This window comes from Symsagittifera roscoffensis, chromosome 5 (assembly GCF_963678635.1).
Source record: "Symsagittifera roscoffensis chromosome 5, txSymRosc1.1, whole genome shotgun sequence".
In the NCBI taxonomy this organism is placed as follows: Eukaryota; Metazoa; Xenacoelomorpha; order Acoela; family Convolutidae; genus Symsagittifera; species Symsagittifera roscoffensis.
This window is the reverse complement of record NC_087066.1, coordinates 32,075,041-32,147,129: the sequence shown is the minus strand read 5'-3', so window position 1 is coordinate 32,147,129 and position 72,089 is coordinate 32,075,041. Positions and strand designations below refer to the sequence as shown.

At 33.2% G+C, this 72,089-nt stretch overlaps 2 protein-coding genes and 1 long non-coding RNA gene across 3 annotated transcripts in view; 2 read left to right on the top strand and 1 right to left on the bottom strand.

Moving 5' to 3' along the window:
* The first annotated feature begins 3,739 nt into the window (after positions 1-3,739).
* On the top strand, positions 3,740-10,385 carry LOC134845833 (uncharacterized). Its single transcript, XR_010162764.1, has 2 exons — positions 3,740-4,098; positions 10,026-10,385. It is a non-coding gene; the product is annotated as an uncharacterized LOC134845833 (long non-coding RNA).
* A 5,429-nt stretch (positions 10,386-15,814) lies between these two features.
* Positions 15,815-33,503, bottom strand: LOC134845789 (uncharacterized). Its single transcript, XM_063862870.1, has 4 exons — positions 31,932-33,503; positions 18,879-19,054; positions 16,900-17,300; positions 15,815-16,696 (listed from the first exon to the last, which is right to left on the bottom strand). The coding sequence occupies exons 1-4, from the start codon at positions 32,278-32,280 to the stop codon at positions 16,417-16,419; spliced, it is 1,206 nt and encodes a 401-aa protein (XP_063718940.1). The 5' UTR covers positions 32,281-33,503; the 3' UTR covers positions 15,815-16,416.
* Positions 33,504-68,173: 34,670 nt separating this feature from the next.
* Positions 68,174-72,089, top strand: part of LOC134846341 (lachesin-like) — a gene marked incomplete in the record, with an annotated part of 44,140 nt that continues 40,224 nt past the window's right edge. The window contains 1 exon segment of the mRNA XM_063863650.1: positions 68,174-70,028. Coding sequence (XP_063719720.1) covers positions 69,971-70,028 — 58 coding nt within the window.

The following is a 72,089-nucleotide window of genomic DNA, read 5'->3' as shown; positions in this document are numbered from 1 at the left end:
CAATCCTTTGGTGTGCTCCTCCACTGTGTCCGGTTTCATCTCTCCCTGGGAATTCAAAAGACCACTTGAGCAAAACATAGGTCAAGTTTTTGATGAGAATGAGGGAGCGATCATCAAAACAAACTCACAAGAAGCAAAAGAAACTATTGAGAATGTAGAATAGGACTACGATGAGTGCATAATTTCCTTATATATGATAAGTATCCTCACTAAGGTTTCATTCATAGAAACTATTTACATAGCACTCATAAAATTTTGCGAGTAAGGAAAATCTCCGGACCTTGCATGCAATACATTGAAGAGATTGCTAATTTTAGAAGTAGGCCAAGTTCATTTTATGTGCAATGATTTGTGGTACACGGAGCCTGCCTGATGAATTGGATACGGGAGTCTCTTTTGCAGTCATTAGGCAGCATTTCGGATTTGCAAAGCAATGGAAAATCTCTGCGTAAACAAAAACGAGGAAGCGCGAGGGTCGAAAGAAGTCGCCACCTTCTTTCAATATCACGAAATAAGATCTCCACGAAACCTTTTAACATCGACTCTACATAACATAGGAGGTCCCAGAACTGAAGGGATGTAAAATGATAAAAGCGATTCATCGACAAATGAAAAGTTCACTTTTTAAAAGCTCTTGAAAATTCAATTCAACAAAGAAATAGAAATAGCAACGAACAGTTGATGTGGTGGATCGGCGAATCAGTTCGTTGACGAGTAGTGGGTCCGGATCGCTGTTGAACGTCTCGATAATAGCAGCTATATTTCCCATCTGCGCAGCCACTCCCAAACGTTTTCTAAGATACTCTGTTGCTCTCTTCTCTTCAGTGGCCAGATATGTCCGTTTACCCAAGTCATTTACGAAGCCGAGAGTGCTAGGACAATTTGCTTAACATGGAATGTCTCGCAAATGTTCCCACACATCGAGAGCACGAAATGCTATGCAAACCTGACGAATCCACTTGTTTTCAGCAAACGCAAGTATGCTCAACACAAATGGGAGCTCCTAATCGAAGACTGGCGGAAACGCGAAGCTGTGTATTAGTCATTTTCAAGCCAACAGACTGACCGGGAAGGGCATTCAACCATGCGGTAGCAGTAATGCCTTCGTAGAGAACAATATCTTCTGTCCATTCCTACCAGGGGTGCCTCAGAGTTGTGACGATAGAACCTTGAAGACCGATGGAATGAAAGCGGCCGAAAAGACTTGTTCGCTCAAGCTAGAGCCCATGGGTATAAGAATAGCCATGAATAAAGAACTGCAACCAGTGGCAGAAGGCAGGAAGCGCGAGTCGGAGAGCAGATAATAAACCAAGGTCACCCATGGAGCTGAGAAGCAAAGACAGAGGCTGACGTTGAGGCACTGGGACGTTTACAAAATTGACATGATACCAGTTCCAACAACAATCACATCTAATCCAATTTGAAAGTCTTTGAGATTTTAAGCATTTGCTTGCACGTTCCTCGTTGTTTTCCTCATCTTAAACTTTTGACAAAAAGGCAAAGAAGGAAAACTGACTACACTCAAGGGAACCGAATTAACCCATGATAAAAGGGTAGATGGAATTTTATAGATGAAAAAAAAAAACTAAATAATGGAAGCCCAGGAACCTACTCGACAGACCTGTCTGTAAAATCTTTATAAGGGCGCTCGACAAATATCAATTATATCACATTTATTCTATATATCATTTAATTGAGTGAGATGTTTCCAGGCATGTTTAGGAAGTTTTTATATGACATATTTAAGAATGTTACGCTATCTCAACATGTTTCAGCTGCAGCCTGTGTTTACATACTTATGCTGTGCAAATAGATTGAAAAGCTAATGGTAGCCTGAGGGTTTTCATCAAGCATCAGGTTGTTTGCCTAATTGCTTAGTTTACATTTAAGCATGCATGTTTGAACTAAATGATGCTTTGAAATGTTTTATTTCTATTTTTATATATCAATTTTAATCCGGGTTATTTGAGCATTTCCTTTGATGCCTGATAATACTCTTTGGATAATTTACTCCGTTTTGGGCTATACTTTCTATTAATGCTACTCTTGATTTTGGGCTTCAGTTTTTTTTTGAAAGCTGAAGCCCCATCTTGAATTTGTTCAGTTTACTGCTGCATGGTTTCAGTTGGTTGTCTGGCTTCTGAAAAGCCTTCATCCTGCTCTGTGGATGTTATGGAGGCTATAGAGACATGGCATAATTAAAAGCATTAACCGTAAAGTGAACAAGCTCAAGAAAATTAAATGAACCGGCTACGAGTGCCTACGATTAGCGAGTTTTCGGGACAAGTTAAATTCGATAGAGAAATTTTGGCAGAAAAATAATTGATTTTACCAGTTACAGGTATGTTTACTTGAAAGGATGGGTCCACGAAAGGTGATGTGCTGTTAGAGGTCGTCAATGGTAGACTTCTGTTTAAAGCGTTTAAAATTAATGTTATATATGCAATTTATTATTTTCAATTTTTTAATTGTTTGATTTTCAGTATCAAAGTTTGGGACATATAGTTGTATTTTTGTTTCCGCCTCAAGTTATTTGTTAAACTTTCTTTTGATCATAAAATAATTTTTATTCAAAATCATCTATTTGATTAAATATATTTCAAATGTTTGTCGTGCTTATAGTTTAAGGCTTGCAATAAGCATTTAGAATGCAGTCAATTTTGTATTGGGACGCTAGTCTATCTATTATGTTCATCACAACAATAAACTGTTTTTGTTCCGACATTTCGAAAAATTGGGAGGAACTTTGTGCTCGGGTGTATTTTTTTTGTTCCAAACAGTAAAAATAGGCAGGAACTTTGTATTGGGGAGTGTTTTAGTTTTTTCCCTCGCAAATTTTCCCTCCCTTGCAGTAAGATAAAGTTTCCCGGTGTCGAGAAAAACCAGTATTAAATTCTTGAAGTCTAATTTCGAGCGAATAAGGTGAGCAATCAGGCTTATTTTGTTTTTCAAAAATGTTTAACGCTAATAATCATCGTAGTGCGTAATATATCATAATAAAGCGCTCTCCGCCCTGTTTCGGTTAATGTTAAAATTTGAAAACTTTGTCCCAATGTCGAGAAAAAACGGTTGGAAATTGAGTTTTAGTCTAATTTCGAGTGAGTAACACAAGCAAGCAGGCTGATTGTAGAAGAATAATCATTGTCATTTTAGGAAACAAACTCTTCAAAAACAACTAAAAATTCTCCAAAAAAAAATTGAAAAAAGGTTTGAATTTAGATTTTTTATTCACGATTTTCGTTTTTCTTGTCATTTTTCTACAAAACTGTTTTCCAATTGGCTTATTTTTATATGACTGTCGAATATGCCCAAGTTCTATTTTTTTCAGATCTTTTTATCACATCGCGGCGAAAAAAAATGACCTAATTTGAAAACACTTATTTTTGTATATTCTTAAGAATATAATGGGAACATTTCTTTGTGTTACTTGCTTAGTAACCGACTATCCTTGGTAATATTTCAGAAAGAGCCAACGGTTAAACTGATGGAAAGATCTCATGGAAAACCTTTATTTTGTTTTGTTCACTGAATCAACTCTTAAAGCTCATATTATATTTTCAAATGTCATTGAACAACTCAAATAAAATAATTAGAGATACATTTGTTCTTATTAAACTACCTTCATTTGACTCTGAATATTTTTTAAAATTCCGCTGTTTAAGCCTTTTTCGCTGTTTATAATATATTGGTTTGACTAAGGTATGATCTGGTAACCTAATAAGACCAATATTTCAGATCAATGACAGAATTCAAAGATGTCGTAAGCAACTTAATTGAGTCCCAAAATGGCCTTTTTGTTTCAATATTAGACGAAGGTCAGATTGATTCAACACCTTTCATTTGCAGTATTTGTAGTCTAGTTTCAAAATTGAAGCAGCCCATGAATTTTTGCTGCATCGCGCATCCAGCGTCGTATTATCAATCGAAACTGACAAAACTTGGCGTGCAACTAGATTTGATGAATTTCATTGATGTACTGAGCTGTTACGATTATTTTGAAGATGACGTGTTTGCAAAAGTACTGCAAGGAACGAAAATCGACGGAGTTTTCTTCTGTGACAACATCATGAATCTGATGACATTGTCTTTCAATAGCAAGTAATCTTAAAATACGCTCGAAATTAGTAAACGATGCAAGAGCTACCAGTGTTCAATTAAGCAAAAATATGCTTTTAATGAGAAAAGTGTGTGCACTTAGATGTTCAGCTTTTTTGACATTTTTTCATGACTTGTTTTAATCATTCTAGTCTTTTGATTTTGTTGTAGCTACATCGATCTCTGTTTTGAAATAGAGAGATCGTTTATGTTTGAGAGATCAAGGGAGAGAGAGTTACGGAAATATTGTTCGTGTCTGATCATGTTGTTTTTGTCTCGTTCAATCTATCACTGCAGTTCCCCACGGTCTCTAGCACAAAACCGGCGTAGAACGGGAACCACCTTTTCCAGTGATGTCGTCTTTGGGCTGGTGTCGGCATCTTCCCTATAGCACACTAAAGAGGGAGGTTTTGATGTGGTTATGAATCCCGTTATAGGGGCCAAGTTATTCGCGCGGAGAACCGAGTAAAACTCCATACCCGGTTCAAGCTGGCAGTTTTTATTAATGGGTAGAACTGAGAATAACTCACGTTATGTGGGGTCACGTGAAAAGCTGCAGATGTTTGGCAGCTTCTTCTGGATTCTCCCATAAGCTTTCGATGGTCAGCGAGGTTTGGTATGTCGGCAGTTATATAGATTTTCGGTCGTGTGTGGTCCTATATAGCAACTTGGGCAGACGTTGGGTATAATCTTGCTTAGCCTGTGGTGGTAGCTGACGATGAGTTGAATATCCGGATGGCAATTGTGACTGTGTAGATCGAGTTTTCCGGTCAAATTTGCTTTCATTTGGTATAAAACTCGAGGTATTCTACCGAGTAGCTTGGAATTTTCGTTAATAAACTTTTGTTCTTCTGTTATGTGTAATTTTTTTGATCCCGTTAACGTATTCAAGCTTTGAGATATTATCCCGGTTTGCGATAAGTCAATTTTCAATGTCAGGTTTGCACTTACGTTCGAGAGTCGAGTCGCTCTGATGTGCCGATTGAAAACCTTTGTTGTGAAGTGTGGTTGTCACATCTATGCTGCTGGTAGCTCCCGAGAAGAAACGTTACGAAGCATTTCTTTAGTTTCTAACCGGTAGAATTTTTGACACTTATGACAATCTTTTACAAGCATCTCGTTTTTGTTCTTAGAGCGTTGTTTTGCTTTATTTGTATTTGTTGCCAGTTGGTGTAACTAAGTTTAGGGTCCAAATTGGAGCTGCGTAGTTCAGGACACTCCGTCTATTTGCCTTGTATGTGACGATGAGTGGTTTTTTTGCAGCAACTTCAAGTAATGCCAGCAAATTTTAAAATACATTTTTTCTTTTTTTTGCAGACAAATTTTTGTTTGTCACATATTATTTGTTTATGGAATTATGGAATTAAATTCATTGCTCCAAGTTGAGAATATTGATGTTGTGGACTTGATAGATTTCTGCTTGTTAACCAGGTGCTGAGGCTGTTAAGGTATGGGTTGTTACTGTCTGCTAAGTCGTTAATATTTGGCCCTGGTGTTGTGAGGGTTATATTTTCTGCCTAAGTAGTCACTTTGATGTTATCATTCTCGGTAGAGGCATTTTTAAATAAGACCGGGTATAGCACAGCACCTTGTGGGACACCTTGTATCATCTTCCTGCGCTAGGATTTAGTGTCTCTTAATTCTAAATAAGTATGTCTACCTCTTAGTTAGGCAAGAATCAATATTTTGGTTTATAAGAAAGAATCGAGATGGCGATGTCGTTGAGCAGATGGTGGTGGTCAACATCATCACAGACTGCCGTTTAGTCTAGGACGACCATTAGTGTTCGTTGAAAAGGTTTGGCCTGGTTCAGACCAGCTTTTTTGTAGAATGAGATACAGTTAAGGGCAGTAGTTGTCGAGCTTTCTTTTCTATACCCATGTTTGTGTTCCTGAAAGTTTACATTTAAGTTAAGTTCGGGTATAAGTAGACGCTCGATGAGTTTTGTCACAGGAGAGCAATGAAATCGGTCGGTTTTTCTTATCTTGTTCGGGATGTTAACCGGGTTTAGCCAGTGGTAGTACGCTTCCCACTTTCCAGTTTTCAGGCATGGTGCATTGCTCATTGAGATGCTTATCAGCTCACTGAGGTATATAATAACTTGCTTTCAAATGAAATGAAAGTGAGACAGAGCGATGTTATTAAGTCCAACCGCTTTGCTTATCTTACTGAATTTTATTGCATCTACTACCATTTAAACTGAAATTTTTTACTTCTGTAGATTTAATTGTTTGATCTTACGAATACCTGCCCTTTTTTCCTTTTTGTTCTTGTTTGGGTGTAGAGTGAACTGTTTGGTGTGCAGGGAACTGTTGATTTTTGTGTTTTGGATGAGTTCGTTGTCAAAGATAATATGCGTGTTTCTTGGAGTTTTGGCATTTGTTTTTGATGAAACTTCAACCCTGGACCAGAGCTTACGTGTTGCCCATTGACGATCAGCATTGCCAAGAATTTCATTCCATTTTACTGCATTTTTGAGAAATTTGTCTGGATGCCGCGCCGCGAATTTTTTTCCGGAAAGTTTTCTCGCCTTTTTTTTTAGTTGATTTGGGTAGAGCTAATTTTCGAAACGTTTTTGCTTTCTCCTTACAAAAACTTTTCCAGTCCTCTTTTTTGAAGTTGATGTATGTTCTTACTTGCCTTAATGATTTGAGTTTCACAGGTTTTTTTAGGGTTATGGCTGAATTGTCTGATCCCAGCATGCAGTCGCAGTACCAATTGGTGGACATGGTCGAGTTTGATGTTGTTAGGCGGTTGTTAAGTGAACTTGCGGTGTTTGTTTTTCTTGTTCGTCGATCAAAATGTCGTTCGGAGATTCACAAAGCGCTATGTGCATTGAAATCGCCCCATATAAATGTTCTGTGTTTGTTAGGTGCTGGTTTGACGCAGTAATACCGGGACTACAGCTTGATTGAGGTGGGATGTAGATGATAAAAAAGTGTTTTAACAATTTTTTTCATCTATATCCCACACAAGTGTTGCAACAAGTTGATGACATGTTTGATTGCTTGTTTTTCCATATGGAGGTCGTTGTGTGATACTTTAAGTGTCTGATAGTTTATGTAGTCTTTAATAATAACTCCTATCCGCCTCCTTTAACTTGTAGTATCCTAAGTCGGTGTTCATGTTTTGGTGGTGTGGGTTTTTAGTTGGTGGTGTCGAAGGGGTTGATTTTACAGTAGTCTTAATTCTCATAGTAAAACTGCTTGACCATTGTTTGATCCGAAGTGGCACCAGAAACTGTTTGTTAGGGACAAATTTATTGTGACAGATACTGCAGTTATGTGGACCAGGGCTTAGGTCGATTCCGCTGCGGAATAATTGGGTGAGAACTAGACGGCCGGCCAGAACCAAGTACATGAGCAGGTAGACTGGTTTTGGCTGCTCATTGTTCGAAAATACATGTCTTGTTTCTTTTTTTGTTCTCTCGACTCTCCTGTTTTTTCTTCGTCTTCCCCTTTTTCTCTTTCATTTCTTTCTCTCTCTCTCTCGCAACACTCTCTCCTTTTCTCACTTTGGCTCTCGACACGAGACCGATGTAGAATGATTGGAAGTTGGGCACCACCCTGTTAGGCGATGTGTGTTCTAGCCGCGTAGAGGCATCCATTCCCTGGACTTTGTCCTTTGATTGACTTACATAACGAACGCTGGTATGGCCCTATCCAGCTTGTGAACGGAACGTAACTACACGGGAGGGCCCCTTTAACATTTTAGTTTTTTGAAAACAAGTTAATGAAAAAAGCAAAGGTGAAACATTTGACAAATTTAAATAAATCAATCCTTAAACTTTGTTTTTCGTTAATATGCGTAATGTAACAAGAGACTCAAGAGGAATAGAGGCGAATGAATGTCGACGAGCACTGTCTTTGTTTGGGAAGTAATGAATCAAGTTTGCCAAAACCACGTAGAAGTTGCTCAGACGTTCAATTGATGAATTAGTTTTTGAACGCTTAGAACGATAAAATCATGTCGCTTGATACATCTAGACAAAAACCCGGGATTCAGATTTGCGAGATTCTAAGGAAGTTATTAGGCAGCACTTTTACCCATTTTCAGACGGAGGACTTTTAGTTACTTAATCTAACTACCGACTGTGCCTCGGATAAAAATACGCTACTGATTACACAATCCTAACTCTTCGCAAGGATTTGATGCCATTTTTCTAATTGATAAAGAAAACGCAGTTAACTTTCGCAATCGAAATGTAGTAAGAAAAAATATTATCGAAAAGGTTTGTGTATCAATAATTACGGCTATCAAAAAAACTGCAAATAATTTTGCCAATAGGAAATTGTTGCTTTCCAAATAATTTTAAAAATAATTCAAACCACAAACGTTCGTTGAGTACAGAATTGCTGTTCTGCATTTAATTCGAAACTGTCACGACAACTAGCTAATTCGAAAATCGGTACGCTAATGATTGGAACGCAGTACCTGTGATATATTTAAATGCGGGCTTCTTTATCTCGCCATCATCAAGTTTTTTCAACGTAATTTTTTTGCATATTTAACAAACGAATTTTTTCACCTTTAAGCTATATCGTATATTGCAATGGTTAAGATTCATTTTTTTCAATGGTTAAAATTCATTTTTTTCTTGAAAATTTGGAGTTCCCAACTCTGTAGTGGAGGCTCTACAAGTATTCTCAGGTTATCAGGGGTTGCGAATTGTGGCTTCAAATATGACTGCTCAAATCTTATTAGTTATCGAGATATGACGTTTTTTGTGATTTTTTTCAAATTTTTCCTGAAAACTTTTCCTAACCCTTTACTTTGAAATTCCTAACCCTTTACTTGGGAGCTTCCAAAGTATTCGCAGACGCTGCGAACCTTGCATTCAAATACGACTGCTCAAGTTTTTTCGAGATATGAAGTTTATTATACGGTTTTTGAAGTTTTGGTTTTCGAAAATTTAAATTTGAAAAATTTCTCAATTTGAAAGTCCTAACCCTATAGTTGGGTTTTGTGACAGTACTCCATGAGTTGCAAATCTTACGTTCAAATGCGACTGCTCTTTGTTTTACGTTTCCGAAATACGTTTTGTTTACGTTTTCTGAATTAAAAAAACTTGAATAAAAAATTTTTCAAAATTTGAAACTACCAACTCTGTAATTGGGTGCTGTCAAGGTACACTCAAAGGATGCATATCTTATTTTTATTTTATGCGGTTTTTCTGAGTTGTTGAAAATTCGTAGCACCTGAGGTGCGTTACGCGCTAGTTAAAATTGAAAGATCTGCAAAAACTTTAAGAATACTCAGATAACTTTAAGAACTAAACAATGAACCTCATTAGAACTGAAATCAGCTTTGCACTCCAACAATCAACAAGAGTGTTTCATGCTCAAGGGGTTGATAGTCACCAAAATGACTGCCTGAAGTGATGATTCATTCAGTGCTAAATTACTGTGAGAGTAGCTAAGATGATATGCAAAATTGATGACCATAAATTAAAAACCGATAAATTTGATTTTAAGTCTAAAAGGCGCCATGACTTGATATAATCAATCTTTTTTTTCGGATAATTTTACATAAAGATGTTATGGCCTTATTCTGTTTGTGCCCTGACCGTAACTTCCTTAAATTCCTTTTTTGTAACCAGATCTACTCAGTTATCTCAATGTTAGCTTTATATCCGACAAAGGCTTGCGATTTACGGTGTTAATTTTTTTTAGCAATTAGGATATGGTTTTCGATTTTATTGCTCGTTTTTTTTCTTTCTCAGACCAAGTTAACTCAATTTACAGCGAATGTTTTCCAAACCAAAAGTGAAAACGGCGCCAGAACAAACAAAATGTGAATGGTATGTAGATTTCAACTATTTCTCAGTGAAAAAAAATTATCAAAAAGTGCTTCCCTCATAAACGGTTCTTGAAAACGTGTTATGCCTAGCAGCGTAGAGGATACATTATTTCATGTTGAATGTGTTTCAGTAAGCTCCGGAAGTTCATAGTGCAAATAAGTGCTATGTCCGATTTAGTTGTAGTGGGATGCTCACGTGATCCTATTTTCCCCGATTTTGGGAAATTCTTAGAGTTTTTGAAATCGAGAAGTGACTCGGTCATTGAACTTTTCACGATGAGCGGAAGCACGGCTGCAGTTGGCGTCGATGGTAAAATGAGCATCCGTTCGTGTACAGTTTCAGATGACGAAGTTAAAGCGCAGCCAGTTGAGAAGGAACTGCTTTATAAAGTTGTCGATAGAACTGTTCTAGTTTATCCGCTGGGTTTTGTTTGAGTGACCAGTAAATTATAATTAAAGGATGAAAGAACTAAGAATTAACGTTTATATGGTCTGTTTTCTAATCAAGAGACACCACATCATCTCAACAATGGAAAAGTATTCATCTGCCAATTTGAGGTCTATGAGGTAGTTTGTTCTCACACTTAAATTGCAGTCCTATTAATCACGCTCAAATTCGATTGGATTTTTACATTTACATTAAACTCAGTAGCTAAACATAGCTTTTAACAAATTTCTCAGAGAATTTATTATATTTCTGATAAAATTCTGGCCTGCAAATTTAAACTAAATCGAAATACTTCTTTGAATGTGTTTTTTCAGTTTGTGTTCGACATTGTGTTTATTTTTCTCTGATTGTTGTAAATTGTTGTTAAATGAAAAAGTGCTTTCAATCAAGCTCTTGAAATAAGGCAAAAATAAAATTTTCCGAAAAAGTGCAATTATTTTGCATTGCTTTTTGTCAGGTCAAATGCAGTTTTGAAAATTCGATTGCAATTTTCGAGCCATATTACTGTCTCAAGGTCAAAATTATTTCAAAAATTTAAGGCGTTTCCGATGAATTTGTTAAAAGCTATAGAAGGCCCATTGCGATCTCCAATTCAGTTTTTAACAAGATAATTGGACAACGTCTTAAATGTCTGAAATATAGCTTTTAACGAGTTTATCGGACAACGTATTAAATTTCGGACAACGTATTAGAAATAACTATGACCTTGTGAAATAGCGTCAAAACTGCAATCGAAAGTGCATTTGAACTGTCGGAAGAGCAAGGTAAAATTATTTCACCTTTTCGTAGCTTTCCATTTTTGCCTCATTTCAAGAGCACGATAAAAAAATTTTCGTTCATCAATTTGTTATGTAATTTTTCCGAGCAAAAAAACGCCGACAAAAAGGCAAACACGAAACTCCAAAGAAGTATTTGGATTTAGTTCAAATTTGAAGGCCATAATTGCTTCAGAAATTTAATACTTTGTCCAATAAATTTGCTAAAAGCTATTTTAGAGTTGCAAAAAAATTGGAACAGACAGTTAATTTAAAAGAGCGAATGACTTATTTCAGACGTTTTTTGCATGCAAAAGCTAACTTTCCAGACGAAAAGTTTGTCTCAACGTAAAAACTCTAATTTGCATGCAAAAATGGCAGATTGTTCTCTTCTAATACTTCATAATTATTACCCTTGCGATAAGCAAGGGTATTGCAACCGGGTACTTAAGTTTTTTATACGAAAACAACTTTGTCCACAGAACTCGTCTGGACTAACCTCTACATTGTTTAATAATGTATTCAAAATTCTTAGCGTTCCTTGCCAAGTTAGCCCGGAGGTAACGAATATGCCTGGGATGGCAAAGGTCCTGGGTTCGAGTCTGACCAGGACCTGTTTTTTTTTCAAACATTTTTGCAAAATGTTAGTTCTTCAAAAAAAATTGTCGACGAATTGTTTGTCTGCCTATCTGTTGTCCGCTTGCTTGTCACATCTTGAAATTATTTTTTTTTCTACGCGCATTTTTAAATGTTGTTTTTTTAGTGTTTGATTTACTCCTACATTTTGTAATTTTACTTACCTTGACTTCAGATTTCCTTCTTAGTTTTTTGTTGTTTCGCTAACAAAATTCCTCGGACAAAATTATTTCGGCCAATTTTTTTCATCGCCTTAATGACCTACTTTCGGGGCGTTTCAAGATCAAATTAGTTTAGCACTCCCCTCCGCACTTTTCAAGTTGGTTGTATGTGTACCAATTTGTTTGTTGAATTTTCGGTTTGGAAAATTTTTCACTTTTTGCAAAATGTTAGTTTTTTTTCAGAAACTTCTCCTGATTTTCAAAAAAGTAGTATCAATTGAAATACTGCTTATTCTTTTGTGTGCTTGCATAATCCCCTAGTGTTTTTTTTACTTGACATCTCTGTCTACAGCCTTCCAAAAAGTGTTGGTAATGTTTGACTCATTTCTTAAACATTTTTTTTTTCGTTTTCTCGAAAAGTACCTCTCTCAAATATGGGTTTTTGGTCTCAATCGGTAGAACTGTTTTGAATAGCCACTCAGCGGAAGCGACTACGATCATATTTTTTGCACATAAAGTTATGGTCCTTGGGATAGTCAAATTCTTGTTTTTTGACAGTTTCGTGGATCTTAAGACTTTTCTCGAAAACTAACCTCTCAAAAATGATATTGTGAGTCCAATCATATAACAGGTAGTGAGACGCTCCTCTGCATTGGCGGATATTGACAAAAAAGTTCTACTCAAGAAAACTATGTTTTTGACATTTTACACTTGTTTTCTAAACTTTTTGAATAATCTCGAAAATTACCCTGCGATACCTGAGATTTTGGGTTCAATTCTTCAAACGGGCTTTGGGATTTCCATTTGCTTATGCGACTAAGCCCAAATTTTTTTGACCACAAAAGTTTTGGCCCTAGGAAAAGTTAAAATGTTGATTTTATGAACGTTTTTTTTTGAAAGGTTTCGACTTTTCTCGAAAGCTACTCTCCCAAGTTTGATATTGTGGCTTCAGTGAGATAACGGTTAGCGGTAAGCTCTTCTGCCTTAGCGTACACTAACATAAAGTTTTACACAAGAATTTATAGCCATCTGAAAAGTCAAATTTTTGGTTTTTTCAATCGTTTTCTTCAGCTTTTTGAACATTGTCGAAAACTACTCTGCCATACCTGAGATTTTGGTTTCGGGAATATCATTTGCTTATGCAACACGAACAATTTTTGACTCCCAAAAGTTTCCCCTCTGAAAAGTAAAAATTTTGATTTTGGCCGTTTTTTTTTAATAGTTTTCGAATTTTCTCGAAAACTACCCTCCCAAATATGAGATTTTGTCGTATATTCGTCAAATTTTTCATTTGTTGACTTTTTTCGCTAACTATCCTGCCAAATCCGATATTATAAATTTAATCGAATGAAAGGTTATTGAAAGCCTACATTTCATTTGAGCTTTAACCAGTTTGTTTAAAAAATCAAGTTATGGCCTTCAAGTTAGTCGGACTTTTGAAAATCTGACAGTTTTTTTGGAAACTTATTGACTTTACGCGAAAAACTACCGAGCGAATTCTCAGGTTGTGTTCAATCGAGAAAACTGGCTTCAGAAATCTTCTCTGCTTGAGCTGCCTTAACCTGCTTTTTGCAGAAAATCGTTATGAATTTTGGGAAGTGTTTTGACCTTTTTTTCTTTTAGAAACTTTTTTGAGTTTTCACAAAATTAATAAATTCTGAGATGAAAATATAGCTGAAAGAACGGGTTGCGATAATTGTTCCGGCAGAAGCAGCGATTCCTCAATTTGTTGTAAGAGATGTTATCTCCTTCGGAAAAATGATTATCTCAAAATTTCTGACTCTTCTCACTTATTTTATTAGAGAAATTATTGTTTCAGATAAAATCACACTTTTTGTGCCGCAAACACGTACCTCGAGCTTTAGCTGGGCATGTATTTGTTTTTTATCGAGACTTGCGACAAATTTGGTACACCTAGATTTTTTGATTATCTAAATTTTTTTCGACGTATGTTTTTTTGTATTGTATCGCATTGCTTCGCCTCTGTATACAGAGTTGCAAAAAGTTGGAACACACAAAATTAATAAAAAGAGCAAATAGTAAATCTCCCCTCATTCCAGACTGTGTTATTTTGTTGAGCGAAGATCTTCTTCGACTCAAAGCCGTTTTTTAGTGTCTACAACTTTCACGTGGTACCACTATTGCAGCCAAAATTGGTCAGGCTGTGGTAGACCTGAAGCTAGAGGTCAAGTGAGAGCTCGTCCTCACACACTATCATTGCCATGGCATGAGATCGAATACTCGATCTAACGATTTCAAAGTGAACGCTTTACCACTGTGCTAAATGCTCCTTTTAAAAATTACAAAAAGCACCTCCATCCCCTTTAACAACGCCAGCTTTTGATATCTGCTTTTTCAACTATTTTTCCTTGAAAAAGTTTTGAAGTGAACTAAAAATATCTCTTTTTCTGAAATTTTTTAAACAGCAAAACGATGTAAGAAATCGAGGAACATGACCCAAAATGACGCTGACATTACCCTGAGCCGAATTGCTCGACGCTTTTATTTACTTTGTTAGTCAAACACGTGCAGTTCTTTGGCCAAAAACTTATAGTAGCAAAAGTTGGAACAGACTTGAAGTACGTAAAAAGACCAATTTGCCAGTTTTGAGCAATTTTTGCATGCAAATTCGGTTTTTTAGGTGACCTTGAGTCATCCTTTCTGTCTGAAAAATCAGCTATAGCATGCAAAATTCTCTGCAATAGGTCATTTGCTCTTTGTAATTAGTTTTGCCTGTTCACAATTTTTTGCAAGTTGTCGTAGAATTGAAAAATTGGAATAGACAAAACAAATTAAAGAGAGCAAATGACTTAGTTCGAAAGCAAGCAATAAATAGTGCCTTTTCTTAAAGTTTTTGAAAGTATCAGTTTTTCTGAGTGCAATAGTTAGGAAAAAATATTTATACCAGTACTACTGCGTGGAAAAGGCTCAAATTATCCTCCTTTGCAAAGGTTTTGCAAATGGTTTGAGTTAAGTGTGTTTTCATGAGTCATGAAGGTTAGAAAATGGCTATATTACGTCCTCTTTTGAACGAGATCAAAAATTTTGAAAATATGAAATTTGCAGCACTTTATTACCGTAAGATTACGAGCACAAACTGTATTTTGTAAAATGTAGCGGATTCTCTCCATCAAGGACGTTTTCTTTGGCCTTCCTTTGTTCTTTCGTTTTCTCTGATCGCTCCGACAAAATTTGAACATGTTCAAAGACTTGTCTCTGGGTTCCAGAGACGTACAAACTCTATATTGTGCGCTTATTCAGTGCACAGTTTGGCCTCGTAATGCAATTTTCCAAGTTTTATTTCTTCCACATAATTTTGTATCGCAAAAGGTGCGAAAATCCGCCTGGCCTGTGTTGTATTATTAATTAGGAACCCTTGAGAAGAGAACCTCCATTTTTGTGCCAATTCTAATTGGTTGATGAAGAGTGTGATCTATCGTCCATTATGCTATACTTTCCCATTAAAAAAACCAATAGACAAACTACCAAATCTAAAAATTGCGTGCGCGTGAGCATAAGAAAATTTTCCACATGGGACGAATTTTGTAATCAAAATAAATGGTCCAATACAGCTATTTTTAAACCTTCAACTTCGCGAAAAAAACGAAAGAGAATTATCTGTAAATTTTTCCAGATATTAATAGCTTCAGACAGTTGAAGAGTCAAAATTAGTTTGAAAAAAAACACCGGAGCACAAATATTTCGTGGATGCCATGCAAACATCCAATAGATCAAACATCCGAAAAGCAGCTTGAATTGTCCTAAGATCCGAAAATGTTCAAAAAAGAGCAAGAATCTAATTTTCACTGTTCTGTTTTTTGACCAAAAACAAATTATGAACTGCGGCAAATTCATCTGAAATAGCCAATTTATCATAAGAACGCCAGATTGAAGACGGCGTTTTAAATTTTAATGGCGTTTCTCCGCTACGAGAGTAGATAGAAAGTTTTCTCAAGGTTGTATTAAAAGGCTTTTTGAAGCGAAACGCAATGGTTTTTTCCAACGGAAATTGTGTGACTACTAACGATAGTGCGTGAGGACGAGCTCTCACTTGACCTCTACCTTCAGCTCTAGCACAGCTTGACCGATTTCGGCGGCAATAGTGGTACCACGTGAAAATTTTAGGCGCAAAAAAAACGACATTGAGTGGCTAAAAAAGAGCACCGCTCAACAAATTAACTGTCTGGAGTGTGGAGAAATATATAGAAACGGAATATGCTTAGAGAGGCTGCAAGGTCTTGCATAGATCCTCTGCGAAACGCATAAAAGCAAATTATTATTTTTATTAAAACGTCCACTGAGCTTTTTTCATATTTTTGAGATTATGACGTCTTATTATTACGCAACTATTGTGTAAGTTCGGATGTTTGCACTATGGGATTTTTGCACTATTAAATGTTTGCACTCGCACCATTTTCCATCAGTTTTCCATTTTCCATCAGTTTTTTCTAAATTGGATCAAGAACGCATAAGCAATATGAATAAATGTTCATTTGCGAATGCAACATAGCAGGCAATGAAATCACATGCAGAATATGAAGAGCATCTGAAAGAACAAAACTGTGGCTAAATCTGTTTTATACGAGGCAGCAAACGTATCCGAAAAACTAGCGAAATCCTTTGTTTCTTTTCGCCATGGCTGTTCTGAAATCTGATTCAGGAAATAGAATGTGGTTTCTTCAATCATCGGAGGGTAGGTGTGTCCACCGGAGTAAGTGCATAAAACTACTTTGGCTCCCGTTTGGCAGTTCGGATATTCGATGCACTGGAAGCTGTTTATCGTGTCGAAAGGGGTGGACCATCTGAAAGACAAATCGCCTGTTTTTGATTTGAGAAAAGTTCACATGTTGGTCAAAAAATTTGCAATATTCACAGTACTTCGTTTTAAAATACGATAAAAACCAACTCATGAAAAACGAAAACGTGAAGCTTATAAAATCAACAAAGCGGATGGAAAGTCATATCAATCTTTTCGGAAATTGATTTGTAACTAATTTTGTTTTACATTTCTCTGTTGAAACTGCAGCCTTGGACTCTTGCGTACTCTTCTACGACATCTGTAGCGGGTACGAAGGAGACGTTGAAATTGCTCAGAGACCCGTTAAACGGGATCCATTCGTCATTCAGTCCATGAATGTGCAGCAACGGCTTTCCGAAAATCTCCGGGTTGGAGAAGTTCAAGAAGCCTGTCATTGGAACCCCATAAATAGGAATGAATGCCTGGAAAGGATCCGGACGTTTCGTAATCAGTTCGTAAGTCATGAGGCCACCATTGCTCAGACCGGTCGCCACTATTCGTGATTGGTCGATGCATAAATGAGAGATGGCCCAATCCAGTATTTCTTCGACAAAAAGTGTGTCGTTATTACAGCTTGCAAACGCACAGGAGTGGCATATGTTGAGCTCCTAAAAGTAGCAATAACCTATAAAACATGTGCATAAATTTTTTTGAAAATACTTTAAAACTTGAATGAATTGTACCCCAGAACAAAAACAAAATCGCTCGAATCAGCGCGAAGCCATTATTGTTCCGACTGTCTTTTAAGGTCTAGTAGTTTTCGCTTTTGGTGAATGACAAGGAGATGGGTCTGATCTAGACAGGGAATTTAACAACGAGTAAAACAAACAAAAGGAAAACATTTTAGCGGGAAACGAATAATTGTTTCACATCTTGCTTCGCCCTCAAGCCGTAGGAAAAAAGACTAACTGCTGTAACAAATTGTGATTAAAAATTTGACTAATAGTTTTCTTCTAATTGCTTCTGCTTTATTTGCTTTACTGTCTCTCGTATTTTCTATTAAAATCATTGTCTGGATTAGACCCGTCTCCTTGTCATTCACCCGCTTTTTAAAAAAAATTGATGAAATTTTCAAAGAAAAAATTGAAAAACTGTTTCGAAAATCGTGTTGCGGATAGGCGTGTGGGGACGTTATGTAAAATACAAAGTGATATTTTTCACATACAGCCAAATATTGAATCTATTAAGATGCACGCCTTAATTTAATCAATAACGATTTCTAACCCGGAATAATTCTCCGCTTACGCGTTAATCTCATGGAAGAAATCGCGCGGTAATTGTACCAAATTGGCAAATTTTAAACCCCCAAAACTTAACGAGACATGATCACAGGTGAAATATCTGTTTAACTTTGGGGCAAAAGTTATTGAATGAAATTTAAAATATCCGTCCAAAATAGCAACTTATAAAGTCGAAGTTTGTCGGGAGAAAAAAAAACACCCGCGCACAAACATTGCGTCATTTTCTTCGAACAATTTTTGAAAAACGTAGTTGATCAGTACGTTATATCTAACAGCAAACAACCGCGTATTGTGTGTTTGGTTGTTTCCATGGTAACGAATAAACGTCAATTTTTTTAAATGTTTTCATACAAAATAGCTTTTGGATATCACAAAAAATAGCGGAGAATATTGGATAAAAATAGCGGAGAATATTACATTTATAAAAAAGCGGAGAATAAAATAGGTATTGGATATCAGAAAAATATCAGAGTACTGGATTTTAAAAAGTGCATTAGAAGCAGTAGCTGATTTGGGGGCCTGGGGGCGGCTGGACGCCTCCCACCCCCTCAGGGATTTGACCCCCTGCTGACCCAAAGGTTGCCTTTGTACTATTTTCAGATTTGCATTTGCTGACTGACCCTAAAAATTTTCTACAGGCGCCTTTGGCACCAATACATACTAATATTTTTGAGAGTAGAACAGGCACGCATAAAAACGCCTAAAAAAGTGCCTAAAAACGCCTTTTTTGGCCAGTTTTTTATAAAATTTCCTGCGGCGTCGATATACGAAATAGTGATTTGGTCGATATACGAAATAGTGATATGGGAGATGTCAGAAAATAAATTTGGTAAACCTAAAAAAGGTCGACAAAATATTCAATTTTTTAAAATCCCCCCTTCGAAAATCCTAGATCCGCCCCTGATTAGAAGTGCTTTGAAAAGACATTTTTTTGAAAACTCTCACTTTGCAACTCTTGAACCCGCACTGTGAAAATCCAGAAGCGGCTATGCATTTGGGGTCATCAGAATCAGAAGAACCCACTGCATTCCAGCCTTGTAGGTCTGACAATTCCACTCCCTCGTCTGTGACGAAGTCGGAGAGACCCTCGGGGTAGATCATTATCATATCTTCTTGACGACCTTGTAACAAATTTTATTGGTTATATTATTAAGACTAGTAGGGTATGCTTTGCCAGTATGAATAGTCTTTTTAAATCGCCTAGAGTATTACCTGGTGTTTCGACCGAACCCGTGTTTTTGAGTTTTTTCTAACGGTTTTAATTTTTTCTGGTAAAACTTAGAAATTATGTGAGTTATCGAAAAAGAAAGAAATATATTGTTCAACTAGTTTTTGAAAAATCGTTTTAATAGTTCTGTTATTTTTCACTTGCATTTCTGGTTCAATTTGGTAGGACATCATGTGAACACGCACTGAAGTTGCAAGGATAATAATCGATCATATTGGATTTTCATTGCCAGTCTTTATAAAATAACAAAAATAATCAATTAAATTCGATTAAAAATGGATAATATGATACAATTTTTTAAGCAATAAATTCCCAATATAATCGATTAATTTCAACTTACTTTCAAAAATTTTTATCAAAAGAAAAATAATCAATTTTAATCGATTATAATGGATTTTTATCCATTTATTGAAATCTTTCGGTGTTTTTTTTCATAATAATGTTAAACTTAAGTTAGTTATTTTGTTCTCCCGTTAAATTTCAACTTTTTCCTAATTTCAATCGCGCTTATGAAAATTTATAAAAATTCACGCATTTTGTTATTATTTTAATTGAGTTATACTCGCCAAACACGCGTTTAAACCCAAACCACCCCCTCCCCACGCGTTTAACACACCCCACTAAACACTAAACATCCGCACCTGGATTGATAATTAAGTAGTATGGGTAAACGTTGGGGGATAAACGTTTACCTGCACTAAATAGACATAGTTACCTGTCACGATGGGGGTGATAGTGTTCAGTTGGGGCGTGGTAAACGCGTGGTTAGGGGGGTAATTTCGTTTAAATGCGGGGAAGGAGGGTGAAATATGGCGGACGGGGGGGGGGGGTGGGCTTTAGGGGGGCATGTGGGGATGGGGACGTGGGATGGGCTTAAAAAAATTTCGAAAATTTAGTGAAATTTTTTCAGATCGGCCAAGTTGGTTTTCCGAGCACTCCCAGAACACTATTAAGAACGTATTTCGACCAAATTTTTAGCGATGCAGACAATTGAAAAAAAAACTGGTCAAAAATGCCGGTTTGCGCACTTCTTGGAAAATTACTACATATTGGCCTCTTCAAAAATACTACATATTGGCCGCCCCTGGATGAACGTGCTCGTTCAAAATTTGCAGAAAGTTTCAAAAAGTAGTGTCCTAAGTTAGAAAATTTAATCAATTTTCATGGACTTTATGTTTAAAAAATAATCCATTTTATTGAAAACAAAAATGGACTATAATCGATTATAATGGGTTTTTGTTTTTCGAAAAAACAATCAATTAAAATGGATTAAAAACCCATTAGGTTGTCTGAATTTGCCATAATAATCGATTATACAGACAACATTTAGTCAATAAAAAACCATTATAATCAATTTTTATCCTTGAAACTTCGGTGCCGGAAGCGTTTTTCATTTAAATATAGGATGTTACCGAGCGTAAGTTTTTAACACTCAGTTTCTTTAAAAGTATTGAAGGTATACACTCGAAACTTTGCGTGACCAAAGAAAAGTGACAGACTGTCATAAAATTTACTTTTATGCTCTGGCAAGCGCAACCGTGATTAGGAATACGTCAGGTTTTGGGAAAGTTTTGCATATTCAGCTTAAAAGTGTTGAAATAGTTTTCCTACCGAGGTTCGAATTCAGTGTCTCCGGTTTTATTCAATTACTGGTAGACAAGCACAAAAACACATACTCAAATTGAGCCGAGTGTTTGCAAAATTTGGCTGAAAAATAAACACAAATTGAGCCGAGTTTTTTATATTTCGGCCAAATTTCCGAAGGAAGGTTTCATTTTTGTGCTTGTTTACCAGTTATTGAATAAATATATATACTGAATTAGATCCATTTAAATCAAAGTCAGTTTCTTTCTTGGATTGCAAAAATTTTCACAAATTTCCCTATTTTTTTTTATCACGTCTGTCGGAACGCTAAAAAAGGTTCTGTAAAATTTCGTCATGCTCTGCTCAAGTTTGTATTATCAATAGTATTTACCTTCAAAAAGCCACGTTTAAGCCTTCAATGTTTTCAGTGAAATTGATTTAAAAAAAAGTATTTGCACAGAGACACACTGACGGCCGTGATGATTTTATAAAATTGTTTTTTTTTTCTTGGGAAAATATTCTTAAAATTTGTTCACGATCAAGTTTGTTTGCGTGGTTTGAAGTTTTTGTTTTAATTGTAGTTCATTTGCTTTTTTAAAAGGATGGCAAACTCCACTATTGAACTGCAAAAATGTACCAGTCGCGAAAAAAGTGTATGACTTTTAGTTTCAAAAAAGAGCTTCGATTTCTGAGATGTCATTAAAACAAAAAGAATTACTCATTAAAAAATTTTTAAGATAATAGATCATAATAGGAAAAAATTAATGAAAACAAAATTAGTCAATTACTTCTTTAAGTTCAAAGAGATTTATGATGACACATATTTTCTTGGGAAGTTGAAAAATGTTCTTAAGTTTTTAATCATTTTTTTTTGTTTTCTTGAGCTTTCCAACTGTCTGTTGGTTTTGTTCAAAACAATTGATTCTGATGTAGTGTGAGCTTGATATGCTTTTCGTGAAACGTTCACATAAATTATTCCATCAGTGGTTCAGATATCAAATAAAATCTAAGTACAAGTTTTTTGTTCAATCTACTCGGTGACTACCGATACTGTGTACCAGCACCTAGCTGGTCGTACTCTGGACGAAGATATAATCACGGATAGAATTCCGCGGAAAATTTCTAGTTCTTAAACATCAATCAGTCAGTTCTGGTTTTTTGCATCAGCATCATTGGGACTATCTGTTATTTGCAAAAACTGTTAGGGTTGTCATTTCAGTAAACTTTACGTATTATACGGAATCTTCTTTTAATAATAACTGGAGTCGATTATGGAAATTCAAATGGTTTACGACTGAAGCGCGCATAAATTTTGTAGTCATTAACAACTAAACATAATGACCAAATAACCACTATTTTAGAAAAAATTTGCAAAACTACGTGGCACGATATTTTTTATCCGAAGATTTCGTCATTCGGATTTTTTGTTATTCTCTTATTCGGCTTAATTTAACTCAAAGTAACTGTCCTAACTTAGGTTTTAGTATAAATTTTGGATCATGTTTTCATCTAATCGGATAATGTTTTAATCTGTGAAGATTAAAATTTAAATGTTTTTCACCAACAAGTGGATATCCAATGCAAAACTAGGGGGTAGTTTTAATTGTCTATTGTGATAAATTATTTCAAAAGTTTTCGTGGCTTATTTTTGCTTGGTTTGAAGTGTTTTTTGAAAAAATATGGTTTTCTATTCCAAAACTTGTTTTTTGTCATTTTATAACTAGATCATAAGTTTTCTTACAATTTTTTGCAGTGCCAACTTCAACAATTTTTGCGTAAAGGTGAAGTTTCATTTTTTTGTGGAGACAAAGAATTTTCAGCGGCGAAATTTTTAATTATAAGATATAATCTATTCGGATTTTTATGCTAATGTTTCAGCCGATAATGCATCGGTTTAACTACTCAAATTTGTGTCCTTTGGAGGGCGATATTTTTCTTATGTGTGTTTGTGCTCTGAGATGAACCTAAAGTTTTTTTACTTTCAAATTGTTTTAACGCCTAAATGTTTGATGATTAAAATTTGGCACAATAGTTGACTTCTCAAGTATTATTGGATTCATAGTTTTGCTGCAATACTAATTAAAACTTGCAAAAGTGTGTTAACATTTTTGGTTCAAAATGAACTTCATGTGAGACAAACTTTCGTGAAATTCAGAAGCTTTTTTGGAAATTACTTAGCTAATTTAATAGATTTTGTCTCCTTTTTTTGTCGGTGGGCTCGCCATGATATGTTTGTGTTGTACCTCAAGTAAGGCGAAGCCCCACTTCTCTTCTGTGTTGAATTTTGTTAGCAGTAGAACACCAAAGTGCTAACTGCTATCGGAAATTAGATAAAATACCGGATAAAATGAAAATATTTGGGGATTTTTGTACCTATTTAAGCTGTTTTTGTACAGTTTAAATGATTTGTCGTTTTCTGATTTGTTGTACGAACTCAAATGTTTAGCATCTCATTTTTTCCCGCAAAGTTTTAGCATGATATATCAATGCTCAAACCTCATTAAATATCGTATTATAGCTATAATACGATATTTAATGACGTTTGAGCATTTGATATATCATGCTAAAACTTTGCGGGAAAAAATGAGATTCTAGTTTCAAAAAATTAAAATTATGTATGGAAATCCTAAAACGATATGTCAAAGAAATCTCTTCATATCAAGTAAAAATGATCTGAATTTTTTTCTTTTTTTAACTAATTCAGCGGGGAATGGACATAACACGATAAATTTATATCCTCTTCTGCTGCGTTGACCTCACACGCCAAAAACGCCAGTCATTCAATTCCGAACAATTTGCCTCCGAAAAAATGCCAGCCATTGAACTCTCAATGTAAACAATATCAATTTTGCACTTGAAATACATTTTTAAAAATTATTTGTAAAAATATTACTGTGAAACTAAAAATCTGCTATTTGATTGGTTATGAGAAAAAGCTAGTCATTGGGTTTTCATGCTGTTTTCTAAATGCATACGCTGTATGAAAAAGTTTATGGGAGTTGAGGGACTAGCGTAATTGAATTGTTAGTTCTACTTTTGTTGTGATTGTTTTTATTTCATTAACCTACTTATTTAACTGGTCTTATATGACCTTGTCTATCGCCAGCGACCTCCTTCGAAGTGAGCAGGTTTCAGTGTTATTTTGCAGTAGATAGAGGAAACTCATGCATAGAATGTGGAGGAAATTTACAAACAGATATCTAGCGGTCTGTCTGGCGAAGGACGCGATTTGTGCATTTTGTAATTTTAAAGGTCATTTCACAAACAAGTGTAAATCTAGAAGAAAAACGTAAATAATGCAAATAATCCCCAAAATGTAGATACCGAAGTTTTACATCCATCGGATCAACCTCCTGTAAATCACCAAGTACATGAAGAATGCTGCGATGTAATTAACGCATAGTCAGAGACCAGACAACGTAACAACGACGACTATTCGGCATTAAACGTGACTAAAATATCTCATAATGATGGAAAAGATTTAAATAAATTTTTGAATATCGGACTGGGAAAAGAAAACTTCGTGCAACTAATTTTTCAGGATATCCAGGTAGACTCAGCAAGCCCAGTAAACTTTTTAAAAAAACGTATTAAACGAACTTAATTTGCGCGACCCATACTTGAAAATCAAAACAGTCGATCAAGCTACGAAATACCTCAACTGTGGCTTCACAGACGACTCGATAAAGATCGTGGGCCAAATCATCGTACCAATCAGATACAACGGATGGTCGTACAATAACAACAGCTTTTTTTCAGCACTGACGGACATGACCGAAAAATTCTAGAGATGACAACCAACTCATATCGGGATTGAAGTTGCACAGAAACTTTTTCTAGACTTCAAGAACAACACCGAGAGTATAACTTTCATAAATTCTATCGGATCAAACAATATCATAAAGAATAAAGGACATGATAGACTGATTTCCGGATGACATATTAAAAAGCTAAAATAGTAGATTAAAGATAGATTTACTAATCCAATAGTAATTATCTACGAGAAAGATAAACCAATAAAGCTAGCGTTGGATTCAAAATTTATAAACTAACAAATAATCGCAATCAAATATCAGATGCCAAACATCCCCAAATTATTAGATATCGTTGCATCTAGGCTTTCAGAAAAATCTGACGGAGAAATTTAGTTATTTAACCTGGACCCCTAAAAAGTAAAACATTTGGAAAATAAAACCTTAGCAAAAAAATCTTTTCCAATTCTTCGAAACTTGAAGAAATTGCGATCATTTTTTGGACCGATTAACAAATTTATGAAATTTGTACGAAACCTCGCATCCCTGGGAAGTCCGTTCAGACTGCTAATTTTAAAAAAAATCAGTATTCACTAGTTGATCATAACCGAATTTCAAAGAGTAAACCATTTTTTTAGCACTGACGGTCATGAACGAAACATTAGGGAATGAGAACCTACCCCTTATCGGGGTTGAATTCGCACAGAAACCATTTCTAGGCTTCAAGAACAACAACACCGAAAAAAAAACATTTATAAATTCCATCGGATCATGCAAGAACGAAACAGACAATTTTCAAGAAAATTCAACCAATAATTTAGCAGAGTTGGTAAAATAAAAAACCAACTAAAAGTTACCTATTTTCGTTACCCTTTGAAACCAAAACAATTGAAACAGAGAAGGGTACCGTTACATTTACTCCCAGTGGTAAATAAAAAATTTGATAGACTGATTCGCGAATGACATATCAAACAGCTAGAATCGTGTGATAAAGGTAGATTTACCAATCCAATAGTAATTATCTGCAAGAAAGATAAACCAATAAAGCTCGCGTTGGTCTCAAACTTATATACAAACAAATATTCGCAAATAAATATCAGATGCTAAACATCCCCAAACTATTAAATAACGTTGCGGCTCAGCTTTCAGAAAAGTACGACGGAGAAATTCGGTTCACTAACTTAGAACTCAAAAAAGCTTACAGTCAATTGAACTGGAAGAATCCACATGTAAACAATGCAATTTCAGCATGATAGGAGGAAACATAACCGGTACATATCAGTTTTTAACGGTTTTTTATGGACTTGTCTAAATGCTGAATGAATTTCAATGGGTAATGGACTCAACCAGGGAAAATATTTCTTTTACCAACGTCTATCTTGACGATATCATAATCCTCTTCCAAAGGAAGTTTTAACGAACATAAAACAATCGTTGAAAAAATTTTATCGATTTTACACAAGAATAGTTCACAGTCAAGTGGCCATATTTTAAAAAAATCAAACGGCTTAAAATCAAAATATCGAAATCAAGAGTCATTCCGTTGGAAGATAAAACCTTAGCAAAAAATCGATTCCAATCCCTCGCCAATCTTGCGCTCATTTTTTGGGTCAATAACAAATTTATGAAATTTGTACCAAATGTTGCAACCCTGGGTTGTCCCTTCAAACCGCTAATAAACAAGAAATCAATATTCACTTGGTCAGTTGATCATAACCAAATTTTTAAGAAATTAGAATCGAAATTCATTAATTTAACCGAAAATATTCATTTTGAGGTGAAATTGAGTACAAGAATCAAATCAGACGCCTCAAATAACGGTCGTGTTTGGAGATCGGTCTGGAATGTTTGGAGATCGGTCTATTTTATCAGACGATTTTTAAATCCCCACAAAGCGAAATATTCAACAAACGAATTCGAACTTCTCGGCGTTGTTTGGGCTGTTGAACACTACAAAAATTACCTATGTGGTTCAGAATTTAAAATTATAACTGATCGTTAAGCTGTTCCATCGGCGTTTTCATGTAACCATGGAAACAAGACTTGTCATAGCCGATTAACCAGATGGGTTGACAGTCTTTTACCGTTTATTTTTTCGATAAAACATCTAGCAGGCAAAGAGATGGCCTTCACAGATTTAATCTTAAGAAATCCAAATGGAAAACCAATTCCACCCTCAAAATATGACGAAAATTTTGTGCTTGCAACAATCAGCAAAAATAATCTGATTATAAATTCTTCTTGTGTTCAGTTAATAGACAAATTAAATTCACACTCTTATCTAATTGGACAAAATTCGGAAAATTCCTTTGCCGCAACACTTCCTAATAAGGTTATCGCACCTTATCTAAAATTAGTTAGTTCCAGATTGAAAAGTGGCGATTTTGATCATTTCCTTTCTGAACTTCGTTTCTCTAGATGTCCTCCGCTAACTCAAAACTTAATATTTTATATTTTTACCCTTACTAAGGAATTATCTAAAATCCCGATGGAAACTAAAATTGTAAGAGATGTAAATAGTGGAATTGTAATTGCTCCCTCATAATCTGGTTTCAGTGTAAATTTTGCTAAAGAAGCTATGTCTTAAGATCAATCCTCACAAGTAAGAAAAAAACGGGATACTGTAAAAATGCCAGAAAGACATTGGAATTGAATAGCTTCTTTAATAGTATACTGATTGCTTGGCTTACCAAAAAACATAGCATTTTATATCCCATGGTAAGAACTCTAGGGGAGAAAAGAGAATTTCAAATCGCTAAATGAGGCAATTATTTCAATCAGTTTTACGTTGTTTACAAAATATTTAGACTGCTAACGTATTATTTTACAGGGACAACGAGTTATGTTTACCATTTGCCCTAAAAACAGCTGTCATAAAACTTCTCCACAAAACCTATCCAGGCCAATTCGGGATGAAATTGCTTTCGGAATATGTTTGGTGGCCACATATCAACAAAATGATACACTTCCACGGGAAGAATTTCTCAGATTGTAAAATAACATGTGAAAATTTCAAACCCTTAATTCCAGAAAAATTTTATTACCATTCTCGCGACCTTAATTTTGTAAAAGAAGAATGAGATTCACTTAGACTTTGCAAGGAATTTAGATCTATCTTGGGGTCATTCTAAATATATCCTGCTATATATAGACAGGTTCTCTAAATTTTCATCAATGAAAGTTGCCTCAAGTACTTCCGCCCAAAACAGTGATTGATTTTCTTACCGATTCCATTCAGCTTCACGCAATCCCAAAATCATTTCGGGTCGACCACGCCTCGTATTTTACCGGAGCCCCCTTTAAAACATTTTGCGATTCAAATCATATAAAAATTAGGTTTTGTACAGTAGCTGACCACCTTTCCAACAGATTTGTGAAAAAAATTTGTTCAGACCGTTAAAATAATGTTACAATCAAGGTCTCCAAAATTTCCCAAAGCTTCACTTATCGACACGGTTTCATAAATCGTTTAGACTTTACGGAGCACAAAACAATCGAAAAAGAGTACAACATTTGAAAAACACTTCAACAGAACACCAAACACTCTCTGGATGACCTTGATCAGTCAAAATGGTAATGGCTTTTTAGACAACGGAAAATTAGTTATGTGAAAGAATAGGGCACACAACTTGTGGTTCTGATGGCAGAACGGAGGACGAATATCTGGAAACTCCATTAGACAAAAAAATCGTAATTCCGAAGAAAAAAGATATACGACTCGAAGCTTAGCCCTACACAAACCAATAATTCCACAGCGAAAAATACAACGAGACTTTCACCTCATAACCGCTTAATATTGGGTAATATCTTTCAAAATGTATTAAATCGAAAGAACAGGGAACCCTACTACCGACCTTTGGGAGAGAAAACTATGCACTCTATTAATTTAACAGCGCGAAACTTGCTAGCGGGAAAATCGTGCGGAAGTTCGATATGGCCATTTAAACTGATTTTTCGAAATCACCGAAAGTTTTTAAAGGTAATGTCACAGTCCCTGACTCTAATCATTTTTATGAAGTAAGAGCAAAGAAAAGAAAAGTGTGCGCAAAAAAGAGACCAGACGTGGCTATCTCTCCCTCGGTTAATCTCACAAAGACAAAATCAACCTCTTGATTATAAATTCGTCTTGTATTCAGTTAAAAGACAAATTAATTTCACACTCTTATCTGATCGGACAAAATTCGGAAAATTCCTTTGACGCAACACTACCTGATAAGATTATCGCACCTATTCTAAATTTAGGTAGTTCCAGATTGAAAAGAAATGGCGATTTTGATCATTTTCGTTCTGAATTTTGTTTCTCTAGATGTCCTCCGCTGGATTATTCATAAACTAATTGTTCAAAAAATTACTATCGCAAACTTTAATTTTTTGTATTTTTATCCTTACTAAGGAATTATCTAAAACCCCGATGGAAACTAATATTGTAAAAAATGTAAATGTAAATAGTGGAATTGTAATTAATCCCTCATCGTCTGCTTTCAGTGTACATTTTTTCAGATCAATCCTCACAAGCAAGAAAAAACCGGGATTCTCTAAAAATGCCAGAAAACCAATGGAAATGAATAGCTTCTTTAATAGTATACTTATTACTTGGCTTATTGAAAAAGATAGCATTTTATATTCCATGGTTAGAGCTCTAGAGAAAAGAGAATATTAAATCACTAAATCAGGCATTTATTTCAATCAGTTTTACAAAAACCTTTATACTGCTAACGTATTACTCTACAGGGACAACGAGTTATGTTTACCCTTTGTCCTAAGAACAGCTGCCATAAAACTTCTCCACAAAACCTATCCCAGCCAATTCCGGATGAAATTGCTTTCGGAATATGTTTGGTGGCCACATATCAATAGGATGATATCTTTCCACGGGAAGAATTTCCCAGGTTGTATTAAAACATGAGAAAATCTCAAACCCTTAATTCCAGAAAGACTTTTTTTAAACCATTTTCGAGACCTTAATTTTGTAAAAGAGAATGAGATTAATTTAGACTTTGCAGGGAATTCAGATCTATCGTGGGGTCATTGTAAACATATCCTGCTATATATTGACAGGTTCTCTAAATTTTCATCAATGAAAGTTGCCTCAAGTACTTCCGCCAAAAACAGTGATTGATTTTCTTACCTAATCTGCTCAGCTTCACCGAATCCCGAATTCATTTCGGATCGACCACGCCTCGTGTTTTACCTGGACCATTTCTAAAACATTTTGAGATTCAAATCATATAAAAATTAGGTTTTGTACTGTAGCTGACCACCTTTCCGACAGATTAGTGGAAAAATTTACAAATACTTTTACAAAATTTGTCTCCAAAACTTCCCAAAGCTTCACTTATCGACTCGGTTTCATAAATCGTTTAGATTTTACGGAGCACAAAACAATCGAAAATAGTGTACACCATTTGAAAAACACTTCAACAGAACACCAAACATTCTCTGGAAGACCTTGATCAGTTAAAACGGTAAGGGCTTTTTAGACAACGGAAAATTAATTATGTCAAAGAATAGGGCACACAACTGTGCTTCTGATGGCAGAGTGGAGGGTGGATATCTGGAAACTCCTATAGACAAACAATTTGTAATCCCGAAGAGAAAGGACTTTCACTTTATAACCCCATAATTTTGGGTATTCCTTTCGAATTGTTTTAAATCGAAATTTTTCCCAGGTTATTTAACTGAAGTCAAATCGTTCATTTTACCTTTTGAAACTTCTGACCTTAGCGATTGGGAATGGACCGTAGGAGGTTTTCCTTGTAGAAATGTAGGCAGGCAAAGGTTCAATAGTGACTCTAGTTTTCATTTATCACGCCCTAACAACAAACGAACTCCATCGGATAACCACATTAAACCAGAATATGTAGGTTTAGATTGGAGCTCACAGGGACCATGAACCGAATGCCCGATAAGCATAATACCGGCACATACTCAACGCAATACTGAACTCGGATCCCCAGAACTGACTGAACTGCCTTCAGCGTTCGACTCCTACGATTCTACGCCGGATGTTTAACAAACCAATGAAGAATTAACTACAGAACTGGTGGTACTGGAGTTGGACGACGACTCTGCAGACAAAATCTTGGTGTACGAAGTGGCAGAGTCACCAGAACATAATAACCGTATTCCTTCTAGACCAAGACGAAATGTTAGACCATCAAAATTTTATGGTGAATAGTTATATACATATATTAATGGCGAATAGGCTACGGGAACAGCAGATAATCAATTCACATTCAGCAAGGTCACGGTCAGAACAAAAAAGAGAGGGACTGCAGGGAAATCTTGGTTGCACAGTCAGTCAAACAGCCTAGCCCCACAACCTCACAAATTTCGACGGAAGTGATTCCCGAATCGAGAACGTTTATCGAGGAAGAAGTACAGGAGCTACGTACTCCTTACTGCCTTCGTTGTAGAAAATTCAGATGATTCAGACATCAATTCAGAACTACTTAGACAAGGCGAATAAAATTCTGAAAGGAATTGACCCATCTCAAAAAAAAATAAAACTCTTTAAAACTCTATCTTTCTACCTGATTTGTCATTGTTATAATTTTAGTTTGGGTTTTTTTCACATCCAAACCAAAAGAGAAGCTTAAATTTTAGTTTAAGATACTTACCATTGGTGCAGTTTGTTAATACACAAACATTTACGATTGTAACCAAAAAATGATAATCCGTCGGATTATTCGCATAAACCTCATTTGTGTTTTAAATATTAAATTTGTCCTCGCTATACAACAATTAGCGCTTTGTAATCCCTCAGTAATGGTTTTACATTATTTCAGGCACCTCATACAAGTTTTCGGATCTAAGCAAATAAATCCATTAACTAAATTAAATGGTAATGTTAAAATTTTGCAAATTAAAATTGTTCATTGATTTCATAAAATTCAGATTCTGGCTTTCGAGAATACATTTCTACTTCTGAGTATTATAGTTAATTATGATTTTTATAATTTTTTTGCGTTCTGAGAACGAGAAAAAAATCACACATTTTGTATGTGCTTAGTTTATATTTTTCCTAGTTAGGGGAAATGTTGTGATTGTTTTCACTTCATAAACTTATTTATTTTACTGGTCTTATAAGACCCTGCTTACCGCTAAAGACCGCCTTCGGAGTGAGCAAGCTTCAGTGTTATTGTGTCTGACTTAAAAATAGCACACATTTCAATTGAACGCTATTCTTTACTTCTTATTTTTTTAAGCTAAGTTTAGATAGAGCTTTACTATATTTTAATAAATTTCTTTTTATTTCGTGCTACGACCTTTTTCGCAAACTGGAAATTATTTATGCCGTCGATTATTATTTTTGAGCTATCTCAGGTACCTCAAAAAAAGTTTGTAGGGTGCCAAGTTTGGTAGCTGTAATTCTAATTCTGAAAAGATATTTAGAAGAATCAACGTACACGTTTAATCAAAACATCAACTCACCCATCAAATTGTACTCGTATTTGGTTGCCACATCCAAAGCATTACCCTGGTATCCATGGAAGTAAAACGTCAAAGCCCGCTCATGATTTGAATCTCTTTTATAAGGATCTTGGTTGGTGCCTGGAACTCGAATGTAGAAGTGCCTGGTCACTACAGATTTTAATCTAGGGTCGTCTATTAGGATGGTATGCTTGGTAAGTTTGTCTGTCATCATACCATCGGGTAGATGTTTGTACACACAGCCTGTTGATGGGTTTGGCTTTGCCTTTTCGGATGGTAAGGAAACAGTTATTTGAAGTAAAATAGCGAAGACAAATAAGTAGTAAATGAGAGATAGCCTGTTTCTCATTGTGATAATAAAAAGGTTAGACAGTTGACCTAAATAATTTCACTTAATATTTTGCTTGACAGCCTATTGTGAGCTTCGGGAATAGGTGATTTTAAAATAGCTAAAAATTGGAAGCTAAGGAATAAAATTATCTAAAAATTATGTGTCGTAAATTAAACCTGAAAACAATAAAAACAGTTTTCTGTGGTACATGAAGCTGCAAAATTCGGATAAGAATCAACTTGAATATAAAAATTTTTCCGGTAAAATTAACAGTCGGTATGGATTTAAATTTGAGGAACAAAAAAAAGATACGAAGTCCCAATATGTCTGCAGCAGCAGGTCAAACTTTTCTATTTGAAGCCACCGGAAAACATTTTTTATATTTGTTTGAATATGATTTTGAGGTAAAATAGCTGAATTGTTTGTCAATACAACAATGTAAATTACTTCCTAAATAAGCTCATGGGAACATTTGGGAACCCTTTGTTGTCAATTAAAATTTTCAAATAGCACCACCCTTCTGGTGTGGTTTTTTTAATGAAAAAGTTTCCTTTTTTGGTTATAAAGATATACTTTAAGGCTGCCGTTGAATTTGATCCAAAATAAAGAAATGGATACAATTTTGATGGCGGTCAATCAGTGAATTGCAGGACTGGCTTCAGTTTCAAACTGTGATTGCAATAAATCATCCCTGGCTCAAATGACAAGAAAATAAAGGGATCATAAGAAGGTCAGCCTACAAGCACAAAGAAACATTCAAAAGACTAAGAGGTCCATCAAGGAGGTCTTTATTCACTAAAAAGAGCCCATTGTCGAATTTTAATCCAATATTGTATCAATAAGCGTTAAATCCGTTTTTATAAATACTTAAAAGATAAAATATCAATTAACGATGGAGGTAATGTTTAACTGGCTGTTAATGGAAGAACTAAGTTTGGAATATACTAAAGTACGGTGTAAGTTTGATCTTCAAAAGCAGACTGGGGGTTGTTTATTTGTTTTAGAAGCGGCGGAGCGTTTGAGTCCCGGGGTGAGTTCTGTTTGGGCTTAAGATACTTCGCTCATTTGGTGGCCTAGACTAATAAATAAATCAGCGGCGGTAAAATACTCCGATTGAATACTTACTTTATGCGTGTAATAAGGTGGAATTGAAAACGACAAGGCTTATGTCACCGTTGTAACCATGTGTTTTATACTGCTGTACCAGTTAAATTAATCTACTTTTATCATCATAAGTCAACTCCATTTCAGCCCATTCACATTAAACTGAACTTTGGCCAGAAAGAAAGGCGCATGCCTTAACTGAATGTTCCAAGTAGTCAAAACTAATTCTTAAAGCTTCAAACAACTTCAAAAAAAAATGATTCTGCAGAAAACTGTAAAAGGTTCAGGAAAAATTTTCGAAAAACTTGTTTGCAAAAAAAATTTAGTTTTTTTAAGAATGTGCTTGAAAAGCTTCCATTTTTTGTCAAATATCTTAATGAATTTTCGGGGCATTTGAAATTTTTGTAGGGTGTGCTTGAAAAGTGTCGATTGTTTGTCAAATAAGGTAATCAAATTTTGGGGCATGTGGGGCAAGCCTATAAAAACCTGAACTTGAGGAGAACTGTTTTATTTTTTCAGCCTGTCGACAATTCTTACATCAAATTCTCGATGTGTCATTTATATGATGTCTGTTCTGGCACATTGAAGGCTGTCAGGTATCTTAAAGCTCTGTTCCCAAAATTCACAATTTTTAAAACAAACCCATTGACAGGCCTTCAGAGGTGAGCAGTTACAGGATATTCTTTACTAGGATTAAAAGTTAAGTCTATTTAAGACCTTTTGGCCTCTGGAGAAAGGACCAACATACGAGCAGTTCAGATCTTTGCGGATAAGCATGGTTTTGTCTTTTCAGCTCTCTATGGATAGACGCGGTTTTGTCCATGTAATATAAAAAAATTGAGCAAGTTTTGATGTTTTCGGGTAATTGGCAATTGGCTCCATTTGTTGCTTGAGCCAAAATGTTTTGGAGCCAACATGAATGAATTTCAGCAAACATTTTTAAAGCCAACTTGATTGATGTGCCATCGTAGCAATGTGTTTAAACATTGAAAAGAAAGACCTGAAAGAGTATAAACTGTTACTAAAACAAGACAAATGGGTCAGGAGCAGACTTAATATATGACGCCACCAAAATTGGATTTCATTGCTTCGTTATTGGTTTTTTATTATTGATCAAATTCTGCAAAGTTGTTACACATACATTAATCAGCTTGCAAGGTGGCTGGAAGCAACAAAGCTTTTCCATTCAAGACCGCCAATGCAGGCGTTCTAAACATCAACTTAGAAAAAAAAACAAGGAAGCCCGAGGCAGCATGAAACCAAAATATTTTTTTGCTTAAAGCTAAATATCTTTTTAATTAAGAGTTTCTAATGTGCTGTTTTCAGCTGAGTTCGTTCAAAAGGTTTTCAACTACGGCAATTCGCAAACAAAATCTTGGAAGAGGTGCCGCTTCCTTTTTCAATCTTCTTCTTTCTTCTTTCTTGTAGCGAGACTAGCAAAACGAGGACAAAAACGAATTTTCATCTAAGCTTCAATCGAATTTTTTCAGTGTGCTACTTACAACAAAACAGCGAAAAAAGCAAGTTTTTTTTTCGCTGATATTCATTAATGCTATGTACTACTAGTTAGTTTTAGGTTGAAAAACACACTGAAAAAAAATCGAACGAGCTCAAACCACAAAGAAGTGCAAGCTTAGGCAAAACTTGGTGTTTTCAGTTCGCTGGTGCAATCGATTGAATCTCTTGAAGCTCTCCATCTTTTAAGTTTGAACACACTTGACAATAAACTTCCACCATCAACATGCACACTGAAAAACGAAAGAAAGAAAAAAGAAAGAAAATTGTTTTTCCCAAAATCATGTTTTATACAATTTCATCAAACATTTTTATAAGAAACACAATGACTAAGGAAAGGATAGACAAAGAGCGAAACAATTACCTACTGAGGGTCTACCCGTGAAAGTACAAAATTTAAATAATGATTGATTATAATATATTTTTATAATAACTTTAAGTATAATAAAAATTTTTGACATTTTGATATGTTAAGGAAAATTGTTGCACTATGATGCAATATCGAATCATTCACTATCGACACACTGGACAATAAACTTGACTTGCGTGATCACATGACATTCATTTTGCTTCTTCCCTTCAAATTTTACGTATCGTGATTCAACAGTTATGTATGAGTGTCCAAGTACCATGATTTAGTTCTAGTTATGAGGCATCACCTTGCATCAAAATCAATTTTTGAGTCTCTTTAAGCACGAAAACGGCATTGAAAAGCTTGTCCATAGCCTGTTTTTGTCGAAAACTAAGAGAGGCCGCCATGAACGGCGAGAAACCTAATCAACGACAAAAAATTTATTCTTCGAAGCTTTGGGCATATCCGACAGTCTATGAAACTTGTTTTTGAAATCATGAATCTCAGTTAACTCTCGAAATGCTACGCTGGACTTATAATTACCTAGGATGAGTACCAGACTTGACTGCATTTGTCGAGTTAAACTAATTGCATCTATAGCCAAGCCCTGTTCAGGGGCCTAAGTTGTGGTTTTATTATTAAACTATCGCGACCAAACTTCGGTAATTCCAGAATGTCAAGACCAAAACTTGATTTTTTGAGGCTTTGCAGACCAAGGAGTAGGCTTGCAAAGTGTGGGAGATAAATTCAGAAGTGAAGTTTTTGATTTGAAGTTTGTCGACTTTTTTCATATAATCCATTATGATCGATTTTAATTCGTTACTTTTTGGCACTAAAAACGATTATTTTTGTCAAGAAAATCCATTATAATCATGTTTTGAAAACGAAGTCTTTTATAATTTATTATAACCGATTAAAATTTATTAATTTTGCCACCGAAATTGGTTATTTTGTCAAGTCAATCCATTATAACTTAAAATAATCCATTTTCTTTTTGGAACTCAATTGATTAAATTGCAGAAATTTTGCAAGTTTTGTAAGAAGTTTTATGCCATGTCTTTTGCAGCAACAAAAAAAATAGCAATTTTGGCAAAAAAAACTATAATGTTAAACTGCCATGAATTGAGAATTGAAAAAAAATAAATGTAGAAAATCTTTAAGAAACTATAAAATGTGGAATGTAAAATATTGAAAAATGTAATACTTAGCAACTGCACTAAACAATAAACGAGACAATTTTTGAGAAAAATTGTAATTTTAATCATTAACATCTCAAAAAAAATCAGTTACAATTGATTATAATGGAATATAGTGACATAAGAAACTCTACGATCAAAATCTATTGTAATCAATCAAACTGTAGTTTTGTATAAATACTGACTATAATATGATAAACAATATCCGATTTTGACCCAGCATGAGGCATTGAGTTAAGGCTTCGCTCAAACAAATACAGAATATGGGTCAAAAATTGTCAAATCATTAGTCGAGCAGGGTCGCATAAAATTCAATGGAGTCGAATCATGGGTCTTGAATCTTTTATTTCTTGTCTTTATTTCTTACAGGTCATTTCAATTTGGAAGATAAAATTTCGAGAAACACGGAATGAAAGAAAAAAAGAAAAGAAAAAGATTTAAAAAAAAGAAAAAAGAAAAGAAGAAAGAAAGAAAGACAGAAAAGGATTGGGTTCGTGCTAATTAACCCCTTTTTGAGGAGTATCTTAGCCAAGCCATTTTGTTTTTTTTCCTAAACGTATTCTTAATCAATTAGGCTAAAGTGAGACTCAACTTCATCCACCAAAAAAAGTTAAACAATTGAGTTTATCGTTTTAGCTCAAACTGAGACTAGACAAGTTTCAAATGAACAATTTTTTTTAAAAAATTTTGCTGGCCGGAACAAAATATGAAGCCAAAATATTATTTACATTGGCAATTTTCATGCCCCACTTAATCGAAACATGGACTTTTTTCAGTTTAACATGTTGTCTAACAAAATCAATTGGAGTATTTGTTCAACCTTGTTATTTCGTCGCTATCAGACATTTATGTATTTTAATGTAATTGATATTATGCAATTTCTTGAAATATAATTTGGTTTCAAAATGTAACTCCAAAAACTTGGCAGTTTTAGTCAACCAAGGTTTAGTTTTTTATGGTAAAGATGACTCACTAAATAAAAACAAATTTACTTGAACCAAACTAAGGAAACTAAACCATTTTCAAGCTTTGTTTAGCTCTAAAATCAGTTTGGCCTATAGTTATTCTGATAAAGTTTCAGACAAGTTTTCTTCCGAGCGTTTTTGTCTGATGTAAATTTTCCGATAATTAAATCAGCACTTGAGTTTTTTTCTTTCTATTTTTGTGCTATTTTGACAAAATTTTATTTTCTGGTCATCAGCCTTCCTACTCTTTTTTTAATTGAGTGATTTAAAAGAAAATGCTTCCATATTAAGCACCCATCTTCAAATCAAATTAGTTCTGCTCGAATAATTTCATTCAGAAGAAAAATTGTTTCTTTTTGCATTAAGCACAAATTATTACTTCCGCTCAAAACCCTTTGCGAAATACCTCATATATTTTGGTAGGTGATAATTTTAAATACCTCAAACAAATTTATTTTTTTTAAATGTCCAGTCAGCTTTGATTTGGTTCGAAAAACAGTCTTAAAAGAATCCGTTTTTAGAACAATGGGTTTAATTTTTTTTTTCGTTACCACATATATGAATCAATTATGAAACCCCTTGAAAACATTTTTTTTATTTCATTCTAACAAGCTCAATTGTTCAAATGACAATTTTAAATTACAATAAAAAAATTCTCCTTTTTTTCTAAGAAAAAAATTTATTATACATGAAACTCTATTCGAGGTTATCAGGGGAAAATGTAGAAATGACGAAAACCTAAATATTAGTTTAATTTTGATTGTATGGGGCAATTACTTATTCATAAACTAACCTTATTCGTATAACAAATCATAATAACTTTATCTTAGGTCAGGGCTGTTAGTCATCCATTGTTTTTGTCTATGATCGCTCCAGTCTTGGCGTTTAATTTTTGTGGCATTTAAAACTTGTATTATGTACAACTTTTTCCTTTTCTTTCCGAGTTTGCCAAAAACTTGTACTCGGGGTAATTTCGACAAATCTGCTTAACAATTCACCCTATCGTATCTACTATTGAAATGCTACCCCTATAAATGGAAGCAGTAAATTAGAACTAAAACGTTCATTTATAATTCAAATTTTATGCTTTCTGATTGATTGTTTGAAATTTCTACTATTTTAAACTACTTAACAATCAACCTTCTTCTTGAAAGGAGGTAATTATTAAGTAGATCTTTTTCAACAAAGAGTACTTAACGGATATTTCAATAGATTCTGAAAGTTTTGAAAAATTAGGAAATTATGGGGGTTTTCAGTGATTTTTTTGCCCATTTGTGATAATTAGTTCGCAAAATTTACCAGTTTTCTATTGACGCGTAGCGTGGTCGGCAAATTATGGCTGCTCAGAGTGGTCTAGGACAATAAGCCGACAAGACTTCAAGCCGAAGAGATTTTAGACTGGAATTAAAACTTTATAACCACCTCAAAGCTTTACTTTTTATCTTTAAAATGTTCTGTTTTAAGTTTTTTGGCAATTTTAGTCCATGATGAGTGCTATTCATGACAATGCCCCTCTTAGTAGAAATGGCATCTGTAATTTACATCAGCCGGATTCTGAAAAGAAAAACTATAAGCATACCTGCACTGACAAATACAGATTAGGGGTCTTTCACCAATTTTTTACTCAAATTTCATCAGTTTCGAGTTTGTGATGAATTTATTCATCACCCATGATGTTTCGTTTTACATTCACAGCGTAAAGTAGCATAAAAAACCAATTATTTTTAAGATGGATAACTTTCTATGATTTCCATGCATATTTGTAGTTCAAAATCTGATCTATTTTGACCATTTTCCTATTTTTTTTTCAAAGTGTTGCTCAAAATTTAATTTGTTTCATTGTTTTCCTAAAGCAAGACTTGAATGGATTTTACAAAACTCCAACCAAATCGATTTAAACTGATTTTTAGACACTTTAACCGATCCAAATTTTTCAAAAAAGATGGATTTAAATTAATTGAAAGTTTGTCTCAGTTCTTAGATTGCACACTGTTAATCTGTTTGGAGTCTTTTGTTTTAAAATCGATTCAAAATCAATTTAATACAATCTAAAGACATTTTTGTCACTGCGGGTAAAAAGCGCCTTCAACAATGTGTTCTTTTAAAACTTCCCTAAACATCAATTTGACGGTTACATTTTATTTAAAAAAGCCAACAACTGACAAAAAAAGATAATGAAATTAAGAAATTCTTCAAATCAATCACAAAATTAATCATTTTTTATCATTTTTTATGAGTTTTTCAGAAAATGTTTGGCTTGAAGACTCTATATTTACAATTCGGCTTCTTGAAATCACGTCGGCTTGATGTCCGGCACCCGGCTCAGAGATCATTGAACGCACGCAAGCTAATTGTCCCAAATAAGGCGGCAATAAAGATGAGCATACCTTTTTGTAATTGACATCAAAAAGTAGCTTCTTTTCAGAAAACAAAGACACTTAATAGGGTAGATTTTCATATTCAAAAAATGGATTACAAAATTTTTTATTTCTTTTTTTAAAGTCCCTCTTTCAAGCAAAAGCTATTTCAGATACCTTGAAAGGTTTGCGTTTCAAGCAACCTAATACCCGGATAGCCGAAAACTTAATCGGTATAAGCGGTGAACTAATCTGGTGCAGAAATCATTCCAGGGCAAGTTAATTGATCCTAATGTTGCGTTAATAAACGCAAAATTAATAAATTTATACGCTTCAATTTATGGGGCTGATAAGGAAAATCGAAAACTTTGAAAACGTATTTTTTGAAAAGTTATCACATCCAAAACTTGCATCACATACGTTAAAGGGCCTTCGGAACAATCAACGCCTCGCCCTGGTCCGAGCAGTTTAGCTTCATTTGTTGTATTAATTTTTTATTTTGGCTTTTTTGGTTCGGCAATGAAGTTTGCAGCAGAGATTATTAGTTTGAATTTCAACATAATTCAGGAAAAACAAGATTCTGTGATGGCAGTTAATTTTGTTGCTATATTCATCATCCCATTCAATGAATTTAATTTCATCATCAACACTTTATAACCAATTTACAATCATTTTCATGACTACGATTCGCACAGACGGACCGTAAATGGACTATGTTAACTCGAGCATGTGTTAACAGAGAATGTTCCTGATTTAAAGAATTCCTGTGCTGATATTCAAAAAAAAGGTTAACACTTTTTGGCTCATCATTTTTTCAACCGAGTTTTGTTCACGATTTGAAATAATTTTTGAGCATTATCAGTAATAATAAAAGAATGCAAGACTGAAGTTGAAATGAATTGATGATGTTTCCCTGAATATATTACCATATATAATCTGTTATTCGGCGTTCAGTAGCTTCAAGTACTTTGTTCTAGACAATTTTAAAAGATGTTGTTATGTTCCTGATACTTTAGTCGGAAAGGTTTCTGCTAGCCTTCAAACAGAGGCTAGCGCATGTTTATGATCTGGAGAAAAGATACAAAAGTTTGTGCTGCTTTACAAGTAAATTCGTACAGTTCAAACTGAATTCCAAAGATTTCATTTTGATCGTTCACAGAAACATATTACCCCACAGATGGTAGGGTAATATGTTTGATGTTTTCCAGTAAAAACCATTTATGAAAATTGCACACCTAATTTTAAAATCAATTCCATGCTGAAATTATTAATGACCATCGACAATTTCTGCAAAATTTTTTAACGTTGAATCATCGATGATTTTATAATTGAGAAGCACGCATTTTTGTTCCGACTTTCGAAGAAAACGGGATATTTATGCTCGTTGTGGTTTTTTTCATTCAATCAATTTTTGCCGATCGAAATAATAATTTCGACAAAAATTGTTGATACCCCATTGAAGATATTGACTTCCTGAGTTCAAGTCTAAGAAGATATTTTACCTCCAATTTTTTTTTGTAAAGTTCTGGGGGTTTGAGACTTGCCAAATTGGCCATGCGACTAAATTATGCGCGCTTTGAAGAATTTATTCATTTTGCTGTGAGCGTAACTCGAATTATTTATGCATTGCGAATTATCCCGAACAACAAAATTGTTCCAAATTGAATTGTGGCTAACTAACCGGATCGGTCGTAATAATTTTGTACAAATCAACATTTCTAAATCTGATATTGTCCAAAGTTTAAAGGTTTGCAATATTTTCTTTTCCCAAAAACTATTCGATATGAATCAATGGACAGTCGGAAGATTCAGGGAGTTGCCCTGATGTACGAGCAGTCTTGTTTTGTTTTATTTTCGCTCAAACTCAACTTCTACAATTTTTACAAACTATGTTTTTCAGATGAGACATCTAGTCGATTTTTGACCAGAAAACAAAGATAGGGTTTGCTGAAAAAATATTGTTTACTGACTACTGCACACCTAATTTCCTGAGTTCAAGTCTAAGAAGATAGATATTTTACCTCCAATTGTTTTTTGTAAATGGACGTTTTTAACTCGAGCATGTGCTAACAGAGAATGTTCCTGACTTAAAAGTTCCCTGTGCTGATCATTTAACATTTTTTGGCTCATCATTTTTTCAACCGAGTTTTGTTCACGATTTGAAATGATTTTTGAGCATTATCAGTAATAATAAAAGAATGCAAGACTGAAGTTGAAATGAATTGATGATGTTTCCCTGAATATATTACAATATATAATCTGTTATTCGGCGTTCAGTAGCTTCAAGTACTTTGTTCAAGACAATTTTAAAAGATGTTGTCATGTTCGTGATACTTTAGTCGTTAAGGTTTCTGCTAGCCTTCAAACAGGAGCTAGCGCATGTTTATGATCTGGAGAAAAGATACAAGAGTTTGTGCTGCTTTACAAGTAAATTCGTACAGTTCAAACTACATTCCAAAGACTTCATTTTGAGCGTTCTTAGAAACTGTCGTAGCGATGGTAGGGTAATAAGTTTGACATTTTCCAGTAAAAATCATTTTTGAAAATCGCACACCTAATTTTAAAATCAATTTCAAGCTGAAATTATTAATGACCATCGACAACTTCTGCAAAGTTTTTTTTTCACGTTGAATCATCGATGATTTTATAATTGAGAAGCACGCATTTGTGTTCCGACTTTCGAAGAAAACGGGATATTTATGCTCGGTGTGGTTTTTTTCATTCAATCAATTTTCACCGATCGAAATAATAATTTTCGACAAAAAATGTTGATACCCCATTGAAATATCGACTTCCTGAGTTCAAGTCTAAGAAGATATTTTACCTCCAATTGTTTTTTGTAAAGTACTGGGGGTTTGAGACTTGCCAAATTGGCCATGCGACTAAGTTATGCGCGCTTTGATGAATTTATTCATATTGCTGTGAACGTAACTCGAATTAATTATGCCTTGCGAATTATCCCGAACAACAAAATTGTTCCAAATTGAATGGTGGCTAACTAACCGGATCTGTACAAATCAACTTTTCATAATTTTGTACAAATCAAAATTTCACAACGTGAAATTGTCCGAAGCTTATTGGTCTGCAATATTTTCTTTTCCCAAAAACTATTCGATATGAATCAATGGACAGTCGGAAGTTTCAGGGCGTTGACCTAATATACGAGCAGTCTTGTTTTTAGTTTATTTTTGCTCAAACTCAGTTTCTACAATTTTTACAAACTATGTGTTTCAGATGGGAAATCTAGTCGATTTTTGACCAAAAATTAAGTATAGGATTTGCTGAAAAAATATTGTTTACTGACAAAAATGTAATTTTTTTTTATAAATTACACTATTTAGCGTGTCCTAATTTTTGTTTTAACACCGAGCGAGCTAAGAAATCTCTACATTTTTTTTTGAAAATCCTCTCCAAATTTATGGTTTGCCTTAAGAATCTCTCCTCGATTGACTGTAGTTTAATGAATCACTCTGACGGGAAACTTTTTTTCTATGAATCCAATTAACAATCCGCACATAATCACTGCTAAAGATCGATAGCTAGTTCTGTGCTACTTCAGCACCGAAATTTGCTTTTTTAAAAAAAACCTCAGACTTCATCAGAAACGCATTGGCAAATAGCTTCAGCACTCAAATTTACTACTTCGATAATTCTCAATATTTAATTAGTAATAATCATCTATGGAAAATGGTACACTTAATTTTGAAATTAATTCGTGGTTGACTTCTTATTAGAACACATCAAATCAGCGACAAATTTACAATTTTTCAGGGTTTAGAAACACACAAATTTTGCTTTATTTTTTGTTCAAAATCAATTTTCACAATTTTTGTTTTTCAAGTGACACTTCAAGACAAATTTTGACCAGAAAGCAACTATCGAAGTCGCTAAAATATTCATTATATAATAATAACAAAAACGTACATTTTTCGAATCAGATTACCCTATTTAACGTGGTTTTTTGTTCAAGTTTATTTAAAATTGTGTCAGGCTAATAGGTCACTTTGACGTGAACGTTTTTTCTTCACAGAACCCAATTAAAAATACATCGAACAATCATTGCTGAAGATCCATAGCTAGTTCAATGCTGTTTCAGCACTGAAATTTGCTTTTTTAAAAATCTCAAATATCATCAGAAATGCATTGGTAAATAGCTTTATCGCTCAACTTCATTATTTCGGTACTTCTCAATCATTGATTGCAAGTTTTTCAATAATAATAATCTATGAAAAATTGCACATTTAATTTTCAAATTAATTCGTGGATGATTTTTTATTAGAAAAAATTGAATCAGCGACGAGTTTACAATTTTTCAGGGCGTAGAAGCAACAAACATTGTTGTTCAAAATCATTTTCCACCATTTTTATAATTAATGTTTTTCAGGTGACTGATCAAGACAGTTTTTGACCAGAAAGCAAATATCGAAGCCGCTAAAATTTTATTGCATAATAACAAAAACGTAATTTTTTCAAATCAGTTTACCTCATTTAACGTGAATTTTTTTTGCTAAAGATCCATAGCTAGTTCAATGCTCCTTCGCCGCTGAAATTTAATTTTATGGTAATAACTTCAAACTTGATCGAAAAAAATGCGAAAATGCATCGATAAAATGCTTCGGTACTGAATTTTACTATTTCGGTAAACTCTTGAATCTAAATCAATGATGGAGATTTCTGTTTTTTTGCTATGTTTTCATTCAAGCAAATTTTTACCATGCTTTACATTTTTTTATTGAACATCGGCAAGAAGAAACCGTTTTTGACACGCCACGAGGGCGCTTTCTGAAATTTTCATCCGAACATGATGTTTCGAGAGAATTTAAACTATTCAAACATAAGCAAAAACTACCACTTACAGCAAAAATTAGAAAATTTTCCCCTATATTCAACAAATCAACAGAAAAAGAATGATGAATCATAACCAAACAACTGTAAATCTGGACTGAAAGGGATAAAATCATAAATGTACAAAATAAAAGTAATTGATTTTAGTGCACATAGCACAGAAAGTAAGGTTCCAATCGCAGCTATCATTGCAAAATTTTTAAAAGATTATAACTTATGAAGTCCCTAAAATGGAGAAAATTCTAGCTGCAAAAACTTGCAAAAATTTTCCAGTCTGTTCAATTGCTGAAAACCTAACGAGTCAGATTCTTGATAGGCACCATATATAGTCTAACAAGGTTGCTGGTATATAAAGGTAGAACGTTGTATAACCTGACTGCCCTTTAATTCCTCTTCAAAAATTTGTAGCAGAAGATGAACTTAAGTTTTAAGACTTTCGATATTAACTTTTAAAAGTTGAAGTTTCTGTTTTTATATTCAAATAAGACTACTTGTATCAGGAAGACGCAATGATTGTTCTGACTTTGACATTTTAAAAAAGATGCACAAATGTGTTTCTGAAAATCTTAAGCCAATTGCTAACCATTGAACAAAGGAATATTTTCAGTTAACATAAATGTCGTAATTAGGACATGTAGCCAGCCGCACTTTCATATTGAAATACTAAATTTTTTGGAAAAACGATGACAGGTTAAAAATATTTTTGTAATCGATTTCAGGATGTTTTAAATTTTTATATTTTTTGTATACTTGTATCAGTAAGACGCACTGATTGTTCTGACTTAACGTGTTTGATACTTTAAAAAAATGCAAAAAATGTTTTTCCAAAAACTTTAACCCACATGCTAACCGATGATTAAAGGGATGTTTTCACTAAACAGAACCGTCGTAATTAGGACAAATAGCAAGCCGCAATTTCATTTAAAAATATTAATTTTTTTCGAAAAATGATGACAGATAGAAATATATTTTTATATTTGATTTCAGGATTTTTTAAACTCTTATATGAAATAACTCAAAAGCGGCTATATTAAAAATCGAAAATTTTGACAAAAAATCCCATCACTGTCTCTGAAAGTTGGAACATTAATATGATTGCTTAGCTTTCTGATTTGAATTGGAAATACTTTTGTGTGAGAAAATTATGTTTGTTTTTTTGCTTCCTTTTCAGTATTAACGTTTACGTAGAATCAAAGCCTTTTAAGTAAGTACATAGCACACTAGCTTGAAAATTAAAGTAAAATTATGGTTTGATTCTCTCACTTCATTTTTTTCAGAATTGAGTCTAAAAACGCACCCCAAGCATAACTATTCCTCACCTTCCTTAAAAGTACGAGTATCAAGCAAAAAAGAACACTTAGAAAATTTTTCGAAACATCTCGAATTGAAAACACTTCAATTTTTTATACTGATCAAGTTTCATTTTGGTAGCAAAAATTATCAAAAACACTCAAAAAAGAGTTTTATCTACTGCGTGTTATTATTTATAGCTAACATATGATTGAAAAAACGGCAATTAGCACCCAGAACTAATTTTCACTGCCCCAAAACTCAATGGTTTAACTTTATGACTGGCAACTAAGCTTAGTTTTTTTTGTTTCCTTCAAATTGAAATCTTAATGCGGCTACCATTGACTCAAAACAGCATCTAGTACAAAATTAATTAACCATGAAACAAAAACAAGGCTCATCTCGATTAGACTACAAAAAAAAGCATTTTTTGTACACTGTTCCTACCGTTGCTACTGAGCCGTCAAGGATACTTTTGCTTGTAACTTATAATTAGCTACGCGGCGTTTGACAGCTTCCTTTCCTTTGTCTTTTAAGCAGAATTTGTGCTTACTGTTGATCTGGTTAACGAAGACTAGTATTGTTGCTATTTCACACAAAGCTTTATACAATTCTAGCTAATTTTTTCAAATTTTATTTTCTTTGTTTTTGTAGAAACTGACAAAGTGATATTTGGAAAATATTTCTGAAGTTTTCCAGTAGTAGTCATTTATAAAAGTATTGCACTCCTCATATCAAGTATTTTTTTCATGGACGATTCCATGTTAGAACATAGATTATCAAAAATGACAATCAAAAACTACTGTAAAAAGTTCACTCATTTTTCAATGATGGAGCACTGCTATTTGATGGGTGACTTAGCGCTTGTACAAACTTTTTGCATTTTCTTCAAAATCAGTTTCTTCAATTTTTTTTACAAATGTTTTTCAGATGGTATATCACGATGATCTTTGACCAGAAAAAAAATTATAGGAACAGCTAAATATTTCTTGTTCAATAGCAAAACAAGTTTTTTTTTAGATTAGATTACCCCAATAAGCAAAATTTTTTGCTTAAGTGTAATACAAAAAATTTCTTAATCTTAAACTAACAAAAAAAACATGCAATAAAATTGAATTACTACTGCGGAAGCTCAGAATTCTCTGAATTTTATGAAGATCCCCTCGAAACTTAATTTTTGTAGTAAACATTATTTTCTCGAGTGACCGCAGTTCAATTGATCACCCTGACGCAATCACTATTTTGCCATATATTCAATTCTAAGTCATTGATAGCGATTGTTGTTTCTTAAAATGATTTACTTAGCAAGTTTTCATTTAAAATCTTAATTGTTAGGAAAAAAAGAAGCCGGCTGCAGTGCACATAGCATAAACGGTTATGATCACAGCTATTCTTTTTAAAAAATTTCAAGACCAGTAGTTATCAAATCATTGAAAAGGATAAAAGCCGAGGTCCGAAAATTGTTGCACAACTAGGCAATATATTTTCTAATAAATTACCTTAGATTGCGAAAAAATTTTGATTTTGATGTAATGGTGTCTAATATGAGATGATGATTTTCGTCAAATAATTTTCACTGCCAAAGTTTGTAAGGATAAAAAAAGAGAATTATAAAAAACTCACTTTTCAAGTGAAGTATTTTCGTTTTGGTGGAGTTTGGAGAAAAAACTGAGTATGAATTTTTCAAAAAAATTATCAAAATTTTAAGCCGTGATTCTTGAGCAAAAAGTGCAGCAAACACTTGAAAATCAACTGAAAAAAGCGGCACAAAAACTACGAAACCGAGTAGTTTCTAGTATTCAATTTAACAGATAAAAACAATGTTTTTGAAAGATTTATGAGCCTCATAAGGATAAACTATCTCAAACAAAAAATCAGAGCAAAACAAGGTTTTCTTTAACTGAACAAACACATCTATCAAGTTTCCAGCTTTCGTTTCTGTCAATGGATTACTTGGGACATTTTCATTTACCAAGTCTGTTAGTAGTAGCTGTTGGATGTGATCAGGGGGGGGGGAGGTGGCAGACCCTCATGTTTTAAGACAGGGAATAGAGCATCCGGTCTGCCAGCTATGTATTAACATTGGGTAAAGAGTCTACAATGTATTAAGATAGGGAATACCGATGGTAAGGTTTTATGGTTTGTGTGATGGTAAGATAATGGTAAGAAAAACGTATTTTTTTTGGTTTTTGAGTAGAAATGTCTGGTTTTTCGCAAAATTGTTGGCGCGTGTTAACCAATTTGTAAATATCAAAGGTTAATTACGTGTGGGTTGTGTAATGAAGGACCTTTAATTAGTTTTTTGATACATGGTAAGTCAATGGTAAGAGTTTTTGGGTAAAAAACTTGGAATTTTTATGAAAAAAATTTCAAAAAATTACATAACACAATATGATTAGCTTTTTCAAAATAAAACACAACTTCTCGTATTTCAAAATTAATTTTGGGAAAATAGTGAAACTAATCGTAATTTTTGAGAAAGTATAGTAAAAATTAATGGAATCTGTCCAAAATTTTCCATTTTCAACCTTTTTGTTTTTTTTTGGTGAATAATTGATTTTTCGTCCAATTCAGGGTTAATTGAAATAGGACTCCTAAATTCAAATGAACATTAAGAGCAATATTCTACGAAATTCTTAGACCAAACTCCATGATTTAACTCCTCCTCAGTTTTTTTTCACAATGATTAACCCAACCCAATTTTGTACAAAAATTACATTTTCTGAGTACTTTTTCACGTTAATAATAATGAATTTCAAATCAATGATGGAAAATGAACAGTTAATTGCTAAAATTAACTAAAAATTTTTCTTAAAAGTTTCTTCGATTTTGGTTCAAATTCAAAAAAAACGTCTTCATAACTGATGATTATCTCTCTATTGCTTCTGCAACATAATTTTCATGATTTTCCGAAGAAACGTTTTATGTTTTTTTTATGGTTTTTTTGCTTTCTGTTTAATGCATGTTTTCGCTATTGAACACATTTTGCAAGAAAATTTAGTCAGAACTGGAGAATTTAGGAGGAAAAGAGTATCAATTGAAAGAACAATTTGCTGTCAGAGATGAAATTAGAACTGATACCGTCTGGTTATTACGAAAACAATGGTAAATGTCTTCCTCAAGGTTCCCTTGTTTAGTTGCTACAGTAAATTATTTAAGCAAAAAAACAATATTTGGGATCAATAACTGTCACTTTTCTCGAAAAATAGTTCTTTTTTCATGATTTTCCGTAGAATTTTTCTATGTTTTGAGGTTATTCTTGCTTTCTGTTTAATACATGTTTGTGCTATTGAACACACTTTACAAGAAAATTTAGTCAAAACTGGAGAATTTAGGAGGAAAACAGTATCAATTGAACAAACAATTTGCTGGCAGAGATGAAATTAGAACTGATACCGTCTGATTCTTACAATAAAAATTGTAAAAGTCTTCCTCAAGGTTCCCTTGTTCAGTTCCTACCGTAAACTATTTAAGCAAAAATACAACTTTTGGGATCAATAACTATCACTTTTCTTGCAAAATATTTATGAAATCGCTTTTTATTCTTAATTTATGACGGAAGTTTTCTCATAAATATCCAAGTGAGACAAAATTGGTGCTAGTTAAAGCCTTCAAAAATATATGTACAAAATGAGAATATAAAGGTGTATTTTTACGATTTAAGAGCAAATTAAGAGCAGCTCTATTAGTTATAATCTGAAAACCTTCAGAAATACGCAAGAGATCTTAGTTCCTAACATCTACAAATCTAAAAAGTTCTAGAAGAGCGCGTCTCAAAAAATTGATTAAGCAAAGGCAGTCAAGTTGCAAACTGGAACAATTGTATAGTTTTCCGAGTTTTAAGCAGCAAAAAACTCTAAGTAAAAATAATCAAATGTAGACCTTGAAAGCAAGTTTTTGGTTTATGCTTTGTACCATCTTCCAAACGATGTCGGATTGGGTTTGCTCTTCAAAAATTATCTTCAAAACAATTGATTTTTCATATAAGGTACCTAATATATCAAATTACAACAAACTTTTCTATTGAATTACGCATAAATATAAACCTTTGAGGACTTTTATGTCGGATTTTTTCTCAAGATATACTTTATAAGCTAAATTGGAGTAAAATTCTCTCAAAACTCCTAATAAAAAAAATGGAGTTTCTATCTCATTTTACCATTTTCTCAGTTTCTGCTTCATCAACTATCTACCAAAAGAATCCAATTTGAACAAATTTTTACTTGAAAATTGAATTTTAGATGGAAAAATGTATCATTTCAACAAACATTCAACCATAAATCCTTTGCTAAAAATCTTTAAATGATTTTCTCAGCCTCATAACTGTATATTCATGTTTAAAATCTGCATTTCTTTTTTGGAGTAAATTTTTAGTTGAGAATGATCTATATCATTATCTTGAAATTTTCAAAGTTTAGCAAAAACATACATTTTTCTAGGTCATTTATCAACTTCTTTTCTGAAATAATAATAAAAAAAATTAATAGAAAACCATAATTCTTAATAAGTCAAACCTCATTGTCTGCTTAAAAACGCTCTACACTATGGTCACTTTACATGCACTAAACAAGAAAAAATTTGAAATAGTAACTACACAAAACCTTTCAATTAGTCGATGTTTTACAAATATCCACATCTTACAATTTTTAAGCAAATACTCAACTACTCATCAGCATATGTTATGCACTTTTACTACAAATATATCGCAACAAAGTCTACGCATGCTTGCAACCAAGGGAGTTTTTACTGTTGATTAAAGGTTTTCGGATCGAGTTCCATGGAAAGTTTCACGACAATTTGAACTCGATTTTTGCTGTCTTTATCATCAATCAAAACCTTTTAATAAAAAAATGGATGACAGTTCAGGTATTGTAATGAAAACACTGTATAAGTTCTGACTAAATTTATCACAATTGTTTAGACTTTTCAGATTCAGTAAAAATTAATATTCAGAGTAATTTCTATGTTTTTATTAAAAACTATTAATTTTACCTTCTCTTGAAGTGTGTTTGGAGGCTGCTGAGCACAAAATTTAACATTTTTATGCTGACAATGCTTCTTCTTGAAATGATTGGTGAGTTCCTCGCTGCTATAAATATAAAACTTACAGTTAGAACACTTCAAAATACCACAGGTTCTACAATGTTTTGATGCTTGTAAGCGAATGTATTCTCTGCCACATTCAAGACATGCAACTCTTTCCTTTCTATTCAGTGACGGCATCTCAGGAAGTAAAGAAAAATTAAATGGGAAATTTTAAATGTACTAAATTTTTAGGCTAAATGAGTTGAATAGCCTCAAAAAATGAACAAAATTTGATAAAAACAGCAAACTTATTAACCAAATGTTTTTAACGTGAAAAAAAATCAGAATGGATATGCTATTTAACCTAGCTGAAACAAAAATCAACCAATTTAACCATGGAAGTTTCAAAAGTTATGCTATCAACCAATCAGATTCAAGCATTATTGATAAGGAAATTTTTATCTTTTTTGATATCAACCAATCAGAATTGAGCTTCAAAAGTCATGGAATTTTCAAGAAATTTAATGTCAGCCAATCAAAATTGAGCTTCAAAAGTCATGGAATTTTCAAGAAATTTAATTTTCAACAAATTTAAAGTCAACCAATCAGAATCGAGCTTCAAAAGTCATGGAGTTTTCAAGAAAATTAATTTTCAACAAATTTAATGTCAACCAATCAGAATTGAGCTTCAAAAGTCATGGAATTTTCAAGAAATTTAATGTCAACCAATCAAAATTGAGCTTCAAAAGTCATGGAGTTTTCAAGAAATTTAATTTTCAACAAATTTAAAGTCAACCAATCAGAATCGAGCTTCAAAAGTCATGGAGTTTTCAAGAAATTTAATTTTCAACAAATTTAATGTCAACCAATCAGAATTGAGCTTCAAAAGTCATGGAATTTTCAAGAAATTTAATGTCAAATTTTTTTGTTTCTATACAAGTTAAAACTAATACAACCTCCATCAACGTCATCTGTCCACCACTCTTTTAATTTTTTGAAGTCTTTCAGCCTTATTATCTGATAAATGCCATTTCAGACATTGAAAACGCTTTTGATAGAAACATATTTCTTGCTGAAATAAGCAAAGAAACTTGAAAAAACTCGAATTGTTGTACCATTTTTAATTTATTTTGTAATATCAATCACCAAAAAATGTTTTTTTTTTCCTGATTTAGAGTCTAATTAGTTGTAAGGAAATTCAGGTAGCCAATCAAAACCTCAAGTTGAGTTAAAAAAATTGAAAACAACCAATAAAATTCAGAAAATCGAAAAAAATAGATAATGATAATGTTTTCAACTAAGTATACATTCTTGTTTGTAATTTTGTTGAAATAAGACAAAATTTACCTAAATTTTGATGCAAGCAAAAATTATATAAGTTTTTTCTCGTAATTTTTCAACCAAATACTGGAAAATGGTTTGATAATTGATTAGTGTTTTATGTCAGTTTCGATTAAATTGTATGTTTTGTCTGACTTTTACTCAGATATTATAGCTCTAAATATAGACTTCATTGAGAAAAAATAGTTTTGAACCAATAATATTTCAATTACCAAATATGCAAAACATCACAAAGCATTACTGAGGTTCACAATTATCAACAAACATAAAGTTCTCCAAAATTTGGGACAGTTCTTTGAGTTCGTTCAGAGTATAGTTGACATAGGCAACTTGTTTCAGTCCTTCATTCTCTTTTGCAGTGAAGAGTCGAATCTGAATGTAGGGAGGCTTGTTCACACTGTTCTTCTTGATTGTGACACGCACCCTCCTCATGTTGTATGTTGCTGTTTCATATACTTTATTACAGATGTCGAGCTCCTGATCCATAGTTGATTCTTTACCAGATTTTGCTTCATATATAGGAACGAGTCCAAGATTTTCAGCATCGTGAATAACACTGTTCCGAATTGCCGATACTGCTTCTCCTTCTTTTTTTACTAAAATAGATTTGCTGAGACTTTTCAAATTGTCCCAAATCATTTATTTTTAGTAGTTGAAAGCACGGTTCCAAGTATATTTTCCCCTTGTAGGATTTTTGGAACCAAACAAATCTCCCAATTCTTTTTGATTTTTTGAAAATTCAATGTAGTTGGGACTATCAGCTTTTCTCGAGTACATTTTGAAGAACAAATTGATCAGATGAGGAGAAATGAGAGAAATGATTTCGAGATTTAATGAAAATGGATGTAAGCGGTTTGAGTCATTGCGATTTCCATACATGAAAGTAGTACCAAATGTGGAAGAATTTCCCTATATGGAATGTGTGTAGGCGTTACTACTACTATATAACTCCACAATTTTCTGCAAAAATTATTTTCCCAATGGCAAATGCTATGTGTCAAGTTCTTCCCAGCTTTTATTCAGATTATAATAGTAAATCATTGTTTATTTTTGTTTCCATTGAATTTTACGAAAAATACATAGTAACCCAAGATTATTGCGTGTCTACTCATGATTGTTCTGTTCCTTGGGAAAATGCAAATTTCATATAATTTTAATTGGAACATCTCTTAGCCAAATTCTTCAGAGATTAGACAAATATCAATACATTTATCAAGAAATTGATTGTCTTTACACTTTGTACAAACACAGATTCTTTTTGAGTATTGTCACATCAAGTGGGGAAGTCTTCAATCAGCTTATTTGCGGAGTTCAGCATAATTTACGATGGAAAGGAGCAGAAATAACACCAAGCGTATCAAGGAAACGACTTGTTCGGAAAAAGTTCAAAAAACATTATCTAAATTCTAATCAAAAAAATGCATCTACGCAAACTCTTGGCTCAGCATTTTTAGACAGAATTCGAAAAGTACAAAACTCAAAATATGAATCTGATTTCTTCAAAATAATTGATTGTTTTATCGATGGTCATGGTTCTGTAAATAGTGAGCGTGTCAGTTTTTCTATTAATTTTGATTACTTTTTCATAAAAATCTAGTCAAGGTTAATTAAATTTCAATTCAAATGCTTTTCAACGAATAAATTTATGTTACTTTTTTTACAAGTTGCAAAAAATTTAATCACTTTTCAACAAATATGCGTATTTTAGAGAAAGTTTGTTGCAGAACGCAAATTTTTTCATATTTTAAAATATATACATTTGCAAAACCTAACTTCTTTTTTCTTATTGTTTAGAAATTATCAGTATTGATGACCTCGAGTGCTTTTCCGTATCTTAATACACTGTTTTTCTGATGCTTTTGATTTAGATACGTGCAAAAATAGATTTTTTTCTGATCAAACTTAAAAGAAAGAAACTCTTAAATTTTAATTTTTAACATTGCAAGAAAATCTTGTTACAGTTTTTTTTAAAATACAAAACTATTTAATCAATTTTTTCTTATTTTGCGGGATTTTTTTTTTGATTTTTTGTAACAAGTGTGCAAAAAAATTATGAAATTTTTTGCATGTTGCAAAACTTGTAAAGTTTTTTTTAAAAATATGCAAAATTTTTCGAGAAAATTTCTTGCACGATGCAATTTTTTGCACGATGCATGATATTTCAAAAAATATATGCAAAAACTAAATTTCTTTTTTCTTACACAAATGCGAAAATTGCAAAATTTTATTGTAAAAAAATAGTTAAAATAATGCTAATTTTTTTTTAATTAATGACTTTGAGTGCTATTCCCTATCTTAATACATTGTTTTTCCGAGCTTTTTGGATTTTTTTATTATCAAAGTTAAAACAAAGATTTTCATGTACTCTAATTATTAACAGTGCAAGAAAATTCTCTTTCAGTTTTCTTTAAAATGCAAAAATATTTAAAGAAATTTTTCTTATATTGCGAGATTTTCTTTGATTTTTTTAACAAGTATACAAAAAACGATTATGAAAACTTTTGCTATTGCAAAATTTTTAAAGTATTTTTTTTTAAATATGCAAAATTTGTTGAGAAAATTTTTTGCACGAAGCAATTTTTTTCATGATTTTTCAAAAAATATATGCAAAAACCATACTTCTTTTTTCTCATACAAATGCGAAAATAACAAAAATTTATTGTAAAAAACTTGTTAAATTAAAGTTAATATTTTTTCTTAATTGATCACTTTGAGTGCTATTCCGTATCTTAATACATTGTTTTTCCGATATTTTTGATCGATATACATGCAAAGAAGAGATTTTTTTATTATCAAAGTTAAAACAAAGATTTTCCTTTACTCTAATTATTAACAGTGCAAGAAAATTCTCTTTCAGTTTTCTTTAAAATGCAAAAATATTTAAAGAAATTTTTCTTAAATTGCGAGATTTTCTTTGATATTTTTAACAAGTGTGCAAAAAAATTATGAAAATTTTTGCATGGTGCAAAAATTTTTGTAAAGTTTTTAACATGCTTGCAAAAATTGATTTAATTTTTTTGCCATCTTTCTAACAAAACTCTGTAAAAGTGTTTACCAGTTGCATAATTAGTTTCATTTTTTGACAAAGTTTTTCAATAAATTGAAAAAAAAACTTTACCTTTGGAATTTTTTAACAAACTTTTCTATGATCTCTTTGTTCCTATTTCTTTAAAATAAAATTACTAGATGCAAAGAAACTAAATTACAAAGCACAAGACAGTAACTAATTTATTTACATATCAAAGAGCTGTCGAGCAGCTGAAGAGTTTTGCAAGTTTTCAATGGAGCGCAAAGCTGGTCTTGCCTCCATCACTGGTGGTTCGCTGACTGGAGTTCTTGGCTCAGAGAACCCCTTATCCTCTTCGATGGTAATTGGGTTGTCCATAGATCCCTCTTCCCAAGGAAAGAGGAAATCGTCGAATGGTTGAGCCACATATCTAGAGTTAAGAGTTTCGGGGTAGTTCATACCCACATGCTCGGCCACTTCCTCCATCATTTGCATTTCTCCAAGTTGGTTCTCTGTAGGGGGTACTTGCGTTAAATTATGTTCGTTGAAATCCTTGCGCATCACCTCCGCCATGTGCCAGACTTGGATTGGGATGTCCATTCGTGCCAGAAAAACTCCACAAACTGTTTCTCGCACTTGGATTTGTACTAAATCAGCCGAAAATTCCACCGAGAACGTAAGGTTGTTGTTTTGTACTGAGAAGATCATTTTGAGCAATAAGTTGAGTTAACGATACAGAGTAAAAACAAGATTTACAGTTGAGAGGGAGAAAATTGACGGTAGTTAAGTTGAAATTGATGTATTTAAAGCTGAGAATGGAGGTAGTTGACGGTAGTTAAGTTGAAAATGAAATGCCTTTTTTAGTGGAGAGAGAGGGGTACCTTCAACTAAAATGTGTGGGTTTAACCAATCAGAATGGATTTTCCATATTTGGAATGAATTCGTGTCCAATCAGATTTTAGTTTCCATTATGGAATTCTTATAGAAAACTCGTGTCCAATTGGAAACAAAGCTCCATTTTACACATTGTCGTTTCCAATCACAAAAATGTTCATTTTTGTTCAAAATGTCGTGTCCAATCGGACAATGATTTACCTTTTGAGGACTTAAATTTTCCAAATAAGTAAAAATATACACAAAAGCAATTGCAAAAATAAATGAAAGTTGTTTGAAGTAAAAATATACATTAAAGCAATTGCAAAAATAAATAAAAGTTGTTTGAAGTAAAAATTAGAAATATTGCCGATAAAAGTAACAAAAGAAGAAAACTTATTAAAAGTAGCATCTCTACACTTTTTTTTATCAAGTTAATTGAATTTTTTGTATGTAGTCAATGAGAAATTGCTGATTTTTGAAAAGATAGTCAAATTCTTTGATTTTGATGTAGTTTTGAGAGGATAACTCAAAGTTGATGAATTTTTGAAAGCAAACACTGGATATCTGATTCCAAACCTGATCATGCAAGATTTTGAACTTTAAAAGTCTTTAATGAAATGGAGGAATAAAGAACTTTGCTTGGGAGTTTTGACAAATTTGGCAGTTGAGTAGGGAAAAAAAGAGTCTTTAAAATATTATCGTACGACTTTTTTATTAAATTCAAATTTTCTGAAATAAATAAAATTTCTTTTCTTCTCAAGTGTAACTCATTAGTAAGTTTATAACTTTGATACGCAATAGGTGGATCAAGAATAAACTATTTGATTGAGTAAGTTTCCTTAAAAAGACCTTTACTTAGTCGGAGAACTCTGTTTTGGACAACATAAACGTCCGAAAAGTTGTGAAAAAAGTAAGAATCTACATCTATTTCATCAATAAGGAATTCACACGGAATATTTTCTTTTTTCTTGTAGAGTAATTCAAGGAAGTTTAAATGTTTTTTAAATGACATTTTTAAAAAATGAATATTTTGGATCCCAAGTTACGTCTAGAACCTGCTTAGTCCTGATTGGTTGAAATTTTTTTTGGAAAATTCTAGAACTTTCAAAGAAATGACGTTATTACCATGAAAGAAAAATTGCGTGGGTGGTGACGTCACTTCTATTTATAGAATGACGTCAGTATCATAAAAGAAACATTGCGTAGGCGGTGACGTCACTTCTATTTTGTGAATGACGTCATTACCTGAAACGGAAATTTGCGTAGGCGTCATTGATAGTATAAATACACTTTTTTTTTGGGTTAAATCATTCGTTTTGTTAGCCAATCAGAAACAGTTAATTAAATTTTACTTCAAATTTTACATTTCGTTACTTCACTAAAAGAAAAAAGTAAGTATTTTCATTCAATTGGTACTATAAATTTTTAACTTTGGAACAATTTTAAAAAGTCCCAATTTTTTTTAGATAATGCCTACCCTTAACCGAAACGAGAAAGTAAAGTGTGGAGACTGTGGAAATGTGTATATTCGTCAAAACGCAGCTCGACATCGAAAAAAATGTGCTAAAGGAGTTGTTTCTTGTCCTGATTGTAAGTATTCCACTTACAATCAACAAGAAATGAACTATCATATGGTCAAGAAGCATGCACCTTCAAGTTTGAAGCAGTCAACAGTTTGTTCGTCTTGCGAACAAGAATTCCCAAGTTACTACTCTCTCCAACAACATCGGAGAAAAGAACATGGAGCAAAACAACGGAAACCCAGTGATACGGTGGCCGACTTCAACAAGATTGTGGAGGAAGAAGGGGAAGATGGTGAAAAACTAAAGGAGGAACTTAGTGCTTGTCAACATTTGCTGGTGGATACGAAGATAGAAAATGGGAGACATAAGGTATTTAACTTCCAAATGTCCAAGTTAGATACTAAAATATTTAACGAGAAACTTGAAGAAGTCTTCAACAAGCTCGCTTCTGCCGCTAAAATCAACATTGCTCTGGGTTTTGTTCTTTGAAATATTGAGACTGGTGAATATTGATATTTCTACGCCCATGAAAACAATACTTTGTTTGAAAAATCTCATTTGCTTTGTACTAAAGCAGACTTGATAACAATACAAGTAAAAGTGGAAAAATTTGATATTGTGGAGCAATGTACCCAAGAACGACAGAACACAAAGTGGCGATTCAAGTTGATCACAAATGTGACATTTTTTGCTGCTTTGCCGAAAAACATTCCAATGGGTTGTCCGGACTCTGTCTTACCCGAACCTCTACTGAAAAACCATTCTGTTAACTGTCTTTTATCTTACAAAGACAAGGAACCTTACAAAGATCATTTTTGTCTTTTCCGCGCATTGGCAATGTACATGAACGGACATAATTCTAGATTCTCACACTTCTAGATACTTTACAGAATTTATATCAAAATCTGATTATGATCCTAAAAACTTTCGTGGAGTTTCTGTAGAAGATTTACCTGTTGTCGAGGAAACTGTTCAAGTGAAAATCTTTATATAAGATTTCGATATTCAAGAAGGAGAATAAGTAGGAGAACTAGCTCGACGAAGTATTGGAAGATTTGACAAAACAGTCAAATTACTGAGATTTAACAATCATATCATTCATACAAATGATATTGATTCTTTCTTCAAGTGTTTCCGGTGTCCTAGTTGCGATACTTTCTTCAAAAGATCTGAGTTTCTCAACAAACATCTTCTGAGATGCAAGGACCGAGTGAAACATTTTTACCCAAAGAACGTCTATGAGCTTTGCAAAACCTAGTTTGAAAAGTTAGAAGGATTCAATCTTCCAGTTTCTGACGATAACAAACTTTTTAATAATCTAGCCATTTTCGATTTTGAGTCGATTTGTGTTCCTACAGAGTAACTAAAAGAGACGCAAACTACTACCTGGATTGGAAAATATGTTCCAATTTCAGTCTCTATATCATCGAATCTGATTGATGAACCCATCTTTTTGTACAACAATGATCCACAGAATTTGATTATTGATTTTGTAAGCTGGAGATGAGAACAATATTTCAAGATATTGAAGTAGCTGTGAATGAAAGAATGAAAAAGATCTTTGATCAGCTGAAAGAACGTGGTAAAAATTATTCAAGTATTAAATTTGAGTACAAAGTCGAATGCATTGAAGATTCGGAAGAAGCAGATATGTCAACACAATTCTTGCGAATTCAGAAAAATCAACTCATTGATTTGAAACAACATCTGGAGAGATATGTAAAAACTTTACCTGTTTTTGGATTTAACAGCGGTAGATATGATTTAAATTTGATCAAGTCGTATCTAATCCCCTATTTGATTCGCCGTAAAGAACAAGAAACATCCGTCCTCAAAAAAGTAAATGACTTTATATCTTTCAAGTTTGGAGACGTACAATTTCTCGACCTAATGAACTTTCTGGGAGGGGCAACTACTCTGGACTCCTTTCTCAAAGCCTAAAAAGCTAGCGAAACGAAAGGATTCTTTCCCTATGAGTGGTTTGATAACCCAGACAAACTTGACTTTCCTGAATTGCCACCGTATGAAGCCTTTTTCAGTAAACTTAGAAACAACAATTCTCTAGACAAACACTTCATTGATAATGAGAAGCTTAGAAAAAGTGGGTTTAACGAACAACAGACACTGAAAAAGCTTCAAATCAAGACTGTTCCTCCATCTGGTTTGGTTAATTACAATTACTTACAAGAGACTTGGAAGAAAAATGGAATGACAGTGTTCAAAGACTTTTTGAAGTGAAACAACAACAAGGATGTAGTTCCAACCTTGGAGGCAATGCAAAAAATGATTCAGTTTTATCATAACAAAGGGATAGATAAGTTGAAATTTGGATGCACACTTCCAAATCTAGCAAACATATGTCTAAACAAATCTACAACTTACAAGTTTTATCCATTTGGCGAAAGTGATAAGGACTTGTGTGAAAGAATTAGAGAGGACGTGACTGGTGGACCTTCCATTGTTTTCACTCGAAAAGCTGTAGTTGATGAAACATACATCAGAAATTCATCAAATGTTTGTAAATCAATCGTTGGAATTGATGCAAGCCAGCTTTACCCTTTCTCAATGTGTCAAGATATGCCAACAGGACTGTACGCGAGATGGGAGTTTGATACTGAAATGCAGAAATTGAAGGCTAAACATAACGGAACTCGCAACTTTGAGAATATGGTCGTGACTTTCTATCAAAAATCAAGACCAGAATGTAAAATTGAGAGCTTTTTTACATCTGGAAAACAGGAAAAAAAGAAGAGAGAGATGGATGATATGCGACGAGAATACATTAAAGAGAAAGGATACAAAGTGGAAGAAATGTGGGAGTGCGACTGGTGGGAAAGTTTCAAAACCAATGACAAGATCAGAAATTACGTCAGAACCCACTTTACCTATAAAAGACCTCTTTCTACAGACTCCCTTCTAGCAAAAATAAAAGATGGATCTCTTTTTGACTACGTTCAGTGCGACTTAGTTGTTCCAGATGAGCTAGAATCAAAATTTGCCAATTTTCCTCCAATTTTCAAAATTACTGAGGTTGGAAGAAACGATAATGGAGACTACATGAAAAACTATGCATTCGAGAACCGCATGTTAAAGCATCCTCAGAGAATGCTAATTTCTAGTTTCAAGCTGGAAAATGGAACAGTAATAACTCCTCTATTCAACTTTTATTTGGAATTTGGCCTGCAGTGCACCAAAATTTATCGTTTTGTTCAGTATACTCCACGGAAATGTTTCAATAACTTCGTTCAATCGGTGGTTGATGCGAGAAGAGAAGGAGATGAAAACCCTCTATCAAGAGTTGTAGCCGAAACAATGAAACTTTTGGGTAATTCCTCGTATGGATATCAGATCATGGATAGACCGAGACATACAATCACAAAATATCTGAACTAAGAAAAAACTCATAAGGCAATCAATGAACCATTGTTCAAAAGATTGAATACAGTTGAAAAAGACTTGTATGAGGTGGAGTTGTTGAAATCAACCATTGAACATAGAGAACCCATCATCGTTAGATTTTTCATTCTGCAGTATGCGAAACTGAGAATGTTGAGACTCTAGTATAACTTCTTCGACGAATTCTGTGATGTAAACAAATTTGAAGAGTTGGAGATGGACACAGACTCACTTTACTTGGCACTTGCTGAAGAAAATTTATACGACTGTATCAAATCAGATAAGGGAGCTGCTTGGGAAAAAATGAGGGAAAATGACTGTAGAGACTCTTTCGAGGCGGATGCAAAATCTAATCTCTTTCCTCGAACGTGTTGCAGTACGCATAGAATGCATGATAAGCGGGAGCCGGGATTTTTTAAAGAAGAATTTAGATGTACAGAAATGCTCTGTTTGTGTAGCAAGACATATTGCTGCTATGACAACAAATCCGATAAGTTCAAATTTAGCAGTAAAGGATTAAATAAACGTGTTATAGAAGATTCTGGAGACGGTCCCATATCAAAATACAGGAGAGTGTTTGATGAAGCAATTAACCTTACATCTACTAACAGAGGATTCAGAACTGTAAATCATATGGTGGCCACATTTGAACAAACAAAGAAAGGACTAAGCTATTTTCATCCAAAAAGACAATTCAAGATGATGGAATTCATACAACACCATTGAACTTATAAGAACTGATCACTTGTAGTAAGATTATTCATGATATCGTGTTATATTGGTTTTATGATATTAAAATGTAAAATGTTGCGGTAAACTTGTTATGCAACGCAGTGATTTATATACTTTTTGTAATTTAATTTTTTTTTCTCTCAAAAAATTTGATTTTTTTTCGAAGTCTCTGTAGGTTTCAGCATTGTTTCAATTAGATAGAAAGTAAGATTATCTAATAAATTAATAGCTAATCTTATCGTGTTTTGAAGTTTTTTTGGAAATTTTTTCATAAAAAATCTAAGTTTTTCACACAAAAACTCTTACCATTGACTTACCATGTATCAAAAAACTAATTAAAAATCCTTCATTACACAAACCACACGTAATTAAACTTTGATATTTACAAATTAAATAAAACGCGCCAAATTTTTTGCGAAAAACTAGACATTTCCACTCAAAAACCAAAAAAAAATACGTTTTTCTTACCATTATCTTACCATCACACAAACCATAAAACCTTACCATCGGTATTCCCTATCTTTATACATTGTAGACTCTATACCCAATATTAATACATAGCTGGCAGACCGGATGCTCTATTCCTTATCTTAAAACATGAGGGTCAAGCCGGACCAAAAATACAAGCAATTCAATTGTTTTGTTTTGCAAAAAAACGTACAGTGTTTTTTGAAGGCTAAAATTAATGCAAGAACAAAAAAAACTATTGACAATAAGTTGACTGACAACAATTTGTAAATAATTTCAAAATGAATGTTTCAAAGTTCCAAAATCGCGGTTTTCAAAATATGACAAAAAATTTTCCGGACCAGCGTCATTAGTTTTTTGAAATTCAGCACCGGTTAGTGATAAACTTTTATTTTTAGCCTGAGTTTAGTTGAAGGATCGAACACGCCTGATTTGCATTAATGATGCACGCGCATTCACTTGACTAGGCTTGAAAACAATTTAAAATCTACGATAATTTTAAATGCGGGCTTCACGATCTTGCCATGTTTATGGTTTTTCAACGTATTACCTTTGCATTTTAAACGAAATAATTTTTGTTCGCCTAACCTTTATCGTATATTGCAACAAAAAATAATTTTTTTTTAATTTTCCAGCTTGGCATCAATTTTTTTCTCAAATTTTAAAATAGCCACCCAATAGTGAGATGCTGTCAAAGCTGTCAATAACGAATGCTCAAAAATTTCTAATTGATGGGATACGACTTTTTTTGTGACTTTTCAGAAAACTTTTAAAAAAATTCAGAAAACTCAAATTAAAAATTAATTCACAAAATTTGAAGTTCCTAACCCTGTAGTTGGGTGCTGTCATAGTGCTCTCAAAGATTGCTGACGTGTTTTATGAATTCATTTTCATTTTTTTTAGAACTTTAATCTTTAAAAAATTTTCTGACGTGTTTTGTGAGTTTTTTTTTAATTTTTCAGAAAACTTATGTTTTAAAAACTCAAGATTTCAAATTTCCAACCCTAGAGTTGGGTTCTGTGATGGTACTTCCAGGAGTTCCAAATACAGTTTTTGAGTCGAAATGTGAGTGCTCAAATGCTTTTAGTTTCTCACATGTGATGTTTGTTAGGTAATTTTTGTTTACATGTCATAAGAAATTACATACAAAAAAATCACAAAATTTGAGGCGCGTCAGGTTACTCGATAATGAGGCGCGTCAGGTTACTCAAGAGCTGCAAAACTTGACTCCTGCAAATGCGACTGCCCCATGAAATGTCAATTTACATGTAATTTTAAAATTTTTCTAAGAACTTAGATATAAAAAAAATGCCATACATTTTTATGGTTTTTCAAAGTTTGAATTAGAAAAACCTTGATCATAAAAATCATTACAAAAATAGAAATAACCAACCCTATAATTGGATGCTGTCAGAGTTTACTCAAAAGATGCAGCTCTTATTTCCAATAGATGCGTTTTTTATGAGTTAGAAAAAACTAGAAGCACCGGAGGTGCGTTACAAGCTAGTTGAAATTAAATTCAGCTGTTAGCGATGAACATTATTCAAAAGCAAAACAAATAATAACATTTCAACCAAAAACATTATTTGTTACTATATTATTTGAGAGAAAAATTGCAACATGAATTTCCACCTTGTATACAAGAGTTCCGAGAAAAAAAAGATTGCAAGCAGACATTTCACAAAGACAATCACAAAATTTGCATCTCAATTTCACCATTTCATCTACAATCTAACTTAAATTGACGCAAAAATTAGTGTCGGCCATGTGTGATGTGATTGTTCCGGCTTTCATAACGAAAGTAACGGAATATTTGTGCTCGGGATGGGTTTTTTTTTCTTCAGACAAACTTCGACTGTTTGACGGAAATTTTGTTTAATCATTCAAAAGTTATTGTTGTCCTGAGCTTAAAATTGAAAATTTATTTCACCTGTGATCTTTTTTCCTAAAGTTATGGGGGTTTAAAGAGTGTCATTTTGGCCAATTTGGGACAATTAACGCGTGAAATATTTCGCGCAATTAACGCGTAAGCGAGATTTAATCCGTCTTAGAAATCGTTCCAAATTGGTTCAAGGAAGCGTATATGCAATAATGGTGTTGTTAATAGGAGCAAAACCTATCACTTTGTCCTTAATATGGCATGTGGGTTTTTTTTTCTTAAAAAATCTCAAATTTAGAAAAGCGAAAGTTTTATTTTATTACATTTAAATCTTTCATGTTGTTTCTGCTCCATAGACCTTAAAGGCAGTCGGAAAAATCAGGGCTTTGCCCTGATATGAGCAATCTTGTTTTGCCTTAATCTTCAAAAAGCGCAAAAAAGCAACAACATTATTGATTTGGAGTTTAAAATAATTTTGGATTGTAGAATGATTTCCAAAATAAACGTTGATTGAATTCTAGCTTCAGAACATCAATTTTTTTTTTCTGACGAAGTATGCGAAAAATTTTTTAGAAATCCTTCCTAACAACTTACAAAAAGAAAGTTGCACAATTTTTCTTTAATAAATCTTTGCGATCAGTAAATTAGGCTCTAATAAGGGTTAAGTTTGAAACTTAATTTCGTTTGTTTTTGAACCCTGTTTGACCTGTAAAGACCGAAAATAAAAATACTAATCACTGATTTCCATAAACTAAGTTTATAAAAAAATATTAGTCATAAAAATTTCATGCATTTTGCTTAGATGGTGTCATCGTAATTTTAAGAACTGTTTTTTTTGTTGACTTTTTTCAAAGTTTTCGCACAACTAAGCAAGATATTAACCAACAAACATCCTAAATTGCAATAAAAAACAATTTTTGAATTGATTTTTTTAAAATGAGATGATGATTTGCTTTAAAACATTTTTTTTCATGAGGTTTGTAAGGATAAGAAAAATAAATCATAAAAAGTTCTCTTTTCAAGTGAACTATTTTCGTTTTGGTGAAAATTGAGGGAAAAATGATTTTATCTTGGGAAACACAAATTATCAAAATTTTAAGCCGTGTTTCTTGAAAAAAGAGTGCAGCAAACACTTGAAAATCAATTAAAAAAAGCGGCACAGAAACGAAAAAACGGAGTTGTTTTTAGTATTCAATTTAAAAGATAAAACAATGTTTTTGAAAGGTTTATGAGTATTGTAAGGACAAAATATCATTAAACGAAAAATGATTTTATCTTGGGAAACACAAATTATCAAAATTTTAAGCCGTGTTTCTTGAGAAAAGAGTGCAGCAAACACTTGAAAATCAATGAAAAAAAGCGGCACAGAAACGAAAAAACGGAGTTGTTTTTAGTATTTAATTTAAAAGATAAAACAATGTTTTTGAAAGGTTTATGAGTATTGTAAGGACAAAATATCATTAAACGAAAAAATCAAAATGAAAGAGGATTTTCACTAATTGAAGAAACACATTTATCAACTTTTTTCCTTTAGTGTTTTTTCAATGGATTAATTCAAACATTTTCCTAAATTTTGAAATTACCAACCCTGTAGTTGAGTGCTCTGGGAGTACACTCAAAGGATGCTGATAATATTTCCAATATATGCTTTTTTACGAGTTGTCAAAAAATTAGAGCACCGCAGAAGCCTAACATGCTAGTTGAATTTAAATTCAGTTGTTAGCGATGAACATTATTCAGACGCTAAACAACAGATAACAAAATAGCAAAAGACGTTTTTTGACAAAACAAATAGAGAGTTCTAAGACTAAACTAACTAAGAGTTCTGAGAAAACTAGAATTGCAAGCAGATATTTCTCAAAGATAAACACAAAATTGTCAACACAAGAGTTCTGAGAATGACCCATCAATTACTGTCCCCTATAAGTGATGTAATTTTATTTGATTCCTAAAAAACGCAAAAGAGCAACAAAAAAGGAATTCGGAGTTTTAAAAACTTTGGAGTGAAGAATGGTTTCAGAAATCAGCGTCGAGCAAAATCTAGCTTCCGAACATCCCTTCTGTTTCGATGGAATGGAAAATTTTTAAATTTCTTTCTCAACTTACAAAAAACAAAATCGCACACTTTTTTGTATAACTTTGCGACCACTAACCTGCGATAAGATTCGAATAAAAGTTAAATTCTGAGATTTAAATTAGTTAGTTTTTAGCCCAGATTAGCCTCTATACAAAACAGTTTTAATCACACAATTCCATAATTTAAGTCTATAAAAAAAACGTGTCATACAATTTTTATGCATTTTGCTGAAATTGTGTCATCGTATTTTCAAAGAACTGTTTTTTTTCTGTTTGGCTTAAGATTCTGTGTATCTTCATAAATAAAAAAGAACATGTTTTTGTCAAAAAAATGCTGACCAAACAATTTCCATATATGGGTTGGAAATGGTGTTTGAACAGCTTTTTTATAGCGACAACAAAATTTTTTAAAAGTTGTTTCAAAATTGCCACAATGATCAAAAAAAATTTTTCTGGTGAAATTTGAAAGTAGCAAACTTAAATTATTTAACTAAAAAAGAAAAAAAATACATATATCATTTGGAATGATTTTTTGGCAAAGTTAAGCTGATTCTTCATTTTGACTTAAATAAATTGAATTTGCTATTTTCAACTTTTGTCATAACTTTTGTTTTGATCACAGAAAATTTATGCAGAAAAACTTCTTTTCATGCAAAAACCTTTATAAATTGAAATTTTTACATAAGAAATAAACATAAGACTTTTTGTTTGATATGAGTTCTGAGCAAAATTTGGACAATTACTTGGAAAGTTGAGAAATACAGTACTGATTTAAATTATTCGGACAAAATGAGCGAAACTTGTAATTTCAAGCACATTTTTCTGATATTGAGTTAAGATTAGACGGAAGCGAAAAGAACAAAAAATGCTGAGAACTTCATCAGAATAAATATGGTGCAATTTTTTCTCCGGAGATTTCAACCATCATTTTACCCCAAAAATGGGTCATTTTCGCTTTTTTCAATTAATCCAGAATTACGAAACTACTTTGTTAATTGATGAGAATTTTATATCACAAGGAGACTCTTACATAGCTCAACAAAGTTTTAGCAGGGTGAAATTTCCAAAAACCTGTATAAGAGAATTTTTTTTTAAACTTAATTGTCAATAAATGTGATTTTTACTATACAAAACCCAGAATCTTTGCTTAAAAACAACTTTTAAACAATTTGCGCAAATTTTTGGAGACTTAACCCTTCTTAAATTTTGTTGACCTATGTAGGAGGCTTCGTGTGACATATATTTCTCGTCAATTAAAAAAGCAGTTTCAGCATAATTCTTGATCAATTGAAAAAAGCAAAAATGAACCATTTTTGGGGTAAAATTTTGGTTGAGAATTTTGGAGAAAACATTGAACCATATTAATTCTGATGAAGTTCTAAGCAACTTTTGTAATCTTCATTTTTTGTCTGATCTTAACCCAAATTGAGAAAAACGCTTTTGAAATTTCAAGTTTTGTTCGTTTTGTCCGGATAATTTAAATCAGAACTGTAAAGTAGACCAGTAAAGCAATGACTGAGGTTTTCTAATGTATTTATTATGATTGATGAAAATGTTAAATTAAGTGATATAGATTTCTAAATCAATATACGAAAATGAGCACCACTTTGATCGGGTATCTTGACACAACGCGCAAAAAATTCAGAACAAGGCTAACTTTTTCATGGTTTTCTGAAAAAGCAAGAGAGCGATTGCCAGATTTTTTTTCAATGAACTACTCCATTCTTTTTTATACATAAAAGTTGTTTGCAATGCATTGAAAAGAACGATAAGATTTTTTTCTTTGCCTATTTTGCTTTTAATAACGATCAAGAAATCTATTGACGTGTTTTCAAGAAAGTGTTGTGACAACTTTCAAGGTCCAGATTGCCAGATTGTGCAATTACAGGCTGTTCAATCCAGATGCAATTACAAGCTAGCAACAAGCATAATAAGGGTTTGTTTTGGATTCTGTAGATTAAAATAAAACATCGGCTTCTGAAGTAATTGGCAAGTGTCATGAACCATGTAAGTGCCAGATTCTACTTTGTGGATCTTCACATACCAATATAACTCTTCTTGTTGACTTACATTTTCAGCTGCCTATTTGCTATTATTGCGGTTCAAATGACATCTGAATTCTGATTGGTCGAAACACAAGGACAGAACCTCTCTCTCCTTCTCTGATTTAGCTGAAATCTGAAGAGCCAAGCTAAAGTGTCTGAATGGTATAAAAAGTGAATAAGAAATAGGGAATAAAGTTAAATCAAGTAATTCACAGGATTGTGTACGGTGAATTTACAATATGCGCGATTTTATTTGTAGAAAATACTTCGACATTTTTTGGAATTAAGTCAAAAGCCGTCCTCTTTTTGTACAACATTAAACACTCCATTTTTTCAAGTGTAAAATAAAATTAGAGAGAGAAAAAAAAGAAAATATTCTTTTTTGGTCCTGAAAGAAAAATATAGATTTTCAGTCTTACATCCTTGCTTGCTTGAGGTGTTTATTGTAGAAATAGTAGAAAAACCTTCTCAAAATTCCACCGCGGACAATCAAGTCAGCTACCTGTGATTACAATTATCTTTTCCTTAATATATTTGCCCTGCCTACTTACTTGTCTAGGTTATTAGATTGCAGCATATAGGAGCGAGAGTACAGAACTGAAATATTAAATCAACTTTTAACACCCGTATATTCTGTTATTATTTTATATGTCCATAATTTGCGTGCGTCCCGCCCAGTGCAATAAAGCCTGTAGGTAGCAGTCAAAATAAGCCCACTTAACACGACGATTTACCTGGTTAAAATTGGTAAATAGCTGCTCAGACAATACCGTCGTTAATTTTCACTTTTAACCTGGCTGAAATTGCTAATGGTTGAAGGCTTTTCCCAGTATTTCCGAATTCCGGTGATTGAAAACAGAAAATACGGTGCCATATTTTGACGAGCAACCTCTCTTTCTTTTAAATAATGCTCATTCCACTTTTAGTCTCCACTCATAAGTTGTTACCTTTATGCACATAACTTACTTGAAGACTAGTTTATCGTTTTATCTGGTCAGTTTTGCGCACTTTTAACACTGATGTAGTGCAAATTATGACCTCGTAAACCTGAAAAACTGCCCAAACCAAGCTCTTTAAAGGACCAGTAATTCAAATTTACCTTTTCAGAAAGTTTGCCCAAACTGCCATTTAAAAGTTTATCTCCGACCTAGTTCACTCTTTATTGTTGTTTTTATTGTTCTTTTAATGCTCTTAGAGTAAACGAAACTTGGTATACCTTCGCAGCTTTGAGTTTTTTTGATAGCGTTATATGACTCAATAAAATTGTCTTCTGAACAATTTGAGCAATCAGAGCGAACAAAATTTATAGACTTTAGAGCAAATTTTTATTTTTAAGGCTTACAATTATTGCAGCTCTTGTGTTTATAGCTTTTTCTGTAGTTCATTCTTTATCATCAAAAACAGACAAAAAATACTGAATCAATTATCAAAATATTACTTGAAACGATTCAAATAAATTTATATTACGATTGACTCAACTATAAAATTTGATCCGGTCTAGAACGAGGTCAGCCTTTTGAAGAGAGAAGACCTATTTATTGCCAGCACCTTGATAACCTATTTTTACAATCGAAACAGATCTAAAATTGGTCATTAATTCGTCTTACATCTTATTCAAGTTCATTAAGCTGGACACTTTTTATTTTAATCCAATTTCAGTTTATCGTTGCTCTTAAATCGTTTGCCAACTAAAACTTAAATTATCAGCAAACTTGGATGATGTTTTCAAATTGTGTCTCAAATAACTTGTTGAAGCTATTTATAGCACTCTCAGGTAAGCCTTTATTATGCAATTCTTTAAAAAACTTTTTTTTTCTAAAATATTTATATTTATTTAAATCGAAGACTTTTTAATTATTTCTATAATTCAGCATATTTGTTTTCAACAAAGTTTCCACAAAATTAACTTTTTGTAAACGGCCCAAAATTAATATTTGAGACAAGCTATGCTCAAGCTCCTTAAAGCTTTTAAGAAGCACACAGCTCTTAATTCGTTTCGTACTCAAAATTAAACAAAACTGCATCTAATTTAAATATATATATATATATATAACAGATTTATTTTGATACAAAAACAAAACGTTCAAATTTCCTTTTAAATAAGTTGGTCAAAATAAGTCAAAAGATTGATGGCTTGAAAAATAACTTATTGGCGAAATATTTGGTGTTACGTCCTTGCTTTCTTATTATAACAATTAATAGAATAATTTCAATTGAGGAATCAGACTGCAGCTACAGAATTAGTTTCATGGCTTAACTTTAATCTTCAAAGGCTATTTATGAAATATACAAAAGAGGGCAGTCAAAATATTCCGGGATTTGCCCTAATATACGACTAGTTTTTTTCTTGTTTTTCTTTTTCAATTTCTGAATGAGCGCGTAAACAGCAAAAAATGTTTCGTGCAATTTTTTAAATTGAAATGGCCCGAAGCAAGCTTTTGCTTGAATACTTATTTAGACTGCCAATACTAGAACATCCTTAGATACAATTGATCGGAATTTGAAGAAAGTGACAGTGTATTTGTGTTCCGGCTTGTTTTTTTTCTCCAAAAAATTTTTGGACTCTTCAGCTAAAAATTTTTGGCAATATTTTGCATTCAGTCTGAAAGAGAGTTTCACCAAATACTTTCACACAGATAGGGTTTTTGAAAATTACCAATTTGACCATTTTGCGCTAATTTACTGTTACCAATTGTCGCTTGTTGCGAATTGTCGCCTGTTACGAACTGTCGCCTGTTACGAATTGTCGCCTCACGCTGCACAAGTATAGAAAAAGTTTGGTTCAATACTGTAGTTTGATACGCTTTATTTCTCGATCGGTATAAGATCGAATAAATTTCCCATATGCATAAATCTCCGGTTTAATATCCATTATCACTTGTGGCCATTATTTGAACAATGTTCAATATAAATCTCTTTTTTTCAATAACAGAATGAGATGAAGTTTTGCTAAATCTAATCATTAATTCATTTTTACACCACTTCCTTCTTTTGGGCTACAAATGGAGGCAAAATTTTTAATGGTCTTTTGCCACCGATACAGATTGGGGTAGATTAAGATAATGGCAGGACCATATAGTCCCTCTTTCAGATATCCATGATAACTATCTCTACTCCTTTAAACTTGTTCTCGTTCTCTTTCAAGCCACTTTGGCTGATATTGTGATAGGTTAATTAGCAGAAGATAAAAAGATCCGACGGGATTTGACCCAGTCAATGAAATGTAGACTTCACGACGCTAGATTAAATTAGGCTTTGATCCAAGTTGGGCCAAAATTTCGTACCAATTGTGCTAGACTTGGTCTTAATTCTGACTTTTATCATGAAATTCCTCGCTAATTTTCACAATCAGACGCTAAGCTAGATTCGATATGCAAGGTTATTTTTTCCGAGCCAAAGCCCATTTGGCGCGCGTTTTGAAATTTGACCATGAATGTTTGATAAATTTATGCAGAGAGCTTAAATAGGAGACAAATCCTATGACAATTTTTACTAATCGAAGTTATTTAATCAGTATATTTCGGTTCTTATTGATGGGCTTAATTTTCCCTGAAATGGATGACTAAATGAAACTTTGGGGATTAACTTTGTCGTCTAAGAGATTTGGTCATATTTCAGCGAATAAGTCTCAAATTTCACTCAGTTTCAGTCTGTGAACAAACTTTAGCCTAGTCTAGACAATTAAATCGCACGGCAAGGAAATGAAAATGGCAAACAAATTCTTCGAAGGCACCAATTTGATGTTGCGCTGCCAAAAAAAAATCACGATTAAATAAATTTAGAAAAAAGTTTTATTTCAAACTTGGCGATTGAGTGCAAAAACAAAGGTACAACA

Bases quoted from the DNA above. Each gene is read 5' to 3' on its own strand.
- LOC134845789 (XM_063862870.1), bottom strand. From the start codon at position 32,280: ATGAGAAACAGGCTATCTCTCATTTACTACTTATTTGTCTTCGCTATT. The intron at 19,055-31,931 runs GTGAGTTGATGT...ATTTGTTACAAG, and splicing joins ATACGAGTACAATTTGATGG to GTCGTCAAGAAGATATGATA. The intron at 16,697-16,899 runs GTAAAACAAAAT...TTTGTCTTTCAG, and splicing joins TGCAGTTTCAACAGAGAAAT to ATGGTCCACCCCTTTCGACA.